We start from the raw sequence: 72,089 nt of genomic DNA on the forward strand, positions 1-72,089 counted from the left end.
CTAAATAGAGAGTTTTATGGCATAACGATTGTTCTTGGGTAGAAATTGAAAAGGCGATAATTAATCATGTAGAAAGATAAGACATTTTAATATCCAATCTGAATAGTTTTATTAACTTGCTGCCATATATACTCTAAAAAAAATAAAGCCTATCTATACAAAAATTAAAACCAGAATTCGAACGAGACCCAACGAGAAATGCAGATTCTTCTGTCATGTAAATACATATTTTCAACATATTTTAAAATGACCATTAAACCACATGATTTATTCTTATATTTTGAATAATCAGCATCTGTTTACTTCATGGTAAACTATAGACACCTATCGATGTTCTGTATTTTTAAGTTCATTGGTTAAACGCTTCCAAAGTTGCTCTGTACTGTATTTCTAAAGTTAACTGTTTGGTATTTCCTAAGTAATTCTGTTCTGTATTTCTAAAGTTCATTATTTTGGTATTTCATTAGTTTCTCTGTTCTCTATTTTTAAAGTTCATTTGTTTGGTATTTCTTAGTCACTCTGTTCTGTATTTCTAAAGTACATTTGTTTGGTATTTCCTAAGTTGCTCTGTTCTGTATTTCTAAAATACATTTGTTTCGTTTTAACCAAGTTACTCTGTACTGAATATCTAAAGTTGATCCCTAAGTTACTCTGTATTGTACTTCTAAGGTTCATTTGTTTGGTATTTCCTAAGTGACTGTGTTCTGTATTTCTAAATTTCATTTATTTTGGGTTTTCTAAGTTACTGTGTTCTGTATTTCTAAATTTCATTTGTTTTGTGTTTTCTAAGTTACTGTGTTCTGTATTTCTAAAGTTCATTTGTTTGGTGTTTTCTAAGTTACTGTGTTCTGTATTTCTAAAGTTCATTTGTTTGGTGTTTTCTAAGTTACTGTGTTCTGTATTTCTAAATTTCATTTGTTTTGTGTTTTCTAAGTTACTTTGTTCTGTATTTCTAAAGTTCATTTGTTTGGTGTTTTCTAAGTTACTGTGTTCTGTATTTCTAAAGTTCATTTGTTTTTTGTTTTCTAAGTTATTGTGTTCTGTATTTCTAAAGTTCATTTGTTTGGTGTTTTCTAAGTTACTGTGTTCTGTATTTCTAAATTTCATTTGTTTGGTGTTTTCTAAGTTACTGTGTTCTGTATTTCTAAAGTTCATTTGTTTTTTGTTTTCTAAGTTATTGTGTTCTGTATTTCTAAAGTTCATTTGTTTGGTGTTTTCTAAGTTACTGTGTTCTGTATTTCTTAAGTTCATTTGTTTGGTGTTTTCTAAGTTACTGTGTTCTGTATTTCTAAAGTTCATTTGTTTGGTGTTTTCTAAGTTACTGTGTTCTGTATTTCTAAAGTTCATTTGTTTGGTGTTTTCTAAATTACTGTGTTTTCTAAGTTACTGTGTTCTGTATTTCTTAAGTTCATTTGTTTGGTGTTTTCTAAATTACTGTGTTTTCTAAGTTACTGTGTTCTGTATTTCTTAAGTTCATTAGTTTGGTGTTTTCTAAGTTACTGTGTTCTGTATTTCTAAAGTTCATTTGTTTGGTATTTCCTAAGTTACTCTGTTCTGTATATCTAAAGTATATTAATTTGGGTATTTCCTATGACTGTGTCTTGCATTTCTAAATTTCATTTGTTTTGTGTTTTCTAAGTTACTGTGTTCTGTATTTCTAAAGTTTATTTGTTTGGTGTTTTTTAAGTTACTGTGTTCTGTATTTTAAAAGTTCATTTGTTTTTTGTTTTCTAATTTACTTTGTTCTGGATTTTTTAAGTTCATTAGTTTGGTGTTTTCTAAATGACCGTGTCTTGTATTTCTAAAAATCATTAGTTTGGTGTTTTCTAATATACTGTGTTCTGTATTTTAAAAGTTCATTTGTTTGGTATTTTCTAAGTTACTCTGTTCTGTATATCTAAAGTATATTAATTTGGGTATTTCCTAAGTTACTCTGTTCTGTATATCTAAAGTATATTAATTTGGGTATTTCCTAAGTTACTCTGTTCTGTATTTTAATAGTTCATTTGTTTTTTTGTTTTCTAAGTTACTTTGTTCTGGATTTTTAAAGTTCATTTGTTTGGTGTTTTCTAAGTTACTGTGTTTTGTATTTTAATAGTTCATTTGTTTTTTTTGTTTTCTAAGTTACTTTGTTCTGTATTTCTAAAGTTCATTTGTTTGGTGTTTTCTAAGTTACTGTGTTCTGTATTTCTTAAGTTCATTTGTTTGGTGTTTTCTAAGTTACTGTGTTCTGTATTTCTTAAGTTCATTTGTTTGGTGTTTTCTAAGTTACTGTGTTCTGTATTTCTAAAGTTCATTTGTTTGGTATTTTCTAAGTTACTCTGTTCTGTATATCTAAAGTATATTAATTTGGGTATTTCCTAAGTTACTCTGTTCTGTATATCTAAAGTATATTAATTTGGGTATTTCCTAAGTTACTCTGTTCTGTATTTTAATAGTTCATTTGTTTTTTTGTTTTCTAAGTTACTTTGTTCTGGATTTTTAAAGTTCATTTGTTTGGTGTTTTCTAAGTTACTGTGTTTTGTATTTTAATAGTTCATTTGTTTTTTTTTGTTTTCTAAGTTACTTTGTTCTGTATTTCTAAAGTTCATTTGTTTGGTGTTTTCTAAGTTACTGTGTTCTGTATTTCTAAAGTTCATTTGTTTTGTGTTTTCTAAGTTACTGTGTTCTGTATTTCTAAATTTCATTTGTTTTGTGTTTTCTAAGTTACTGTGTTCTGTATTTCTAAAGTTAATTTGTTTAGTGTTTTCTAAATTACTGTGTTCTGTATTTCTAAAGTTCATTAGTTTGGTGTTTTCTAAATGACTGTGTCTTGTATTTCTTAAGTTCATTTGTTTGGTGTTTTCTAAGTTACTGTGTTCTGTATTTCTAAAGTTCATTTGTTTGGTATTTCCTAAGTTACTCTGTTCTGTATATCTAAAGTATATTAATTTGGGTATTTCCTAAGTTACTCTGTTCTGTATTTCTAAAGTATATTAATTTGGGTATTTCATTAGTTACTCTGTTCTGTATTTCTCAAAAGTTCATTTGTTTTGTATTTCCTAAGTAACTCTTTTCTGTATTTGTAAAGTTAATTTGTTTGGTGTTCCCTTAGTTACTGTGTTCTCTATTTGTAAAGTTAATTTGTTTGGTGTTCCCTTAGTTACTGTGTTCTCTATTTGTAAAGTTCATTTGCTTGGTGTTTCTTTAGTTACTCTGTGTTCTGTATTTCTAAAGTTCATTTGTTTGGTATCTCCTTAGTTAATCTGATCTGTATTTCTGAAGTTCGTTTGTTTGTGGTTTCTAAAGTTAATTTGCTTTGTATTTCCTTAGTTACTCTGTTCTGGAATTTTATAGTTCAAAATCAAGTTTTGTTACAGCTATTTTCCCTAGAATTTCTCAAGGTACTGTCTGTCAATATGTTTTTTTTAAACAGGAAAATTGATGAAAAGTTGTTTTGTAACAATAAATTTATACACAAAATCAGTAAAGCTGAAACATGAAGATTTTTTTCAAACAAGAATGTAATTTACATAAAGTTTGCTTATAATTCATACATTTTACAAATCAGCTGTGTCATATGTCATATGTTAAGTGTTCCCTATTTATTGACTACAAAATTCTAAAATTCATGTTCCGTTACTCTGAGTACAATAAAAATTAAAAAAGAGAAATAGCTTCCTTGGCATACGATTGTTATAAAAATAAAGATGCATAAAAATTGAATTTTGTGCAAACTTAAAAGGCAGAATATATTCATGGGTGTTAAAATTATGCAAACATTTCATTAGACATCTGTTCAAGAAACTAAGTCATTTGTAAAATGCCTCATGTTAATGCTGAAACGTGTGTGTGTATGTGTGTGACCCCAGTTAATTTGGTCTATGTGCATTGAACATTAAATAAACCTGTACATGAACATTAATTGCAGCTGATAGATTTTTAAATGTAGCATTGGTTTTGAGTGACACATCTTGAAAAATATGGATTTAAAGTCAAGGTAAAACAGGTGCAAATTGTAAAATTAAAAAAAAAATATGACCACGTCCAATTTCCTGTCGCATTATTTATATGATTGAAACATGCAAATCTTCTAAAACATATTTGAAATGTTTTCTTTAACTTTTTTTCTGGCTTATTATGAATTAATGTTTTTCTTGATGTAAAAGAAGAATATGATAGAAATCCAAGTTTTTCTCTTCAATATAGCCAAAAATGCAGTCAAAAACAAATGATACTAGGTTTTCTAATAATGTATTGGAGTTTAGAGATAATTAGATCATGAATATCAAAGTAAGCATCAACATTTAAAAATATGATGTTTTTTACTAAATGAAATACCTAAGTGACAAGAATGGTAACCACCACTTGATGTAAAAGTGATTGTTGTTGAAGCCACATTGTTCACTTGCTTTGACCACAAACACCTTTTTTTTTTTTTTAAAGTTCATTGTGGCCTTGTGGTATGTTTCAACATGTCCCTGCCACACATGTATATAGATGGGCTTAAACTAAAGAAAGATAACTCTATTTTAATTACAATGTAGTAATAATTTGTGAATAAGAAAATGTTCAAGACTATAGTATGTGATAATATTTTGTCATTGAATTCAATGTTTGCTTTACCACTGTTTATTTCAATATATTTAATGACAATACCTATACTAATCAGAATTATTTTTATGGCCCCACCTACGATAGCAGAGGGGCATTATGTTTTCTGGTCTGTGCGTCCGTTCGTTTGTTGGTTCAGGTTTAAGTTTTTGGTCAAGGTAGGTTTTGATGAAGTGGAAGTCGAATCAACTTCAAACTTAGTACACATGTTCCCTATGATATGATCTTTTCAATTTAATTGCCAAATTAGACTTTTCACTCTAATTTCACGGTCCACTGAACATAGAAAATGATAGTGCAAGTTTCAGGTAAAGGTTTTTGGTCAAGGTAGTTTTTGATGAAGTTAAAGTCCAATCAACTTCAAACTTAGTACACATGTTTCCTATAATATGATCTTTTTAAATTAATTACCAAATTAAGACTTTTGACCCCAATTTCACGGTCCACTGAACATAGAAAATGATAATGTGAGTGGGGCATCCGTGTACTATGGACACATTCTTGTTTTGATGAAATTAAAATATCTGACATTTCCTCCCTAACCTGTTACCAGTTTACTCCTTTTGCTTATTATGATCTGTTATTGAATCTTACACAATTCGATTGAATCAAATAAAGAGAAAGTTTACAAATAAGATGTTTTATTCCATTAAACAAATTATTTTGTAAATAAATAAATAAAAAATAAACAGCTGGGCCACAAGCACATGATACACCCATCGTCTTGTGTGTGAAGTTATATGCAATAATCATAAATAGTTTCTGAGATAGGGTGCAACATGTGAAAACCAAAAAACTATAACTGTCAAATACAATTTTGAATCCTCACCAAAAAGTATACAGATCTTAAGACCAATAGAAGTGTATAAAGTTTATAGCAAAATTCATAAATCGTTTTGAGATACAGCACGACCCCCCTAACCTATTTTTACAAAAAACTCAATAACTCTGAAATAAAATTTTGAATCATCACCAAAATGTATACAGATCTTTAGATTAATATAACTAAGAAGTGTGTAAAGTTTTAAGCAATAATGACAAACTGTTGTAATAGTTTATTGAAGCAAATAAGTTGAAAGGGGGCAACTCCTAGAAAAAAACCTGAATCATAATTTCCTGTTGATATGTACATCTACATAGTATGTCCTTATTGTCTAGTTTCATGAAATTCTGTTGTGTGGTTTCAGGGGAGTTGTGATGACAAACTGTTGCAGTAGTTTATTGGACAAATAAGTTCAAAGGGGCATGACTCTTAAAAAAAATTTGAAACATAATTTTACTGTTGATATGCACATCTTAGTATGTCCTTATTATCTAATAAGGTTTTCATGAAATTCTGTTCTGTCATTTCAGAGGAGTTGTGATGACAAGAACAGGGCTGACAGACTGACGGACAAATGGATAGACAGACGGAAAGATAGACAGAAGGACAGACAGACATATGGACAGAGAGGTCAAAAACATTATACCCTTGTGTGGGGTACTTATAATTAATTATTTTGACATACAACATTTATCAGACAAATTGAAAATTCAAGTTAAAAAAGATTGCTTTGAAATGAAACATTAGTTTCAAGTTATTGAACTTTGATAAAAAAATAAAATTTACAGATGATTTACTGAATGTAAAATTATTTATACAAGACAATAGTTTCGATAAAAGAGAGTTTGCAAAAATGGGAATGGCCGAGTGAACACTTACTGATTCTGGGAAACTTTTCATTCTGATACAAAATTTTGTTTGGCAAAAATGACTGCATATGGAAAAGGGCTCCAATGAAGACTGGCTACTGGTAATCCCTAAACTATATCTAAGGAAACAAACCAAATATTCTTCAGTCCTTATTAGTAATTGTCCCTAGTCAAGAAAATATAATAATAAAAGTACTGTGGATTCATTTATTTTCGTGGGTATCAATTTTTCGTAGAATGATGCAACTTGCATATTCATGTACATATTTATTGTAGTGGTTTTGCCAATCTCTGTAAGCAAAAAATATAGAAAAGTTGTTATTGATTGAACATTTGAATTTATGGTTCATGAAACCAACAAAAGTGGAAATTTTTGAAATACTATGGCTTGTATATCTCAGGCAAAGCTGTATTTGGCAAAAATTTTAGGAATATTAGTCCTCAATGCTCTCCAACTTCGTTCTTTATTTGGCCTTTTTAACTTTTTTGGATTCGAGCGTCACTAATGAGTCTTTTATAGACGAAACTTGAGTCTGGCGTATACTAAATTTAGTCCTGGTATCTATGATGAGTTTTTTTTTCCCAACAAAAATAGAGAATCTACAGGAAGTAATTTCAAGATGAACATAGATAAAAACAATGAATATATAAAGCTAAAAATTTTAATCAAAGAAATCCTCTAAGTCAATATTGGGTTCCAATAAATGTTCTTTGAATGGGGTCAGATCTATCTGGTTTAGAATTAAATTTTCAAATGTCTCTTCTAAATCTGTTTCACCAATCAAAATAGCTCCCTGTAATCGGCCATTTTGTAACACTACTTTGATGTACTCCAAATCTGTAAAGAGAAAAGACAAAAAATAGTTTCATAAATAATAGTAGAATCTAGACACACCATGTAATTTTGTAATTTTGTAATTTTGGGGCCCTTTATAGCTTGTTGTTCGGTGTGAGCCAAGGCTCCGTGTTGAAGGCCGTACTTTAACCTATAATGGTTTAATTTTTAAATTGTTATTTGGATGGAGAGTTGTCTCATTGGCACTCACACCACATCTTCCTATATCTATACACCATGGCACAGTTAACCATGATGAATGACATTGCATATACATAGCTGTAGAGTTTCTGATGACAGTAATTTTTTGCTTGTAATCCATAATTGATGGAATGAAAACCTGATGTAAATATTTTAAGATAAAGTAGTATAACCACATTTGATTGAAGGTTTCTTTTTCAGTTTTTCTCATGTCTAATTTTGTTTTTCATTTCTTTGTTGATGTTCATTTCATATTTTACGGCACCATATTTCGCCTCAGTCTAAAATTTGATTTTTTTGAAAGATTATGTAGTTTAGGCATTCCAAAGCTTATCCATCTCAATAATATAACGTGACATTTACATGTACTTACTAAAAGTTAATCAAGTGTATCTTAAAAACAATTTTGATAAAGCTCACAATTTATCACAATTTTTTTCTCATAAGGAAACAAAATCTGCATTAAAGAGAATTAAATATGTACTAAGAAACACTGTCACCTCTTACAAAGTAAAGGACCCTTGTGGGAGGATGTCAAATAAAGCACAAACAATAACCTTGACCCTTGACCTTTCATCTGTCATTGTGGTCATGATATCATAAAAACACAGGCTTAATTAATAGAACCATTTCTCAAATTTCTACATAAATAATCTTCCTGAATACACTGTTAATTAATGACATAATTTATCAAATTTTCCACAACAATGTTTTTCTTTTCACAAATTTTACCTAATTAATTAGAATCCTGATTACAATCAAGAATGACGAAAAGACGAGATATATATCGTTATGAAAAGTGTCAAATGTCATCTTCAATAACTTTGTTGTTTGACTTGCAGGGTGAAAATAACAATTAAAGAGTTAGCCAGTACCTATCTCTTTTTTTTGTATATGGTAATTTGTATAATTTTCATCAAAACATCATCATTTGTAAATGACTAAAAATAGAAATAAGAGTCCTATTTAGTAAAGCATCCTATCATAATTTAACATAACTTCAATAGCTGTCTCCTTAAATATGTGATATGAAAATGCTGAGTTGTCTGGGTTTGATCTCATATAACACACATCAGTCATGACTCATGTGAATACATCAGATACTTAAGATCAAGAAAATGTTGTCTGCATAAAATATCATACCATGGTTAATGTCACCTAACTATGTTTTTTTAAGTAAATAGAGGGGTAAAATTAGAAAAGCTGTTAAATTTTTGAGAGGAAACTATACACCTTATCGCTATTTGTCCGCCATTACTGGATATCACAAAGGTTCCCGTAAAATTTTGACGTCATAAAACAAAATATCTGACGCCACAATAGAAAAGTGATTGTCGTATGCCTCAAAAGTTCAAGCGGCCAGGTCACCCGGGATTAGTTTAAACATATTTATTTATAGTGGATTGGGAAACAAGTTTTGCAACTTATATTAATCCCTTTCCACTTTCCTTTCACCCGGGATTAACAATAAGGTGTATTACAACCATTCCATGTGTTAATTTGTAAGAAAGACTAGGCATACAGATGTATAGATAATGTCACACAAATTGACTTATTCGATTTATTACCGAAATATTTAAACAAAGAATACCTATGTCATAAAGTCCTTTTCATTGAAATTGGAAAAAAAGAATTCCCAGATCTCTAAAGGATCAATCCTGAAATCCTGAGTTTAAAACACATGATCCTGACGTCCCAAAAAAGGTGGCCCCCCTCAAATATTGTCCTTCAAAATTAGTAAACAGTAAACTAGTATCAACTTATCTTACCTTTGGTTACTCGTAATAATAATTCATAATCATTGCCTAATCCCTGGGCATTAAATCTCCCTAACAATATCACCTGTAAAATAAAATGGAAATGTTAGAAAACCCATCCACAGCTTGATACATTCACAGAGGTCAAACAATTGGGGCAAGTATGGATTCAATATTCAAGATTGATACAGCTCCGAATTACGGTAAAAATCTTTTATACAGCATAGGTTTTTTGGCATAGTATGAATGTGGTCCAAGAAACTTAAAAATTTGACATTGGACAATCACCTTTAATAATACAACATTCATAATCTTGATGAATATGATTAGAATCAGTATATCAAAGATCTCCAAGAATTCAATTTTAGTTGAAATGAAACAAAGTTCTATTTTGGACCCATTTGAAAATAGTTAGGGCCTTTAGGCCAAAAATTATATCACAATCTTCCTATTATGGCATGGAACCATATCATACAATTTCATAGAGATCCTTGGCTTGTACTTAATAAACTGTCAAAAATTCACAAATTCCTTGTTTTTGGCCCCTAGTTCCTGAATGATTAGGGCTATAACCCCAAAAGAAGTTTCTTCTTTTCTCTTTTTTTTTATAGAATGGATATTGATGAAACTTTACAAATTTATAAAACAAAACAATAAAATATAACATGTTTAAGGGGAGATAATCTAATTAACATACTTCAAAATCCAAACAGTATTGTGGGATGGATGGTATAGTATTATGACTTCACTCACAGTTCATGTTTCATCAGCTAAGGAATGTAACTCTTGATCTGTAAGAGCTAAATCTTGGAAATCAAAGCTGACTTACATCCACTTCATTTGATCTTTAGAGAATAGTTGTGAAATTGACAATCATACCACATTTCCTTATTTTTATAATGTATTGTATGGTTATTAGTTTAATATTAAAGCTGTTGTTTCAGAATTAATAAAGATTGTGTGTACATTGTATAGATAAATTAAAATATTGTTTTTTTTTTACAAATTACCTTGTAATTAAAAAAATTTGTACAATGGGCAAAAAGTTCGAAGCAGAAATCTAATTGGATGTCCTCCTTTTGACCGTCGGCTACCATACACATTGCAGAATATACACCCATCTGTCTTGCTTGTGACCACAGTTTCATCTAAAACAAAAAGTCATCTTGTAAAACTAGGTATATGGGAAAATAGAGAGGTTATGATTTAAACATGTATATTATTATTGCCAAAGTTTAAAAAAAAATAGCTGTCAAAACTGCAAGACCTATTATTTGCAGGAATGAATGTAATATTTTTTCTGTCTATGAAGAAATAACATAAAAAATGTGGTGCACACTGAATAACCCATGTAGCTGTTTATTTTAAAGTGTCACTGTGTGCACCACATTTTTTATTTTATTTCCAATTTAATTAAATTGTTAGCTATTTCCCTTGCATTTGAATTCTAAAGTTCATAAAACATTTCTTGCAACAGTTTGGAATAGAGTTTGAAGAACAAAGAACGTATTTTGCCTTTCAATATATCTTAAGCTAACACCTTACCTGAAACCAGTGTTGTGATAGTTCCCATGATACTGTACAGATGTCACCTGCTGCATACACATCTTGAACTGTCGTCTGCATATGATCATTGACCTTGAATCCTCCATCTTCAGCTATTGAAAACTAAAAATAAATTTGATGCATTCTTTAAAAAAAAATAATGTTTGCTTAAAAGTCATGTGATATAGTGTACATGTAATTAAAAATAACAATAATTTACAAATTTGCAGATCTTTGTTTAAAGAAAATTTAACATAATACTCGTACTGCTACTTTTAAAATAAATTTGAATGTGTTGATCAGACACAGATGTTGTCCCTGCATGCATATAACAGTATAAAGGGATATAACTCAAGAACTCTAAAAGTGATTCTACCCAAATTTGTACATGATCTGAGTTTTGTGGTAATAAGCATTGTGTATATGTTTCATAACATTTAGGTGAGGCAAACTTCAGTAAGAGAACAAAAGCGAAAGTTCATCTTTTTTCCATTTGTAAAGATACATAACTCTAGAACAGTTAAAGTGAAGACACCAAAATTTGAACTTGATCTTTTTTTTCCATTTTTGTAGCACTTACAATACACACTATCATTACCTGATTACCTATCAAGAAGGGATCTGTATTAGGTGTTACACCTGTAGCACTAACAATACACACTATCATTACCTGATTACCTGTCAAGAAGGGATCTGTATTAGGTGTTACACCTGTAGCACTAACAATAAAATCACAGCCATAAACTTTGTCATTGGTTAACTGTACATAGACAGGCCAACTTTTATCTGAAATAGCAATGGAAAGACACATAATTAGACTAGCAAATCTTCAAGATAGATTTCAATTCCCATCATAAAATACTGGAGTGATCTTTCTTTGTACTAATAATATAACTCTGTATTTTTGTCAAAAATCAGTTCCAATAGAAATTCACAATTCTCACTGATTCTGTTTTAAAGAGAAAGCTTGATTGTGAATACCTGCTTAACAAAAGTTATTTATAAAACCATGATTTAAGTATTTCAATTCTCTGATTTATCTACAAAATGAGGGAACTATAATGAAGATTTATGTACAGTGTATATTGTCTGAGTAGAACAAGAGTTTATGTTAATAGACCACTTTCGAGTTCATCCGTCACCGGAAAAAACTTGTCAATTATACGCGCCTTTATCATCGTCATTTGTGCGTTTAGGGGCGTCATCACTTCCTTCCAATGTTGAGCGAGTGGTTGGAAAACTATAATTCTATATTGTACGAATTATTCGGCAAATTGAATTCTCAAAATTGACAATCAACACTGCTGTCATTAGGGAATTGTCAGTAAGTACCTACAGAGCAACCATTATTTCTAGTTTATCCTGCACAAAGACGATCACTAAGACGCTTGATGAGCGTAAATAGTGCAGGGATACAGGCGAGCCCCTCTATCTGGTAAATGACGTCATAAAGGCGTGTATAATTGACGAGTTTTTGCCGGTGACGGATGAACTCGAAAGTGGTCTATTGAAATCAACAATATGCTCTATCGTGTACATGAGCTTTATTCATAGATACAAACACTTATTGTTTTACTTTTGAAGAAATTTGTGTTCCAATTCTTTAAAGAGATGACATTACCCAACTTCCTACATCACTCTCAAGAAACAAAAATCTCACTATTTCCTTCCAAAAAAGGGACAGCACAATACTGTCAAAAGCATTTTTTTTTTAAACTAAAGATGAGTACATGTATTTTTTCAAAGATGAGAGCTGTAACATGTATGCAACATTATATTGCATAAATGACAGTTAACAGTAACTAACCCCTGAACAATATGAATAAAAATAATGTTTTTTTCAGAGAGGCTCAATAAAACTCAAATATCAATCAAGTAAGATGAGTCTGACAGCAAGGTAGTCTCCATTTTTTTATTTTATAGAAATCATTAAATGACAACTGCTTTTGTAAAAGATAACATGTGTTATTTTTAAAGACCAATCAGTCCATAGATTTCTGGTTTTCTGATAGGTCTGCTAAATGACATGACCTAGATAGTTACCTAAATTTCCGATTTTACAAATTCTATTAAATAAATGATTCACAATAACATTGACAGGTGCTTAAAATTCTACAATAATTGTTAATCAAACTCACCACAGATAAAACTTTCTGGTACATGAGATTCTGACAGACCAGCTGACTCAAGTTCTTCTGGACTTAATAGTCTCTGAATTTCTACTAGATACTCCACATGGACTTGATGGGAGGTCTGTAACACAACAGATTTTATCAATTAAAATTGGGAAAGGAAAGTGGGGAATATGTCAAAGAGACATAATCCAACAAAAGAGCAGATATATGTATCTTGGGTTTGCTGTATCTTACACACTTATTTGTGTATCTAGGATTTACTGCATCTTTCACAATTATTTGTGTATCTAAGTTTTGCTGTATCTTTCACACTTATTTGTGTATCTAAGTTTTGCTGTATCTTACATACTTATTTGTGTATCTAAGTTTTGCTGTATCTTACATTCTTATTTGTGTATCTAAGTTTTGCTGTATCTTACATTCTCATTTGTGTATCTAAGTTTTGTCGTATCTTACTCACTTATTTGTGTATCTAAGTTTTTGCTGTATCTTACATACTTATTTGTGTATCTAAGTTTTGCTGTATCTTACATTCTTATTTGTGTATCTAAGTTTTGCTGTATCTTACATACTTATTTGTGTATCTAAGTTTTGCTGTATCTTACATTCTTATTTGTGTATCTAAGTTTTGCTGTATCTTACATTCTTATTTGTGTATCTAAGTTTTGTCGTATCTTACTCACTTATTTATTTATGAAGGTTTGCTGTAAATTATACATATTCATGTATCTATTAATTAGGTTTGGTGTATTTTACTCACTTTTTTATGTTTCAAAGCTTCTCTGCATCTTACACATTTATTTGCATTTCTTTTTTTGTTACTTTGTATTTATCTTAATTAGATTGTATGGGTAACGATCTTACTGACAGCAACCTAAAAGTTTTTCCTCAAATAGGATTGACTTTCTACAAATTTGTGAAATCAAGAAGTACCGCCTACTTATACATGCTTTCCCATATTGCAGCATGCAGTCGTGGGTCTCAAAACCAGTTGAAGGACAAGATTTTTTCACTTATAATTCCTACAAGAATATATAACTATCATTTTTATCTTTATAATTTTTTAACCTTAGAACTGTTAATGAGAAGTGTGTACTTAGTAATCCATTATTATCCACATCTACTATTGCTTAAATTTAATCCAGCAATTTTATATGACACTAATTACTCTGCTATGCTCATCAAGTCAGATAAATCTATACATTTATGTATTTTTGATCCTGAGAAAATCCAGTAGCTCATGTTTTTTCGAAACAAAACTATCATTAAGATTACCATGGTTAAAATCATTTTAACATGATTTTTTAAATTCCCTTTTCAAGCATTAAAACTTGATGACATGGTTGTATAGACCTTTTTTGTTGTTTTTGCATTAAAGTACTGTAGTACTGTAGTAATTCTATGTTCTCATTAAATTACTATGTTCTCATTGAATTACTATGTTTTCATTGAATTACTATGTTCTCATTGAATTACAATGTTCTTATTGAATTACTAATATGTTCTTATTGAATTACTATGTTCTCATTGAATTACTATGTTCTCATTGAATTACTATGTTCTCATTGAATAACTATGTTCTCATTGAATTACTATGTTCTCATTGAATTACTATGATTAAATAATGAGAAAATAATAAAATTTAACTTATAAATAGCATGCATTCTTTAAATATCAAAATTGATATCTACAAAAAAATGGATCTACAATTCTATTCATCATTATAATATTCTTGTAAGCTATTATTTTCATAAAATTTTGTAAAGTTCAATAGACGTAATTATGTCCAAAGAAGGAATTATAGTGAAACACAAATATAATTTGCAACTTCTAAATACAATAATACACCAGATATTACTACATCCTTTTCGAGGGAAATTGGTAGATAGAAGAAAATTGTCATGCCCATGATTGTGTCAAGTCATATAGTTGTAATCAAGATATAACTGTATTGTAAGACATTCATATAATTTGTAACTTCTAAAAACAACAATTTTCACCAAACACCACCTCGTTATTTTCAAGGAAGTATAAATATGAATAGACAATTATAATTTTCATGATATTTTCTTCAAGTCCAATCATAAGTTGTTATTAGGTACAAAGATGTAAATGTAGTAAAACACAAATGTAGTTTATAACTTCTAAATTCAATAATTTGCCAAATACCACATCATTATCTTCAAGGAAGTCGAAATACAAAAAGAAAAGTATATTTCATGATTTTTCAACATCCAATAGTAGAGAGTATATCAACCAGATGATTGAAACTTACATGTGATATGACAACATTCATTATACACTTATAGCAAAATACCAGCTCTATGTCAACAAAGAAGGCTGTAATTGGACCAGAAACTAATAATTTTTTGAAATTTCTAGGTCTTATGTCCATAATTAGGTCAAACAAAACTAAACTCTTAGGTGATCTGTATCTCATCATTATCAGATAATAATCAAACTGATGCTGTTTTATAGTGATGTTTAATAAAAAAAAAATCAACAATGTATCATAATGGTGTGTCCAAAATTTGTTAAGAAATGATAGAATCATATGGGATTTAAAAGGCATATTTTCAAGACATATGTGTGATTGCAGTTGACAGAAACATGACCTAATTATCATGATTATGGCTATTGTGTGCTTCAAAAATTTAATGTTAAAATAAATTATAGTACATTTAAAAGTTTTCTTCATTGTCTTGAGTCTTTCTTGTAATTTTTAGACTTGTAAACATGGATAAAAAGAGGAGCACATTTGGTTCTCATAGTTAAGTTCATATTAAGTTTTAAACCATTTTGCCCTGTAGCAGCATTAGTATTAGTTTAATGGAATGAGTGATTAATGAACAGTTAAGGGATGTCATTTGACTGACACAGTGTGACAATATCTCAAATAAACAGTCGCAGGGGAGCTAGAAATTGCCTCATTTTGTGATCTTAAGAATAATGGTCTTTTTCCTTTTTTAGCCATGGCATTGTCAGTTTATTTTCAAACAATGAGTTTGAATGTCCCTCTGGTATCTTTTGCCCCTCTTTTTTTTTAGGATAAAAGCCTTACCTGACAAAAAAAATTTCACAAGAAGATTTTCCAGATAGGCTAATGGAATTTAAACCAAAATAATTTGAACTATATGAATTAAGAGATCATCATTGTGACATTAAATTTGACATTTCTAAAGTGCTCAGATCATCAGAATTTTGGTGCAATCAAAGAGATATAATTTTTATAAAGATGAGCATATCTAAAACTTTTTATTACTCAAGGGTAACATCATACCATGTTCTTTGTCAAAGATTGAAGACTTCAGCATGTGGGAAGAACCCAGAGGATTTCATCGAGAATTGCAAAGAAAATTAACTTTTTTTAAAAGCTGACCACATTCACTATATGTCAGCATTGATTGTAAATTAATCAATAATTTTAATTTAGTTTAAAAAGGTTGTAAATTCTCAATAGTATTGTTGACATTAATTGAAAATGAGACTTTTATTACATATAAAACTTTCCTATACCCTTTAATTTTTATTAAACAATCATGAAAAAGAAATTATATTCTTCTATTATCACATGATTATAAAAGTTATATAAACACTTTAATAAAATAAATTATTATTATTATAAAATAATGTTAAAAAAATCTTCAGATTTCACTGTTTTTGCTTTATGAGGGCTAATTAAGAGTAAATGTTGTTTTTTTTTTCAGTGAGAGAATGAAGAAAATGGTAGACATGACATTAATAATTTGACTAGACCTTGAATTACCGTAAAGTTATATACATGATAAATCTTATTTATATTTGCCTGCTTTTATAAGCCTAGTCAAACAGAGATTTGCAAATACAATTTTGACATCACAATTTTGTGTTTAAAAATACGGTTGTAGTCCTTATAAAATCATGTTAGTCCACAATTGTATATTTTTTTTAATCAGTTTCATGATGGCATAGATGAAAATAATGAGTAAAGTTTTCTATTTACTGCCTTACCAGGTCAGATTATGCGCATTCATTTACAACAGATTTTATAAGATATGATAAGAGTTATCTCCCTTAACACAAGTTTTATAATTCATTCTATAGAAGTTACATCTCATTTTTAGGCGTCCATATAAAAAATCATGTATGATTTTCAAAAGATACTTAAATTCTCAATTTGAAAATAGAAAAAAATCATTTGTCCACTTTCAACCTATGAATAATATTCTGTATGCTTCTTAATTCTTTTTGTTTTAAAAGATTTTTTTTTAGTTGTTTCAGTGAACATACTATTCAGACAGTTGGTTATCATATTATCTGCTCATATGATACTATATTTGTACACTTGTCTATTGATAACTGTAAGTCCCCCTCTAGATGATGTTTGCTTCTGTATCTTCAGCTTATTGAACTAAAGCTCAAAACTTTTTTTTATTCATATTTTTTTTAAGGTACAATAAAACAAACAAACCTGCATTGAGCCAGTCATATGTAAATGAGCTGACCAGTCTGGACCAAGAGCGCCTCCTAATTTTGTTGTGGAACTTGCTAAAGATTTGTCATCTGAAAAAATCAAGAACACACTTTTGTGATCATAACTGATGAATTGGGGTCTTATACATGATATACTATACGAAACTGAAATGCATGAATTTAAAATATTTAATAACAATTGTGTATTTACACAAAAATGGGCTTACTGTATCAGAAAATTAGACACAAAATGTTTTATTTATGAACCTGTGTTCTTTGGGTGTGATATGGGTGGGCTGCCCCCCCCCCCCCCCACACAATACACTTTTCCCCCTAATCTCACATCCCCACTTTTTTACCCCCTATATTCTACATCCCAAAACATGTCTTTCATCCCCCTGTTTTTTTCCACAAAAAAATATTCCTTCTTTAAAAATAATGTGAGAACTACTTACCTTCAAGAGTGTATTTCAATCTTTTTGAGGGAGCTTCTTCTTTTGATTTGTCTTTATTGAGTGATGAAAGGAAGAATTGAGCTGCACCAGGATCTACAAACGTACTGGATATACTCTTATGTTTAATGGCCCAGATAACCTCACAACCTTCAATCTCATACCTATAAAATATACAAACATGGTCAGATAACCTCACAACCTCATACCTACAAAATATACAAACATGGTCAGATCACCTCACAACCTTCAACCTCATACCTACAAAATATACAAACATGGTCAGATAACCTCACAACCTTCAACCTCATACCTACAAAATATACAAACATGGTCAGATCACCTCACAACCTTCAACCTCATACCTACAAAATATACAAACATGGTCAGATGACCTCACAACCTTCAACCTCATACCTACAAAATATACAAACATGGTCAGATCACCTCACAACCTTCAACCTCATACCTACAAAATATACAAACATGGTCAGATCACCTCACAACCTTCAACCTCATACCTACAAAATATACAAACATGGTCAGATCACCTCACAACCTTCAACCTCATACCTACAAAATATACAAACATGGTCAGATAACCTCACAACCTTCAACCTCATACCTACAAAATATACAAACATGGTCAGGTTACCTCACAACCTTCAACCTCATACCTACAAAATATACAAACATGGTCAGATCACCTCACAACCTTCAACCTCATACCTACAAAATATACAAACATGGTCAGATCACCTCACAACCTTCAACCTCATACCTACAAAATATACAAACATGGTCAGATCACCTCACAACCTCCAACCTCATACCTACAAAATATACAAACATGGTCAGATAACCTCACAACCTTCAACCTCATACCTACAAAATATACAAACATGGTCAGACCACCTCACAACCTCCAACCTCATACCTACAAAATATACAAACATGGTCAGATGACCTCACAACCTTCAACCTCATACCTACAAAATATACAAACATGGTCAGACCACCTCACAACCTCCAACCTCATACCTACAAAATGTACAAACATGGTCAGATCACCTCACAACCTTCAACCTCATACCTACAAAATATACAAACATGGTCAGATGACCTCACAACCTTCAACCTCATACCTACAAAATATACAAACATGGTCAGATCACCTCACAACCTTCAACCTCATACCTACAAAATATACAAACATGGTCAGATCACCTCACAACCTCCAACCTCATACCTACAAAACATACAAACATGGTCAGATAACCTCACAACCTTCAACCTCATACCTACAGAATATACAAACATGGTCAGATCACCTCACAACCTTCAACCTCATACCTACAAAATATACAAACATGGTCAGATGAACTCACAACCTTCAACCTCATACCTACAAAATATGCAAACATGGTCAGAAAACCTCACAACCTTCAACCTCATACCTACAAAATATACAAACATGGTCAGATGACCTCACAACCTTCAACCTCATACCTACAAAATATACAAACATGGTCAGATAACCTCAAAACCTTCAACCTCATACCTACAAAATATACAAACATGGTCAGATAACCTCACATCCTGCAACCTCATACCTACAAAATATACAAACATGGTCAGATCACCTCACAACCTCCAACCTCATACCTACAAAATATACAAACATGGTCAGATAACCTCACAACCTTCAACCTCATACCTACAAAATATACAAACATGGTCAGACCACCTCACAACCTCCAACCTCATACCTACAAAATATACAAACATGGTCAGATGACCTCACAACCTTCAACCTCATACCTACAAAACATACAAACATGGTCAGATAACCTCACAACCTTCAACCTCATACCTACAGAATATACAAACATGGTCAGATCACCTCACAACCTTCAACCTCATACCTACAAAATATACAAACATGGTCAGATCGCCTCACAACCTTCAACCTCATACCTACAAAATATACAAACATGGTCAGATAACCTCACAACCTTCAACCTCATACCTACAAAATATACAAACACTTGTCAGATCAGTGACAATAAACTGTGGACACATAGATATGTCTTGACACTCTATTGGCATAAAATTAAGAAAAAGGCAGATAGTTGAAATATTTCTCAAACTGATATGTACTTATAATATTTCAACAGAAACAAATAAAGAAAATAGGACAGTTTAAACAACAGGAGACAGTAAAGACAGTAGGAAGGAAGGATGGAAAGACTGAGAGTCAAAGGGCATAAAAAACATTGATCTTTCAAGTATTTTCCAACAAACTAATTATGTAGGCTGAAAACTTAACATTGAGAATTGCTAATCAATTAAAAGTCATTGGACCATTTCCTAGCCTGCAGGATCTTAAAATATATACTGATATAGCAATGAAATTTAATACAACATTTCATTAATCTATCACAGGTTGTTCTTTAGAATATCTAACTAACAAAAGATGAAACTTGACTTTTGCTGACGCTGACATTGTCGCCAGAAAAAAAGCAATACCTATGTCTATTCATATCAATTTTGAAATTATGAACATAACTAAAAAGAACTGCATACATTGAAAATTGTTTTAACAAGAATGTGTCCATAGTATACAGATGCCCCCCCACAGACAATCATTTTCTATGTTCTGTATACTTCTTTTGGTGGGGTTCCTGTTGCTTATAGTCTTTAGTTTTCTATGTTGTGTCTTGTTGTTTGTCTTTTTCTATAATTGTCATGGCATTGTTAGTTAATTTTTGATCTATGAGTTTGAATGTTCGGCTGGAATCTTTCTCTCCTCTTTTAAGGATAGGCCAAGCCAGGTTTAGAGTACTTTTACTGATATATCAGTATGAACTTACTCAGACAGCTAGCCCTCATAAATTCGATTAGTTTTCATCATTCATCTATTTTCAATTTTCAAGATTCATATAATTCCTTGTTTTCATAACATCAAAAATAATATAATATATATGGTTAATGGTAATAACTCTATAACTAAATGATACTTAAAAGTCTCCTTACGAGCTTTTCAAAAGACTAAGGGTTAGTGAGCAATATTTTATTGAGACTACATGTATACAACTGGAGTCTTCTAAATATCTGACTTAATTCGAAAACAACATCCTCCTTAATGATATAAAGGAGTAGGTCTGGTAAGGGCCAATTTTGGCCTCAAATTTCAGATTCATCTAAAGAAATATTTTGGACACTTTTTAAACACATCAGTGTCTATTTCAATTGAATCAATTTGTTTATGTGGAAGTTTATAACTGATTAAGTCATTAAAAACTCTCCGATTCAAGCTTAGATATGTCTGCTCTATATGGTAGGGTGGTTGTCGCTTTGACACATTCACCATTCCCTTTCTCAATTTTAGATATGAAAAATCTATCAAATATGCATAAAATCGTCACTTTTCAGATGTTTTTTGACAAAAATGAAAGAGGCCACATCCGTGTTTATTCACAACCTTTATATATGTTGTGTATTATCATCAAATACAACTTCCATGTCAATATGATGAATAAACACAAATGCGGCCACTTTCATTTAAGACAAAAACCGTTTAAAATTTAACTAAAATGCTAAAATTATGAAGATTTCAGTAATTTAGCATGACTTAAAATTATAGTGTTACATGATATATGTGCATTGTATTGTCAAAAACAGTCTATCTTCTTGTAGCAGAAGCATTTTACTTCCAATCAATAGCTAAAAGATTACATTTTCACATTTTTTTAAAACTGCTATATTTTAGGATCAATAAGGGGTCTTACTAAACCTATACTCCTTTGATTTAGAAGCCAAAATAAAATTTCAAAATTTACCCATTTAAGCTATATTAAAAATGTATTTACATTATATATCCTCTCGTACATGATGTTGAGATTGGAGTCAAATGGTAATGTTAATAAAATTATTTAGTGATTCCAATAAAGTTTCTAAAAAGAATGAAAAAAATCTCAAAAAATAAAAATGTTTCACACTCTTCAAAAACTATAGTATGTATAAGTTTTGCTCATGGTTGAAGATGATCCAATAGTTGCTTACTTGTTCTATTTAAGGTCTCTGTTGGATAGTTCAGTCATACTGTATCTTCTAATTCTTATAATAAGGCAGATGCTTGTACATTTTGATTTTACTGTCTTAATTTTCACTTTTTATGTATATTTTTTTTTTACATCAATCAATCATACTGCAAGATTTCAGACAATCCTTGTAAAGAATTTGTAAACCAATTCAAATATTAGATATATAATAAAATCTATATAAATTTCTAATGATACCTTTGGGTACTAAAAACACTGACATCAACAACTGAAGGACATATAACGTATTTTTTACGATTTAAAAAAAAAATTAATCAATTTGACATTCATAGGCTTTTTATCGATAAATCTATTTATATATCACAGACAACCCTGTCAAGGACATTTGTCTCATGATTATCAGATCAGGACAATAAACCTGTGAAATGGGGACAATCGATTTAATCCCAAGGTTATGATTTATTGTTCTCAACTAGCATGCAACACAATATAAATATCTATCTGTAAACAATAGCAACACCAATTATAAACAGGCCGCAGACAACAATTACATTCCTCTTATAGTTCTTTATATTGTTTTGTCTCATTATAAAAATTACACCTATTCTTTTGTATGCATAAAGTACAATGCAAGTCATCCAATTTGCACTCCAGCAATTACAAATTTAGTCAATACACATCCATTCCAATATGGACAAGTCAAGAGATGTTATGATACTGTCTATATTACCTTTTTGCCTGCTGGCCTAATTAATCTAATCAATCTTTCAATTTCAAAACAAGTTAAAATACAACATTCAAAAATTTATTTCATCTCTCTTTTTTCATTTCCACCCCATAAAAACTTAGAAATGGATGAGAAAGGGAAAGAAGGAAAAGAAGAAAAAATACACTTTTTGGTCTTGAGCCAACAGTTTTTTGCTTTTTGATAAGGTTGTTGTACAAATGTATCTTTGACACATTCACCATTCCAATTCTTTATTCTCATTACTCATGAACAGTACAACTGACCTATGATCTTTGTTTTGTGGAAATAAAGCATTTGTAAAAGTTTTATAACATTTGGTTGAGGCATACTAAAGTAACATAAACTTATTTATGGTATATATGGACAGAAAAAACAAAATGGAAAAGGATAACACTTAATATTCCTTTTCCGAGTGGTGGGGGCATAAAAATGTGACTGGGTGCAGGGGCGGATCCAGCCATTTTAAAAAGGGGGGGGGGGGGGGGGGTGATTCAGCTATATGTCCCCATTCAAATGCATTGATCGGCAAACAAAAAGGGGGGGTTTCAACCCCCGGAACCCTCTCCCCCCACTGGATCTGCCAATGGGGTTCCTTTGAACTGTGTGTCAAGTCTGATATTACTGCTTTTAGAACAAGAGTGTACAAGCTGAAATGTCTCACCTTCTTTACTATTCATTGATATAATGTTGACAGTCTTAAATATAAAGCTTTATCACAACTGTCACATAAACTTAAACCTTGTCATGCGGGGGCCGTAATATTACAGCCGTACCCAGACCACTGTTATTTTGGCATCAATGGCGCTCCATACATTTGGAGGTCAAAGTAATGCCATTTAATTCGTAGTGTATGCATGTTTCCTCAATTTAACACTTTTGATTGTCATGTTTCTCACTTTTAATATTCATTTTGAGCTCAAATATTTTATATCAGACAAAATTGTTTTTTTTGGAGGGGTAGGCTTACCTCGAGGTCTGAAACATGGAGTTAAGAGGACTGAAACCTTGACAAATACTATTAACCTAAAGGAAAAAAAAAAAACACTGAACATGTTTAAAATTAACAAAATACACCAAGGAAATGACTTCTTTTGGTTGCAAGTCTTTTTAAAGTTCAAAATTGGGAAAAAATTTGGTGCAAATGACCTTCTTTACACTGATGTTCCAAATCAGTTTCACTCCAACCTAACAACTGTTGTTAAAAACGTGTTCACTGGGGTCCACTATACATGAAAACTACAGATGGATGCATCTTTTAGCATCTCTCGGACTTGCATGTCGAGAAAAAGCACCGGCTTTTAGCACCTGAGAACCACATTTGGGGCAAATTCTTGCCCACCCTTTCCCACCCAGTGATCCCCCATCTTAGATTTATTGTAATCAGTATGCATCAGCATCAGGGTACAGCTAATTTGCATTTCATTTGTATATTTTTGCAAATACTCGAAAATTAGACAATTTCTGAAAACAATTCAGCATGGTAAGGGTTAACATTAACCAAGAAAACTAGTCATTGACCAATGAACCATGAAAATGAGGTCAAATGAACCAAGCCAGGCAGGCATGTGCAGCTGACAATTCTTCCTTACAACACATATAGTTGACCTGTTGCTGATAGTTTAAGAAAAACAACCAAAACACAAAAACTTAACACGGAGCAATGAACCGTGAGAATGAGGTCAAGGTCAACTTAGACCTGCATGACTGACATATAGATCATAAAATATTTCCATAAACCAAATATAGTTGACCTATTGCATCTAGTATTACAACAAGGACCAAAAACTCAAAAACTTAACCGAGACCACTGAACCATGAAAATGAGGCTTAGGACAGATGACACCTGCCAGCTAGACATGTTCACATCACAATCATTCCATACACCAAATATAGTAGACCTATTGCATAAAGTATTATATATGAACCAGATGCTCCGCAGGGCGTAGCTTTATAGGACCGCAGAGGTTGAACCCTGAACGGTAGGGGCAAGTATGGACACAACATTCAAGCTGGATTCCGCTCTAAATTTGGATTGTGATTAAATAGTTGACACAGCATAGGTTTCTGACACAGAATGAATGTATTCAAATGAACTTAAAATTTTTGTTTTCTCTTAGAGCAATTCACTATGCTGTTGAATAATAATCCTCTCAAAAAAATGTTTGAAGAAATTTTCTTTTTATTTTTGAAATTTCAAATGAAAAAAATTGAACCCAATTTTTTATTCACATCCCCCTTTCCCTTATTCCAAAACTAATTTCAATTAAAAGATTCTAATGGAGTTTGCAACAATTACTACTCATTTAAATACATCATAAAATATTAAGATGTAAAAAAACTGCTTGTTATCACTGAATGGTAAAGATTATTTAAATTTATCAGTTGGTAGTAAAAAGTGAATATACATTGTATATTGTATATAACAAAGATTTAAGTTGATTCTGGACAAAGAAAGATAACTCCAATTAACAAAAATTCTTGCAGATATTTCTTGCTTACTATACTGGACAAAGAAAGATAACTCTTAATTAAAAAAAAATTTGCTATTTCACAATATTGTGAAATTAGATATGTCTTGCCATTGCACAATACTGTGCAATTGAAAAGACTTGCTATTGCACAATACTTAATATAATAATTTTAGATCCTGATTTGGACCAACTTGAAAACTGGGCCCATAATCAAAAATCTAAGTAATGTTTAGATTCAGCATATCAAAGAGGCCCAAGAATTTAATTTTTGTTAAAATCAAACTTAGTTTAATTTTGGACCCTTTGCACTTTTATTTAGACCAATTTTAAAACTGGACCAAAAATTAAGAATCTACATACACAGTTAGATTTGGCATATCAAAGAACCCCAATTATTCAATTTTTGATGAAATCAAACAATGTTTAATTTTGGACCTCAATTTAGGCCAACTTGAAAACTGGGCCAATAATCAAAAATCTAAGTACATTTTTAGATTCAGCATATCAAAGAACCCCAAGGTTTCAATTTTTGTTAAAATCAAACTAAGTTCAATTTTGGACCCTTTGGACCTTAATATAGACCAATTTGAAAACGGGACCAAAAATTAAGAATCTACATACACAGTTAGATTCGGCATATTAAAGAACCCCAATTATTCAATTTTGATGAAATCAAACAAAGTTTAATTTTGGACCCTTTGGGCCCCTTTTTCCTTAACTGTTGGGACCAAAACTCCAAAAATCAATACCAACCTTCCTTTTATAGTCATAAACCTTGTGTTAAAATTTCATAGATTTCTATTTACTTATACTAACGCTATGGTGTGAAAACCAAGAAAAATGCTTATTTGGGTCCCTTTTTTGCCCCTAATTCCTAAACTGTTGGGACCGAAACTCCCAAAATCAATACCAACCTTCCTTTTGTGGTCATAAACATTGTGTTTAAATTTCATTGATTTCTATTTACTTTAACTAAAGTTATTGTGAGAAAACCAAGAATAATGCTTATTTGGGCCCTTTTTTGGCCCCTAATTCCTAAACTGTTGAAACCAAAACTCCCAAAATCAATCCCAACCTTTCTTTTGTGGTCATAAACCTTGTGTCAAAATTTCATAGATTTCTATTAACTTAAACTAAAGTTATAGTGCGAAAACCAAGAAAATGATTATTTGGGCCCTTTTTGGCCCCTATTCCTAAAATGTTGGGACCAAAACTCCCAAAATCAATACCAGCCTTCCTTTTATGGTCATAAACCTTGTGTTAAAATTTCATAGATTTCTATTCACTTTTACTAAAGTTAGAGTGCGAAACTAAAAGTATTCGGACGACGACGACGACGACGCCGACGACGCCAACGTGATAGCAATATACGACGAAATTTTTTCAAAATTTGCGGTCGTATAAAAACAGACCAAAACAAAAAAAACTTAACAATAACCACTGAACCATGAAAATGAGGGCAAGGTCAGATGACATCTGCCAGTTGGACATAATTAATGACCCCGCTTTTCTTTGTTCACGAATATAGTTCCCCTTAATTATAGTGTATTTTTTCTTTATTTTTTTTCTTTGACTTTTTCATTCATTTGTTAGTTTTTATGGGGTGGAAATGAAAGAAGAGAGGTGAAATAACTTTTTGTTGAAGGTATTTTAACTGATTTTAATATGGAAAGAGTGATTAGATCAAGTGCAACCAGATGCTCCGCAGGGCGTAGCTTTATACGACCGCAGAGGTTGAACCCTGAACGGTTGGGGCAAGTATGGACACAACATTCAAGCTGGATTCAGCTCTAAATTTGGATTGTGATTAAATAGTTGACACAGTATAGGTTTCTGACACAGAATGAATGTGTTCTAATGAAATTAAAATTTTTGTTTTCTCTTAGAGCAATTCACTATGCTTTTGAATATTATTCCTCTCAAAAAAATGTTTGAAGAAATTTTCTTTTTATTTATGAAATTTCAAATGAGAAAATTGAACCCAATTTTTTTAATCACATCCCCCTTTCCCTTATTCCAAACCTAATCTCAATTAAAATTTCTAATGGAGTTTGCAACAATTACTACTCATTTAAATACATCATAAAATATTAAGATGTAAAAAAACTGCTTGTTATCACTGAATGGTAAAGATTATTTTAATTTATCAGTTGGTGGTAAAAAGTGAATGTATATTGTATATATAACAAAGATTTAAGTTGATTCTGGACAAAGAAAGATAACTCCAAATAAAAAAAATTCTTACAATTAGATATTTCTTGCTTACTATTCTGGACAAAGAAAGATAACTCTAATTAAAAACAAAATTGCTATTTCACAATATTTTGCAATAAGATATTTCTTACCATTGTGCAATACTGTGCAATTGAAAAGACTTGCTATTGCACAAAACTTAATATAATAATTTTAGATCCTGATTTGGACCAACTTGAAAACTGGGCCCATAATCAAAAATCTAAGTACATGTTTGGATTCAGCATATCAAAGAACCCCAAGATTTCAATTTTTGTTAAAATCAAACTAAGTTTAATTTTGGACCCTTTGGACTTTAATGTAGACCAATTTGAAAACAAGACCAAAAATGAGGAATCTACATATACAGTTAGATTTGGCATATCAAAAGAACCCCATTTATTCAATTTTTGATGAAATCAAACATAGTTTAATTTTGGACCCCGATTTGGACCAACTTGAAAACTGGGCCGATAATCAAGAATCTAAGTACATTTTTAGATTCAGCATATCAAAGAACCCAACCGATTAATTTTTTGTCAAAATCAAACGAAGTTTAATTTTGGACCCTTTGGACCTTAATGTAGACCAATTTGAAAACGGGACCAAAAGTTAAAAATCTACATACACAGTTAGATTCGGCATATCAAAGAACCCCAATTATTCAATTTTGATGAAATCAAACAAAGTTTAATTTTGGACCCTTTGGGCCCCTTATTCCTAAACTGTTGGGACCAAAACTCCCAAAATCATAACCAACCTTCCTTTTATGGTCATAAACCTTGTGTTTAAATTTCATAGATTTCTTTTTACTTAAACTAAAGTTATTGTGCGAAAACCAAGAATAATGCTTATTTGGGCCCTTTTTTGGCCCCTAATTCCTACACTGTTGAAACCAAAACTCCCAAAATCAATACCAACCTTTCTTTTGTGGTCATAAACCTTGTGTCAAAATTTCATAGATTTCTATTAACTTTAACTAAAGTTATAGTGCGAAAACCAAGAAAATGCTTATTTGGGCCCTTTTTGGCCCCTAATTCCTAAAATGTTGGGACCAAAACTCCCAAAATCAATACCAACCTTCCTTTTGTGGTCATAAACCTTGTGATAAAATTTTATAGATTTATATTCACTTTTACTAAAGTTAGAGTGCGAAAACTAAAAGTTTTCGGACGACGACGACGACGACGACGACGACGCCAACGTGATAGCAATATACGACGAAATTTTTTTCAAAATTTGCGGTCGTATAAAAAGGTAATATTTACAGTTTTCAGAACATCTCTTGACTTGTCCATAGGGGTATGGATGTGTATTGGCTAAATTTGTAAGTTACATCAGAGCAATCTTTCTGAATTTTGGATATGTTTTTGGACTAGTACTTTACATTACACACACAAAAAATTTGACAAAAAGATTAGGTGCAATTTTTTTAATGAGACAAAAAGTTATAAAGAACTAATAGAGGAATTAATTGTGGTCTGTGGCCATGTACACCTTACAGTCCTTCAATACACCTAATATACTTGCATGACCTATTGCTTATAGTATCTGAGGTCAATGTCAAGTGAAAACTGTCTGACGAGCATGAAAATCTGATTTAACTGAAGATTTTTTTTTTAATTCATAAGTAATAATAAAATCAGTTAAATACAGAAACATATAAAATATTCCAACTGTTGTTTTTTTTCAAATGGTATTTCTGTAAATATTGTAGACCTTCTTAAAGCAGATTTTCATGACATTCTAAGACAGTTGGTAATGTTAAAAATAAGGTAATCCCAGACTGCATGTAAAGGTTTCCTGCAACAAAACATTAAAGCCATATGCAAGGAGTGACTGATTAAAAAATAATGTTAATCCAATTCTTGGACCAAATTATGCATTCATCTTAAACTTAAGTCGTCTGTGCACGATTTTAACATTTTCTATGTATCATCAAAAAAATATTTCACTTGGTCAGGTTGTTGCCATCTTCGCTAGCCAAGGGTTACATACAGATAACATGTCTGTAAATTGTAGTCTGGAAGCAAATATAATAAGAATTAAAAAAAAGTAAATTTCTTTTAAATTTGGACAAATTAAAGAATTTTCTTCAGAAAAAGTTTATGTATATAAGTTTTATAATAAAAACTAGCCATTTAGTAATAAAACCAGATGCTCCACAGGGCACAGCTTTATACGACCGCAGAGGTTGAACCCTGAACGGTTGGGGCAAGTATGGACACAACATTCAAGCTGAATCCAGCTCTAAATTTGGATTGTGATTAAATAGTTGACACAGCATAGGTTTCTGACACAGAATGAATGTGTTCTAATGAACTTAATTTTTTTGTTTTCTCTAAGAGCAATTCACTATGCTGTTGAATATTAATCCTCTCAAAAAAATGTTTGAAGAAATTTTCTTTTTATTTATGAAATTTCAAATGAGAAAAATTGAACCCAATTTTTTTCTTCACATCCCCCTTTCCCTTATTCCAAAACTGATCTCAATTAAAATTTCTAATGGAGTTTGCAACAATAACTACTCCATTTTAAATACATCATAAAATATTAAGATGTAAAAAAACTGCTTGTTGTCACTGAATGGTAAAGATTGTTTTAATCTATCAGTTGGTAGTAAAAAGTGAATATACATTGTATATTGTATATAACAAAGATTTAAGTTGATTCTGGACAAAGAAAGATAACTCCAATTAAAACATTTCTTACTATTGCCCAATATTGTGCAATTAGATATTTCTTGCTTACTATTCTAGACAAAGAAAGATAACTCTAATTAAAAAAAATTTGCTACTTCACAATGTTTTGCAATTAGATATTTCTTGCTATTGCGCAATACTGTGCAATTGAAAAGACTTGCTATTGCACAATACTGTGCAATTGAAGATTTCTTGGTATTGCGCAATACTGTGCGATGGAAAATTTCTTGCTATTGCACAATACTTAATATAATAATTTTAGATCTAATTTGGACAAACTTGAAAACTGGGCCCATATTCAAAAATCTAATTACATGTTTGGATTCAGCTAATCAAAGAACCCCAAGAATTCAATTATTGTTAAAATCAAACTAAGTTTAATTTTGGACCCTTTGGACTCTAATGTAGACCAATTTGAAAACAGGACCAAAAATTAAGAATCTACATACACAGTTAGATTTGGCATATCAAAGAGCCCCATTTATTCAATTTTTGATGAAATCATTGATTTTGGACTACAAAATGGACCAACTTGAAAACTGGGCCAATAATCAAAAATCTAAGTTCATTTTTAGATTCAGCATATCAAAGAACTCCAAGGATTCTATTTTTGTCAAAATCAAACTAAGTTTAATTTTGGACCCTTTGTTCCTTAATGTAGACCAATTTGAAAATAAGACCAAAAATTAAGAATCTACATACACAGTTAGATTCGGCATCTCAAAGAACACCAATTATTCAATTTTTGATGAAATCAAACAAAGTTTAATTTTGGACCCTTTGGGCCCCTTATTCATAAACTGTTAGGACCAAAACTCCCAAAAATCAATACCAACCTTCCTTTTATGGTCCTAAACCTTGTGTTTAAATTTCATACATTTCTATTTACATATACTAAAGTTATGGTGCTAAAACAAAAAAATTGCTTATTTGGACCCCTTTTTGGCCCCTAATTCCTAGACTGTTAGGATCAAAACTCCCAAAATCAATCCCAACCTTGTGGTCATAAACCTTGTGTCGAAATTTCATAGATTTCTATTCACTATTAAGTTAGAGTGCGAAAACTAAAAGTATTCGGACGACGACGACGCAGACGACGACGCAGACGACGACGACGACGACGCCAACGTGATAGATCAACATATGAAGAAAAAAATTTCAAATTTTGCGGTGGTATAAAAACCATATGAACAATTCTTTTTTTTAATTTGAAGTTTCTGAAACTTCATACATGACTTTAAATCAATCAATAAGAAAGCACTGAAATGTGATTAAAAATACTATTTTGTTTAGCTTCTAACATTATCTCATAAAATAAGCTTACTTTCAAACTTAAGTAATATTCAAATAAAGGACAAGGTACGATAAGGAAAATTTTTGGCCCCCCTATTTTCTCATTTTCTAAATTTTGCTGTGGAAAGCTACTTAGCACTTTACAATATTCCATTAGGTTTAAAGTTTGTTTAGATGAACTTCAAAACTGTTAATTTTAGAAAATGGGTGAGGTTAGGGGGGTCAAAGGGCACCAAAAACGCCAAAAGAAGGAAAAATAACAATTTTGGCCATTGTTTCTAATAATTTAATATCGTACACCTACGTGACCTGGATTTTTTTTAAAGTGATTTACACAGCAAAAACAATTCTTATGACATTTGAATAAAATAACTCCTGGGTCACCTTGGCGCAGGCACTTAAAAAATAACAATTTGTTGTAAAATAAGCTGCAAAATGAATAATAATTACAATATTTGAATTATAAGAAAGTTAACCCCCTCACCTCACCAAACTGGAAAATTTAGAGTTTTTCATCCAAAAAAACCTTCAAGCATCAAGGAATGCTTTAACACAATAAGTAGCTTTCCAAATCAGAATTTGAAATATGAGAAAATAGGGGCGCCAAAAACAGGCCTTATCGTACCTTGTCCTTTTAACAAATGACATTTCAGGCATCTACACAGCTACTTTTGCATAGGTAATATTTCTGTACTAAAAATTTGTAGTACTGGAAATCTACTTTTAATATTCAGTACTATTTTGTTACTCTAAAATTATTGTAATATTTAGGTACCTGTATTTTACAGAACTTTATTTGTACTTGAAATTTAGGTACTACATATTTTTGGTAATACTACTGTTACATTTTCAGCATTTTTAAAGTTTTTCTATTTCAAATCTCTTAAAGTTATGAATATCAGACATGAAATATATATTGTATTATTTCTGTACCAAAATATTTAGTACAAATCAAGTACTGTTAAATACAAGTACCTAAATATTACAATAGTTTTAGAGTAAAGAAATAGTACTAAATATTAAAAGTAAATTTCCAGTACTGCATTTTTTTAGTACAGAAATAGTACCTATGCAAAAGTAGATGTGTATAGGTTGAAACTAAAGGTGGAGTTGATTACCACAAAACATGTATCCTCCTTCATTTCAGAAAAATTACTTAGTTCCAGTAGGAGCAGTTGATTACAAAAGTTAGTTTCCCATTTTCCCGCCCACAGACTTAACTTAAAAATTGATGCTGTGCATGCAGACTACGATTAAGACTACGATTAAGGATCAGTGTGTATGATCGAAATTGTTTCTGCATATATTCATAATCTTATCATATTCACCTTCAATCTTATTGTCTACATGTATTTACTTGTTTTTTTTTTGTCCTTCACATACTCTGAGTTCAACAAGAACAAATTTGATTACAGGATTAAGACCAGATTAAACAAATTTAAAAAACAAACAAAACAACACTATCATTTCTCAATTGACAGAAACTTGTAGAAGAAATCTCTTGGTTACAATAAATAAATTCTATACTTATGTCTACAATTTAAAGCTTGTTGAAATCAAGTCATTAACTTTATTCAATTCTCAGAAAATCAATATTGAAGTCTTAAAACACAAACAAGTGCAGCTGCATGCAAAGATGACATGTGGTTTAATCTTTTCAGGCCTTTGTTCGTTTTACAATTCACCAATTCAGAATCCAATGCATTCTGAGTAATATTTCCAAAAGTGTACATCACAACATTGTGATTGGTTTAAAAAGTGATAAACAATAGAAATTCAACCAATGATGTAATGTTATTTTCATTTTGGTGTACAAACATTGAGTTAACCCATAGTCCTTTTGATTCTGAAAAGGAGAATTCAAAAGGTATACATATCCCGAAGTTTTGTATATATGAGCATTCAATATAGAAACTCAAAATAAGTATGTTTGTTTTTAATGCTTAGCCTTTTTGTAAGCTTGGTGTCATTAGTATGGATCAGTTCCAAAGCCGTTAGCACTGACACTGCAGGGGTGAATCCAGCCATTTTTAAAAGGGGGGTTCTAACCCAGAACAAAGGGGGGGTTCCAATTACATGTCCCCATTCAAATGCATTGATCGTCCAAAAAAAGGGGGGGTTCCAACCCCCGCAACCCCCCCTCTGGATCCGTGCCTGCACTGTTCCTCTTTACTCATTACAAATCAAAGTTTTTTTTTAATGCAAAAATGTCTTTTGTTTAAGAAGTTACTAAGGACAGTGTAAATATATCATCTATACAGCTGTTTTCTTCAATGAAAATGTGTAATTTATACAATAATACAAACACAGAATAACCGTATTTCTATCCAATTATAATTGATTCTCAAATGGATTTCATGAGTTGAATGACAAATCAGAACTGAGCTAGATTTCACCATAACTCAATACAAATCATTTAATGTCCTTATCAATATCCAGACAATTCTCCTCAATGAAATTTTATTCAGTTATTTATTCATTAATCGGCCTAACATAACACTCCTTCTAGATTAAAAATATTTCTTGATATTCTCGGTTAAGAAGTTCATTAGGAATGAAATTAAAGATGGCATTGATCCAGACCTAATATCTACAAAACTAACCAGAAGGACAGAGAACTTTTATCATAATATCTCGGTTATCAAAAATTACAAATTGATGACAGCAATTAAGTTATTATTTTTGTTAAAATATCCTCCATTAATTCAACAACCATTACCAAATGTTAATGATATTTTTTCTTTAAATATTCAGGAGTTCTCTGAATACATGTACCCTGCTAAAAAAAATAAACGAAAGGAACTAACCTTATGCAATCAAGTGTAAAAAGCAATAACTCTCCTTCTTAGAATACTGTAAGATATTTTAGTTTCACATGGGAAACTCTTCACAAAATTTAAAACATAAGAGATGATGATTTTTTTTATCCTTATTGTTAATTTTCCATTTTTGAACAGTGATATTCCTGAGGCCCCTTCTAAGGGGGTTTATATATGTCCAGGCACTCCTTTACTCTTCTCAATTCATTGCAAAAAATATGCAAAGTGTCAAGAACAATAACTCATGAACAGCAAACCTTCAATATCTTTTTTGAATTTGAAGAGTAATTCAAACATTTCTTAACCTATATATTGTATGGAAATACAATGTAGCATAGGCCCTACCCTTCCATCAGCCTTAATTATTCAAAGAATCATCACTGCTGCAATCTAGCAAATTATTTGTCAAGTCAGACATTTTTTTCTGATGTTTTCAATTTTTAATTTCTTTAGCCAGTTGCACATACATGTACATGTATGTTATGAATTGTCAAATGAAAAAAATAATCTTAGAACCAAAAAACTTCCGATGAATATGCATCTTCAACACCAAGCTGGTAAATATCAAGATAAAATAAACTGCTTCGATCAGTGCAGCCTGATATGACTGCATTGGTCAAACACTGAATAGTTGGTGCAAGTTTGGACACAATATTTAAGATCGATAATGTCTGAATTTGGAAATGTGATCAAATTTTTTATCAATCTCAGCATTCATTTTGTGATATGGAACCTTGTGGTACAATTTTAGAAAGATCCATACACTAACACACAAGTTATTGTCTGGAAACTAGAAAAACACTTATTTTGACTTCTTTTGGGCCCCTTATTCCAAAAAAGTTGGGACAATAACCCTATAAATCAATTTAGAACTTCCTTTTGTGGTTTCAAACCTTGTTTTAAAATTTCATAGAGATTCATTCCCTTAAACTAAAGTTCTTGGCAGGAAACCAAGTGTCTTCAGACACCGATGACCAAGACGATAACAACTTGATACCAATATATGACCCCAAATTTTTTGCCGTCACATAAAAACACCTTATTATAAAAAATAAGGAGGCATTGTATTATTAATGAGACAAATATCCACCAGAGTTCAAATGATATGGATATAAGCAATTATGACGAAAAATATGTTATTATAAAAATGTAGAGCAAAAATTTGTAGGCGATACTGACACCAATTCAATCTAGAACTAATATATCTGACTTTGCAGTTATCATAATCCAAATAAATTAAACATAAAGACATAATAATGATAATTATTTTCTTGTTAATTTTGGTAATTTTATATTTAATGTATTTTGATTGCTGGTATGTGTTAAAAGTATTGTAATTATGAAAATATCCTTGTAAACTCCCATCCCTTCTATTTGATATACCTATTTTTTAGATTTAGTATGATAAAATTGCAGAAATGTTTGATACATGACTCCGCAAATGATTTATCTACTTTTGAGATAATAACTGATAATGATAATAACAATTATAATTGTGTGAACCTTATCCAGTTAATGACTCGAAAATTAATAAATGTGTGAACATTATTCCGTTCAAGAATGACTTGAAAATAAATGAATTTGTGAACCCTATAAAGGGTCAAAATCAGGTCACTAAGTTAGCGAAAATATTAAAAGTTAATTTTCTTTTACCCTTTGGTACCAGGTGAGCTATAAATATTAAGAAATAATGGAAATGCTTGGAAAAGTGTAATGTGTATACAACATTTTGGTCCTAAAAAAAGTAAGAATGTTATTAAGGATGTACTTTAATAAGGTGATATTTTGGAATTTTGCCAAATTGTCAGACTCCTTGGTGTTTTTCCATACAAGACAAGATAAAATATTTTGCCTCTAACACCCATTTATTTTTTCAGATAAGACTAAATAGCTCATGAAAGGTCATTTACCAGTATTTAAGGAGATTCTTAATTTCTTTCTTTTGTTTTGGGACACAAATAATACCAGTGCAAACACAATGTAGAAGTCCAAGTCGGCCTTTTCCAACCATATTTTACATCTCAAATATCTCAAAAAGGAGGTCCATGACTTATCAATATTTTTAGCTGATTTTTATCCCTAAAGAATGCTCTACCAGCTTAAAGAATCAATTTCAAATTCTTGATTTATTTATTTTCAGCTAACCTCACCTAAGTACATTCTTAAGTATCTTCAGAAAAAATGAGCACATGAATTGCAATCGTATCTCACTAAAACCACCTGCACAACTCTGAAACTAGTCCTTTATTCCCAAAATTCTTAAACTAAATAACCTGCCTTTTTAATAACTTACACCAACTCTGTAGCTATTCCTCCATTGCCAACTACTATAATTCTTCTGGCAGTGGATAACTGTTTCTGGAATTCCTGTAAAACGGAGAAGTAACAGTAAAGAAACTAAACCTTCCTAAAGTGCTCCACAATGCCATATGTCTTGCCTGCCATTACTACTGTTAGAGTAAAAGTGAAATTTGGACTGTTAAAATTAAGCCCATACATTTTGTTTATCAGTTAACAGTAAAGTACAGAATTTAAAAAAAAATATAAGATGCTATTTTTGATCTTGAAGTTCAGCTTATGTCCAAGTTTCCAAAAAATCTAAGTAACAAGAATGTGTCCTTAGTACACGGATGCCCCACTCGCACTATCATTTTCCATGTTCAATGGACCGTGAAATTGGGGTCAAAATTCTTAATTTGGCTTTAAAATAAGAAAGATCATATCATAAGCAACAAGTGTACTAAGTTTCAAGTGGATTGGACTTCAGCTTCATCAAAAACTACCTTGACCAAAATCTTTAACCTGAAGCGGGATGAACGATAGAATGGACGGACGGACGAACAAACGAACGGAGCCACAGACCAGAAAACATAATGCCCCTCTACTATCGTAGGTGGGGCATAAAAAACAGAAATATGACAGAAATATATTTTCAAATAAAGCTTCAGACATTATCTCTTAATCATTAAAAAGTGTCTGCTTAACATGCTTGTGTTTCATTCTATAAAGGTTTGACAAATTTTAAACTAAATGTGCAACAAACTTAAACACCAGGCTAGATCTGTTTCAACTTGTTAACTAATTATTTTATCATTGTTCTGGAATGTCTATTGATAAAAAATAAGCTTCAGCCCAAAGTATGAATATTTCTTTCAAGGTTTGACAAAGTTATTAGATTGTGTTAAAGCAAAAAAAGTTGAATTAATTTCTCCCTAAACTTTTTAAGAGTTATGACCCTTGAATACTTACCTTTACACTCTGTGTATCTCTAATTCCGAGAACATGAGGGTGATCTTTAGCAATAAGCTGTAAATATAAAAAATGCATTACTGTAAATTCAGAAATTATTGCAAATTGGTTTAATTATTGCAAAAAATAATTCAATTTTTATAATATGAATCAAATAGGATTTTTCTTAATGTTGCAAAAAATTTTAAAGAAAATTTTAACCTAAGGCCACACCAATTTAATTTCTTGTTCTACGGATTTTTGGACTCCAAAATTGGGGCGAGCGAGCGATTTGAAAATTTTAATAAAAAAATATTTAATTTGCAAATTTTTGTGGCGAAGCTTAAAAAGTAAAGGCGAGCGATTATAATTTTTTTGGTAAAAATAAAATAGTAGGTTTTGACTATATTAAAACTTGATTTATCACTTGTACCATGACATTTCTTTAATTTATGAAGTATTTTTTCCCTGTTGAAAATACTTCATAAATTAAAGAAATGTCATGGTACAAGTGATAAATGATAGGAAATAATTGAATAATTAAATCTGATCTATGTATGTGTGACTGACATTGAGACAATTCTCCATCCAAGTCATAATCAGGTTCAGAACAACCCCTTAATGTTATGAATACTAGTATCCCTTTTATGAGGGGTCAAAATATTAAAGTTAAATTTTTTGTTGTTGTTGTAAAAACACAAGTACAAAAGGGCTTATATTTTCCCAAAGAACTATAATATTTGGTATTAAATGGTCAAAACATGTCCAAGAATTTTGTAATATTCCTGGACTTTAACCATGTTAACACATTTACTTTAACAGTTTCAAAATAAGTGAACCCATCCCTCTTTTAGAAAAGTTGTTTAAAATATAATGTATTTCTCCTCTTTTTGAGTAAAAAATTCTAAGTTGTCAAAGTTTTTGTATAGTAGCACTGTACAAATCCTTAGTATTTCTATTTTCTTTTCTACGACAGACTGAACAGTAAGCATGGTAAAATGACCCCTTCAAGGCCCTTGTCTGAGGGAGGGTTGGTCCCAACCTGATAATAACAAACATAGGTCAAAGTATGGCATTTTACACAGTGCTTTGATCAAGACCAACCAGCAAGCTATAAGGGACCACAACTTAGTATTGTACACAATTTGAACAGGAAAACCAACGATCTAAATTATATTTCCAAACGGGAAAATACCAATGAACCACATCAACAAACGATAACTGCTGAACGACAGGTCTCTGAATCAACCAGTACAGGTGCACAAACCTGCAGCGGGTATGACCGTCACCATACATTATAATTGCAGTTGAAGGCAAATCCTTCAGCAGTTATTTGTACTTTATTTTAACAACGAACATTTTTTTTATAGGGAATATAAGTTAGGGGGAAAGAAACCAACGTTTTGTTCTGTACTGGTATTTCTATTTACATCGCAGCACTCCCGCTTGGAATAAATTGGTTTCATGCTGAAACAAATATTCTCGCAGATATTTACAGTGTTGTGGGGTGCTGATAGGTTTAAAATCATTATATAAAGGCTAGACTGTGATTTTAAAAAACAAATGTTGAGATCTTTATATAATATTTACAAAAAAACGGTGCGGGAAATGGACATGATTTCATTTCCGGATGTGGGAAGCAGGAATATAATAAAAAATAAAAAAAATCTGTTTTGAAAAAAATAGGTGCGGGCGGGTCCTTCGAACAAGGATTCAAATTGGTGTGGCCTAAAATGACAAAATCGCAACAATAAATGCATGAATTAATTTCTGAATTCACAGTATTCTTAACCTTGATTACTGATCCATGAAAAAATCCCATATACAAAATTTATTTATGCTTATTACTAACAATAAGTGAGAATTTCACATAAGGAAAAACTACTGAGGTAACCAAATATGGTAAACAAAACACAATTATAAATATCAAAATTTTTGATTCATCATTTCTGTAATTATTATCTATTATATATATAATTGATCCACAAATTGCATGTGATAAAACGATAATGTTCATGATATACTTGTAAATGAGGCGACTTATGAGAAAAACACAAGTTCTCTATGTAAAAAGCAGTTATTTCATTATCTCCCGTATGTTAATTCATAGCAATTTCACAATGAAAATTAAATATGTCCAGTTTTGGGGTTTAAAATTGTGGTGAACAATCAGATCATATAAGTTGACAGGTTGTTCATAGTTTCCAAGCTTTTTTCATCAGAACTGATGAGAATCTGTACTTCTTTTTTAATAAGACAACTTGGGCTCAAAATGCACAAATTCAACATTTTTTAACTTAACCTATTTGTACCATTTCTTTATTTTTTTATTTTGTAGACATGTATGACATTTGAAAGAGATATATAAATTTATTTTCATCACTGTGTTTAATCCATGGATTAACATGATTAATATTCAAATTCTTCAGATATCTCCTATATTAAGGAAGTATTATGAATCCAGCTATTAAACTTCTTTCAGAAATGTTATTTTCATGATATACTTTTAAATGGAGCAATTTAAAAAAAAGTTCTCTACATAATTAGCAGATTTTGTGGAAAGACCACATACAACAAGGTACAAAATACTTCATGTTCCATTAAATAATCCAAGGTCAAATTTTATTTAAAACATTTTTAAAGCTATAATAGACTAACAGGTTTTGTAAGCTAGAAAAGACAAACAGATCTTATCAGCTATCATAATAGACAAACTAATTGTTTTAACACCCAACAAACAAAGATTAGTGAGGTCGAGGTCAAGTGAAAACTGTCTGACGGGTATGACGACCTTGCAAGGTATGCACATTTCAAATATAATTATCCTATTACTCATAAAAAGAGAGAAATTAACATTACAAAAATTTTAACTTTTTTTCCCAGTAGTCACTGAACCATGAAAATAAGGTCAAGGACAAGACACATGTAACAGACAGAAACTTTGTAACATAAGGCATCTATGTACAAAGTATGAAGCATCCAGGTCTCCAATCTTCTAAAATATAAAGCTTTTAAGAATTTGGTTAACCTCCTACACCAAGATGACTATCCCTATGTTGAGCTTTTAAACAAAAGTTGCAGGACAAAAAGGAGAAACGAGAAACACCTATGAACCACATCAACAAACAACAACTACTAACCATCAGATTCTTGACTTAGGACAGGTGCAAGCACTTGTCAATGTTAGTACCAAACCTTCACCCTTATCTGAAACAATAGTGGTACATCACAACATAGAAAGACACACTATAAAATATCAGTTGAAATGGGTTAAGTCATTCAAAAGGCAAATTAACAAAGGTTAACATACACTGAATGAATAAATTTGATCTATGGTTCAAATACAAAATCAATAAAATAAGGAATGAATGATTAAAGCAGCAGTATTATACCTCTGTGAAATATTAAACAGTTTCAGAAAAACAACAAAGCCTTGAACAAAATTCTGCCATTTACAATAATGTTGTTAGGTATACAGTTAAATGTGAAAGGAAATATTTTACAAAATAAACAATTTTGATGTTACAGTCAGGGGTACTACTTGTACACAATGTTGTAACAGTAATTTTCATTTACTTGAAACTAATGTTTTGAAGATAATTCCTTTACCAAACAGTTTTTTTTAATATACATGTAGTAAAATTTCTGAAACCTACATAAAAAAATCCAAATATTCGAATGTAGGTCAGATGTAAGAGGAAATGAATGAATTATGCAGTGAATATTGGATCCCTCACTCTATATTACCTTAGGTTTTCCACCAGAACATATGCACAACTTTCCATACTGGTACTTTGTTTCATCTGCTGTGTGTAAAATCTGGAAAAAAGTTGTAAAAACTTAATTGCAAGTGTCACAAAAACTTAACATGATACAAGAAAATTAGGTCAAGGTCACCTTACAATCATTCCATACAATGTATACCACATATATTTGACCTATTGCTAATAGTTTTTCAGAAATAAACTAGACCAGGAATTCTTAACATTGACTAGTAAACCATGAAAATGAGGTCATGAGGACCTTGTACATATCTAATATAGTTATATTATTTCTCATAATAGGTTTAAGGAGAAAAACTAACATTACAAAAAATCGTAAGTAGTCACTGAACCATGAAAATAAGGTCAAGGACAATGAACATATGTATGACAGACAAATCTTCATAAAATAAGGCATCTATATACAAAGAATGAAGCATTCAGGTCTTCTACCTTCTAAAACATGTAAAATGAAGTTTTTAAGTAGTTAGTTAATACAACCTCAAAATCACTATCCCTATGGCAATGTCAAGCTTTCTGTGATTTTGGAAAAAATAAACAACACCTTACAAAAGATATCAAATTTTAAAACCTTACATGTTTATCAGCTTCTAATAAGGACACATATTTGTGAACAACTTTAACATTTGGACATCCTGTCTCAACAGATAGCATTGGCCTTTCTTCTACATCAAAACTTTCCAAAGCCTTTGTGATCTGAAATATACAACTACCAATAAAATATTAAGTTAAACTTTTCTGCTAGCAATATACAAGATTCTGTGTAGATAAGGCCACATACAAATATGTGTGGTTCTAGTTACCCTACCAACCTTAAGTTTTAGTCTTGATAAAAGACTAACCTAAACATTTGTTTTGTCATTTTTCAATAGGCACTGCTACATTGTGCTAGTCAGAATGTCACTCCCATAGACTCAATGTAAAACAAAAACCATACCTAGCTACCTACCCTAACTTACATACCTAGCTACCTACCCTAACTTTTTTTATAGATGTTACAGGAACATGAGGAACCATGCATACTATTTTGAGTAGATAAAATAAAAGATGTAGAAGTGTAGAAGACAAGGTATGTGTACTGTACAGGGCTAACATTTTTATGATCAAAGAGGCATGTCTCTAAGAAAATCCAAGAGGCATGAGCATCATACCCAGATTCACACATGTATAGGTGTTGTAATCACAATATCAGTGCTGGATAATACTTCCCAAGTCAGGAGCATCTAGCCTTTGTTGGTATTGTATGTTTTTTTTATTTTAGTTCGTTTATATGTTTTGGAGCTAATTTGACTTCCATTTTCCCTGAACTAGTACACATATGTATTTAGGCCAACCTACTGGTGCAGGTTTTCTCACTGAGTTGAAGACCCATTGGTGGCCTTTGGCTGTTGTCTGCTCTTTGGTCAGGTTGTTGCCTAATTAACATATCCCCCATTTCCTTTCTTGGTTTTATTCTTGATTTTCCAATCAAAGAGGTCAAAAGCAAATTGGATTCATCATACCTTCTTTTGTTATTATTTTTCTTATTTATCTTCCTTGAAAATAAACTCAGAGAATTTTTTAGTAATACCTTTCTATAGTTAGTGATGGTTTTAACTAAAGTTGATGCCGATATAAGCAGTATTTCATCTTCAGGACACAATGATGATAACTGAAATAAAATAGAAATCAGAATTAAAAGAATGCCATGTGCACACATTATGTAAATAGACGTGTTCAATAAGTTTCAGTTCTCAAATGATTTAATTATATATCATGTTTACATAATAACTATTTAAAAATGTTTGATAAGTTGTTGCAAGTAGATAAATTTGTCTAATTCCTTGGTTCTTAAAATTTTAAAAAAGGCATCATACATGATTATACATGTAGAAGTTCTTAACAGATTTTATTACATGTTATACTAATTTTTCAGTTCTTGGGACATTTGTAGAAGACTTTATTTGATAAATCAGATTCTATTTACATATTTTAAAGTATCACTATACAGATAATCTAATATTCAAATATGTCTCTTTAAATGAATTAATTTCCTAGATCTTCAACTGAAAATCATGTATTCCCATTCAAGACGGAAGGAGTGAAAAATCATTAACAATACATTTTTTTTCTACTTACTCTAGAACTTAATTTGCATATAATTTGGGTTTGTATGAATGACATTATCTACTTCTAGCAAACTTGTCATTAAACTAGATTATAATGCAGGAAATAATCAAATCACCACAAATTGAACATGTTGTAGCAGATTATTAATTTCAACCATAAGCCTCAATCTGCAGCTGTGAACAGGGGGCAAATAAGGACTTCTTCTTTCCAGGGAAATATATCCTATCACATCAATGCAGTTACTGATTAAATCATAATTATATTTACTGGGTAGTTTAAGTACTTTTACCATAACTACTTTGTTATTCTGTTTAAAGTATACATGTTGTTGACAAACAGTTATGGTTATATATAGATAAGAATTATTTGCCAAAACAAATAGTTTCATCATGTTCAGCTGATTATGTTCATGCAGTACAGTACACAATGGTACAGGGATTCAAGAGTACATTTGTATATTCTCAGAATTTGCTCTGATCCCTATTTTCTACCCTCAACTCTTATTAGTATCAAATGTATATATTTTTTTCTGAATTTTTTTTCCCGAATGTATATCAGTATATATTCATGGCATATATTAGTTCAATTTTGGATTATTTTCCCCTTTTCCAGGTTATCTTGTGAATTATAAATCAAATTTTAAAGTTTATGTACGGCCAATAATCTTCCATAAATGAAGGATGAATAGAATTACCAAAAACTAAAAAGAAGAAAAGAAACCTTTACTTTTTACCACAACCAGTAGAAACACAAGATTGAGCAATTTCCATGTTCACTACAATACCAAACATTAAGCTCCAGAACAGAATACTTTTTTTCCTGTCACAGTTGTAAGTACTGTGGAATTCACTTCCATCAAAGCAAAAATATAAAATAATCTTTCAAGACGTCAAATTATAATTATTTGAAGTAATGATAATAAGGCAAGATTTTCAAACACTTATTTTGGGGACTTGTTCCCATTTACAGTCATGACAGTAGAAAAGTCAATATAAAAAAAACCCCAAATATTCAATTTACTAACTGACTAACTAAAATGTATGAACTCAAAATCTCAAAACTTTGAATAAAATAAATATTTTCCAGTCAAGCAAAATATAGGAGGGAGCACAATAACAATTTCTTTTTAATTATTGTTTGACATGGGAAAAAAAAACATATTACCCAATGATAATTGTTTCTTTGTTTATATTGAATTAACACGATTAATATTGATTCACTAATCATGCTTAATTTTATGGGTCTTTGCATCAGAAATAAACACATTTATTCTAAAACCAGTTGTACATGTATAGGGGAAGGGTTGAGATCTCATAAACATGTTTAACCCCGCCGCAATTTTGCGCCTGTCCCAAGTCAGGAGCCTCTGGTCTTTGTTAGTCTTGTTTTATTTCAATTTTAGTTTCTTGTGTATGATTTGGAAATTAGTATGGCGTTCATTATCACTGAACTAGTATATATATTTGTTTAGGGGCCAAATGAAGGACGCCTCAGGGTGCAGGAATTCCTTGTTACATTGAAGACCAGTTCAATACTAGCACATGGGCGTGGAGTTGGTCTCTGTTTAGTAGTTTGTAACTCTACTGGTTCCTGGTCTCTGATGTTACCGACTGGAAGCAGTAGGTTTCGATGTAGTTTTTTTATTTTTCCCTCTCTGTCTTCTCGGATAACAGTAAATATGGGAATTTCTTGATTAGGCTGATCCAAAACAACATATGGTATATCTTCCCATTTATCAGCCAACTTGTGTCTGCCATCGAAGTATACAATCTTCACTAATACTCGGTCTCCCTTCTGTATAGAAGCTCCTCTGACTCGAAGATCGTATGCTTCCTTCTGTGTTGCTTGAGCTTTCTTCGATGCTTCTGATGCCAGTTGGTATGCAGAAGAAAGTCTATCACGAAGACCTTTGAGGTAGGTTATGTTATGTTGAATCTATGTGCGTTTTGCTTATTGTATTGTCTGCTTTAGAAAGTGCTTTATGCTTTGTTTGCACGTATGTTTTTGCTTTGCATGTATATGTTATTTTTAAATATGCTTATTTAAATTTGGTAATTAACAGTTCATTGCATTACTGTTATAATGTATTACTAATGCATCGACATATGCATTATGATTAGATTTGGTATTTAGATGTATTCATGAGACAATAGAATTGGAGATCACTATTTCCGACTTAATGAAATTATATAGTATTCTTTTATTATTGAAATGCTTGGAAAAGTAAACAGTTTCCTTGTTCATAATTGTTAACATAATGTTTTAAATCTTTTATATAGTTACTTAATTATATTACATCCATTAATATAATGTATTGTTATTACAGGGTGTTTATTTTGGATTACAATATATAACGAAATAAAGAATCCATAACTTTATATTGTCTTGGTGTAATATTTGCCACGAAACAAGACTACATGTTACACAAAGTGACACATGTAGAAATGTGAAGTTCCCGCCAAAAAATTGACCACTAATCAATACCAATAAAACACAATTGAAACACCTGATAAAAGTCACACCTGAGCGAACCTGAAATATACACTCCGTATAGTTTAACCCTTCTGCTGTTGTTTATTCTATGGTCGGGTTGTTGTCTCTTTGTTACATTCCCCATTTCAATTCTCAATTTTATATGATACCGTTAATGATACGGGTCATGCTCTCATATATTTTAAGATGGTATGATACTAAACCCCTAACGGGAGTGATTGTAATTGATTTCCATATGATGACATGGATGAAGACATAATCTTTCAATCTGTTTAATTATAAAGGTCATTGGACTCAGGTTCTTTTAAACTGAGTTTAGACTGTTTTACTGTTACATATTGCTATGTGTTTCTTTAATTCACATTGGCTAGCAGTAAAAACTTATTAAGTCTTGTGTTAATATGTCATTTGATTAACTTAAGCCATTTCATGATATTTTATGGTGTGTCTTTCTATGTTGTGATGTAACACTATTGTTTCAGATAAGGGTGAAGGTTTGCTTCCATTGAAACCTTTAAACCCACTGAAATTGCTTGCACCTGTCTTCATTTGTATGTCAGGCATCTGATGTTCAGTAGTTGTCATTCGTTGATGTGGTTCATAAGTATTTCACTTTTTTTTAATTTTTTGGATAAGCCAGTTAATTTCACCATTTGAATGGTTTTACACTAGTAATTTTTGGAGCCCTTCATAGCTTAATTGCTGTTTGGTGTGAGCTAACTTTTCAGCCAAGGCTCCGTGTTGAAGACTGTACTTTAAACTATAATGGTCTACTAATATAAATTGTGACTTGGATGGACACTGACACTCACATCTTTTTATATATCTATAATGTAAATAAACAAGACAATATCATGGCTACCATATTAGCTGTGTATTAATACAAAGGCTTTGCTGGTTGCCCACAAGTTCTTTTCGGCATTAAGTCTGTTAAAAACAGTACAATAAAATTGAGAATGGAAATGGGGAATGTGTCAAAGAAACAACAACCCGACCGTAGAAAAAAACAACAGCAGAAGGTCACCAACAGGTCTTCAATGTAGCAAGAAATTCCCGCACCCGGAAGCGTCCTTCAGCTGGCCCCTAAACAAATATATACTAGCATGACTAGTTCCATGATAATCATGATAATGAACGCCATACTAATTTCCAAAATACAAGACTAACAAAGGCCAGAGGCTCCTGACAAGTTCATATTACAAAAGAGCTTGAGCATTTAATTTTCTAAAAGAAAATTACTGACACTAAAAAGTAAAAATCAAATGACCATTTTGTATAAAATTCCAGACACAAAATTCCAACACTAATATAAGCAAATAAACTGTATATGTCACTTTATCCTACAATGTACATTAGCTACAGTAGAGATACATGTATATGGGGAGGGTTGAAATCTCACAAACCATGACAAATTTTAGTGCATGTCCCAAGTCAGGAGCCTCTGGCCTTTATTAGTCTTGTAGGTTTTTTTAATATTAGTTCATTAAAGAGGGTGGTAATAGGGGCATCTTCATGAGGAGTAAAGGTACATTAAGGGTAATTTTTGGTCCCTGATGATAAAATATCCACTTTCTTTTAGATGATAAAAAAATCAAATGATTTTGACAAATAACGTTAATTTTCTTCAAAATTCTTTATTTGAGACCTCTGACGAATCAATATAAGGATACATGTATTTTGTCAAACCACGGTAATTTTTTTATCAAATTGGCGCTATTTTGTCAAATCACAGTAAATTTTTTATCAATTTGGCAATAACGGTAGCCGAAAATGGCAGTTTAACGCCTGAAGGTAAAGGGCATAACTACCCTCATTATAGGGTGGCAGGTCATGCAGGTAGATGAAATTTTCTTAAACAAAGAGATAAATGAAAAAATGAACAAATTGATACCTAATTTATATAATTCTAAAGCTGTTAGTTGGCACTAGACTGCTAGAAGTGACAAAGCAGCACATCTACTTGAACTGACAAATATACAGTTTTAGATATGGGACGAGCTTTGATGTCCCATTGCCTTGGCTTGTCTGGCAATACAGCTGTTGACGTCCGAGATATCTCGGACAAGTCAATAATGTCTGGGCGAGTTGGGAATGGGGCGAGTTGTCTGTGTCGAGTTGATAATGGGGAAAGTTGTCTTACTTCCAAAACTCTTATTTATGGCCCAAATTACTATATATATTTTTAGACAGCCTCATGCTAGTTAAAAGTCATGCATTATATTGTTTAAATTAATCTTAACCTTCTCTGCACATGAAACACCAGCTATTCCACCCCCAACAACAATGAATTTGTAAAACTTAATTTTAATATCCATCGCTCAATGGGCGCTGCCATTACACATTCCCGGATGAAGAATAAAAGATAGATTTTATCGAAACAATCAATATATTTCCTTATTATTATCCCATATGGTCGTTTAGTGCCTCATTAATGGGTTAAATTCATTATGTCTGAATTTTCCTGAAAAGTGTAAAATTAAGAAAAGCGCTCAGTCGCCCAGATGCATCAATTTTATGTTTTTCAATTGTATAAATGTATGGAGCCTTTAAATTAGTGAGAAACGGTCGGTTTCTCCGTTATATAACTATAGCGAATTGTTTACGGAAAGATAAAAGAATACAGTTAAAGCGTACACATATATGAATCATATATATTTGACCACCTAGTAATTAGAATTTTACCGTTTACCGCCATCTTGAGTTGTACGATATCAGTACACAACCAGTCTAAATCTGCAAATTTTGAGACAAATTTACACTTCATGTATAGGACTGTTTATTTGTATGAAGAAAAATACGGTATTGATTGCATTATCCAAAACATTTAAACAAATATAAAATATTTGTGTTATGTAGAATGAATTTTTCAACTTCCGACATTTAAGGGTAGATAACTCTTATGGATATATTATGAGCACTTATCCTTAATTTTCATAATGTTGATCTACCACATTTGGAATTACATTGATGAACATAATTATGAAAATAACTATACTATACTATATAAAACTCTTTTTGTATTGGTGTCAGTCTCTTGCTTTCGGAAGGCTACACCTTTGATTATCTCTTGAATGTGTTTTAAATGAATTTTAACATCAAAAGGATTTAGATTAATAAAATGAAATCAAAGTTTTGGAATAAGATTTTTTATATATAACAGCCAACAGTTTTTTTTTTTCAGTTACTTTGTATATTTTTAGGACATGTAAACTATTTGACTGTACCTAGTTTATGGAGCCAATACTTAAATGCTGAAGATTTTCAAAATATGGTATGATAAGTCAATCTATTGTGACCGGTCGGCTAAAAGTGCAGCATTCGATTCCTTGCAATAAAATGAAATTGAGAATGGAAATGGGGAATGTGTCAAAGAGACATGTACTTCTAAGATATTTTAAATCAAATTTAAGCATCAAGTGTTCAAAGGGATCCGAATCCCTGTGTTGTTTACCGTATAGAGCAATAGGCACAACAAGGTAGTCAAATTTTTTTTTAAAGCTAGTACCTTGCAATGGTTATTAATTTTTTTTTTTTTATTTAAAAAAAAAAAAATCCCAAGAAGTGTCATGCCAAAAAGGCCCATGATAGCAATATGATTTAACTGCTTCCAGGAATTCATTATTACAATTAAAAAAATATTATGGGTTGTCCCATTTGAGTTAGATATATTGGCTTTTGATTTTTTTATGTTTAGTTATAGTTTCCACTGAATTGACAACATCACATAAAGTTATAAGCAACATCAATTGTTGTATACAATCATATATGTTTAATATCTGTACATATATATTTGATTTTCTGTATGGCTCTTAATTCTTTTTTTTTTCTTCTCACAGCTCAAATATAACTTTGAGAAAATTTTGGTCCTCAATGCTCTTCAACTTCGTGGCCTTTTTAACCTTTTTGGATTCGAGTGTCACTGATGAGTCGTTTGTAGACGAAACGCGCGTCTGACGTATACACTAAATTTAGTCCTGGTATCTATGATGCGTTTATATGGAATATTTGTATTTCATATATCTTCACTTTTTCTATCAAACACCGAATGTAACCTATATTCTATGACTGCGGGTCAGTGGTCATGAAGCTATCAAATAATTTAAATGAGTAACCACAAAGTACCCCCATGTTTTCATTTGTATCAGTCAGACACATGCATTTGTTTGTACAACATTTACTGTAATTATTATCACTACCCATTAACGGTGCAAGATACTATGGAACCTTTTTTTTCAGTGGTTTTGTCATATGAAGAAGTAACAAGTAACAGCTGAAAAGGAAATTTTAATCAATTTTAGGTTATTTGGGATTGTGTAACCTTCAATAAGCGCATTCATTTATATTCTCTCTTTTTTATTTTTTCGATGAACTTGTTGTCATGTTGTCGTCTCCCGTCTGTTTGCCATGGCGTTTACATTTTTACTTCATGTTGTGAGTTTTTAAAATCCTCTTTGTTTCCCCATCTAATTTTAACGGTATCTTGACTATTTTAAGATATATCCCAGATGTTTTTTAACAAAGTCTTTGGACGGAACCCGATAATTATCATATTGTTGTTATTGTTGTTATTGTTATTATTTTTAATTTGCAAAGAAGACTGAAGTCTTCTATTTATACAAAAATATGATATTTCGAAATATTTCATATTTAATAATAGGCTATACAAAATCTGATTCTTTCATTTAGTGCTCCTTTTGCACCCACAGAGAATGAAGGATTAAGTAAGAATTGTACATTTGAAAAAAAGCAAGATTGCATGCCCACAACAAGACAATTAAATTATTGTTATCTCGATTTCATAAAATAAGAAGTGACAATTCCTTTCCTGAAATCAACATGAATAGCGTTTTCTAAGTCTAATCTTGTTAATAATATGCGATTAAAAGAGAAAAAAACAAATATTCCTCGCCAGGGAAAAAAATAATCTTTTAACCGATAAATACGGCCGTAAATGAAGCTTATAATAAAGACAGAAGATGCATATAAGAAATACTCAAACTCATGAATAAAGGCAACAGTAGTATAATTGTGTTCAAAAGTCATATATCGATTGATAGAAAACAAATCCAGGTTACAAACCAAAAACGAGGGAACTTGAACTCATCAATTATAAGAGGAAAACAAAAGAACAAGAGAAACACCGACGTTTAACAAAAACAAACGACATCACACATAGAAACGAACTATTGGATAACAACTGCCAAATTCCTGACTTCGTGTTGAATTTTTGGTCCTCAATGCTCTTCAAATTTGTACTTGTTTGGCTTTATAACTATTTTGATCTGGGCGTCACTGACAAGTCTTATTATGTAGACGAAACGCGCATCTGGCGTTTTAAATTAAAATCCTGGTACCTTTGATAACTATTGATATTATAAAGGACATTTTAAGTAAAAAATGGTGGATCGAACCTTTTTTTAATGGCACGCCGAACCTCCCGCTTTATGACAAACATATCGCTAAAACACTACGTGACAGAAATATAGCACAAACACACGCAAGAAAATTCATCACAGAGAAACGCACAAACCAATAATATAAAAGTGGACACAACACACAAACCAATAATATAAAAGTGGACACAACACACAAACCAGTAATATAAAAGTGGACACAACACACAAACCAATAATATAAAAGTGGACACAACACACAAACCAGTAATATAAAAGTGGACACAACACACAAACCAATAATATAAAAGTGGACACAACACACAAACCAATAATATAAAAGTGGACACAACACACAAACCAATAATATAAAAGTGGACACAACACACAAACCAGTAATATAAAAGTGGACACAACACACAAACCAATAATATAAAAGTGGACACAACACACAAACCAGTAATATAAAAGTGGACACAACACACAAACCAATAATATAAAAGTGGACACAACACACAAACCAATAATATAAAAGTGGACACAACACACAAACCAATAATATAAAAGTGGACACAACACACAAACCAATAATATAAAAGTGGACACAACACAACATAACCACATACAAACAACTTACATATTCCATCAACGATTAACACCACAGGATATCAAAAACAGTGTCGCACTCATGTAATAGTAACATTGATTCTCGATCTTTATGCAATTATTTTACAATATTCGTCCAAACAATTTTCACGACACTGATGGTATGGAAAGGCAATATTATAATCATGTTGACTTCAAACTATAAGACATACCATATTATCCAACCGTAACCATAACATGCAGATACATCAAAAATAAATCCCCGAATGTTGGATGCAAAAACACCGAAACATGCCTCACACCAATGCAAATTCACATTTAGTTAAAACAGTCATATTCGGGAATATGACAATGATGGTATTGAAAGGCAATTTTAGAATTATTTGGATATCAAAGAGTAAAATCACAAAAATACTGAACTCCGAGGAAAATTCAAAATGGAAAATCCCTAATCAAATGGCAAAATCAAATGACAAAACACATCAAACGATAGACAACAACTGTCATATGCCTGACTTGGTACAGACATTTTCAAAGGTAGAAACTAGTGGACTGAACCTGGTTTTATAGCGCTAAACCTCTCACTTGTATGACAGTTGTATCACATTCCATTTACAACGATGCGTGAACAAAACAGACATAATCATCATAGGTAAATAGTCAAAATATGGGTACAGCAGTCATCATTGTATCACAATCAATGAATGTGTTCGTAGATAGTAGATATTTTTGTGTTCTAATTAATTTTTCTTTTTAAAATTGTTATACGATGATGACTGATAAACCCATATTTTGACTATTTTATTTATTGTGTCTGTTTATTAAACGCATCAATGGAAATATAAGGGAATTTGATGAGATTTTCATTAAAGTGAGAGTGTTAGCTCTATAGAACCGGGTTTAATCCACCATTTTCTACATTTGAAAGTGCCTGTTACAAGTCAGGAATATGACAGTTCTTGTCCATTCGTTTTTTGATGCGTTTTGTTATTTGATTTTGCCATGTGATTATGGACTTTCCAAATTGATTTTCAGTATTTTTGTGATTTTACTTTTTTCTCAAAACAAACAAATATTTAACAAAACACACAAAAAGCATTCATAAAAAAACCCACATGATTCACGTGTTTGACGTCATAAAATGTAAAAGTCACGTAAAGAAATATAAAATAATTTTGCCGTTCAATGTTTTTATTTTTTTTATATATAATAACCCATGGGTAATGGTGGTTAAACAGGGTTAAAAATCAAAAGTATGTTAGACCTTAATTCAGAAAGAGACCGAGATTTATAATTATCGTGAATTTCGCTAGAATTGATAAAAATCCAAATATGGTTAATACCCCTACGTGAGTAAAATAATTTTGTCATTCAAAGTATTTTCAACTTTATAATATATTAAACGATACGACCTAACATAATTTGCAATTAGTTGTGTTTATTTCCGAAATATAGTCACACAGCTATATATTTTGTGCAATGTCAATTTCATCATGGTTCACTTTTTCCATGACAAGGGTTGGTTCCTTAAAGGATAAACATAAGTTTAAAATTAGTTTTACAATTCAAGTAGCTATTAATGTATTAATCTAAGTTGCAGTACAAATTATTATTGTATAGTTATATACTATTTCCAACAGAAAGTAACCAAATGTTAGAGTGCAATAAATTGTAATATTGCACTAGTGCAATGAATCTTCAAAATTCATGACGTCATCAACGGAAAAATCTTAGTTTAAACCAATTTTTACTTTCAAATATTGTATTGCTATACAATAAAAGGGTTATTGCATGAATATTGGGGAATATTGTCCCTCGTAGAACATATATTTCACTCGCAAGCACGTGCAATATAAAATTCTACTCTGGACAATATTTCCCAATATTCATGCAATTACCCTATAATATTAGGCCAATAGCAGACCAATACAAACTTTTATGCATGTATTTGGCGCCAAACTGGCAAAACTGGATAGGGGCTCGGTAAACCTCACCCTTCCCCATTTGATTAGAGATTTTCTGTTTTGAATTTTCCTCGGAGTTCGGTATTTTTGTGATTTTACTTTTTACCTGATACAGTAAACAGCAAATGAGTTTAGAACTCATAAACATTTACAATATTATTTATAGATATTATATACATTGATTTTCTGCATTTTAGTATCATAGATTCTACATGTACTGCCAATGACGTAAACAGATGTAAGAAGATATTGCTGTATGAAATCTAGATTGAAGAACAGCAACTGATAATATCGTGTAGAACAGCACAATACTCATTGAGGCAAGATAAAAACTTCTTTGACATAATATTGTGTTATTGCTTCATTTCACCAGGTGTTTATATTATACAGATAGTAAAGAGACGTGTACTCTTTCTATCTATCTTTTTTAATTAACTAATTATAAAACTATTTCGAAATACTAAGGGTTTTCTACCCCATGTATAACCTAGGTGGTATTCGGCAAAACATTTCGGAATGTTGAGTCCTCAATGCGCTTTAAATTTATGATTTGTTTTGTCATTTTGATTCGAACATCACTAGACAAAATTTTAATTCTTGTATTTTTTATGAGTTCATTTATATAAATCTAGTTTAAAAATACAATTTCGCTTGCTAAAACTGCTGACCTATTCTAATAAGAGTTATAGAACATTACGTTACACGTGCGCCTTTCGCACTAAATTCAGTGCTATAAAGACAGATCAGATAGTGTGGTCGACTGTTGCAGATAAGCATCTTAATGTGACATTGCGTTATTGCTGTATGTTAAGGAATGGATTATATCGGTTTCGATGTAACAAATCCTTCTAATAGATTTTTATATATACATTGATAATTCCTTTTGCTGTTTGAATACTTTTGGTGCATATGCCGAACGATTCAAAACAAATTATATAAGCTTTGATAGTTTTGTTTGTTAAGCTAGACGACATTAGATTGATGACGTGAACATATGTTATTAGTCATTGAACTGATATTATGTTGTTTTGGTTGTCTCCCACTGTTCCATGATACGATTATCGTTAATTAAGGGTTATACAACTTAGACAAATCGGAAATCAGACTGACTAACCAACATCGACACGAAATAGATGTGACGAAGATTTACATCAAAGACCAGGCTGTGTGACTATTTTCGGTGGAAATTGCTCTTTGATCAACCCACATTGATTTTAATTGTAGAAATTGTCCAAGTGCTTGTGTTTATATTCGACCTAGATATGATTGAAATATGAAATCAAAATCATCCCTTTATTTGGTTCATTCCTTTTACCCAAATAATTACTTTTTAAAGAGATACGTAAGAGATCAGAAGGTCATTCAAAACCAGAAAAAGAACCTGGTAGAAGCTTAAAACTAAGATTCATGACAAACTTGATTACATTCCCCCCCCCCCCTTTTTCCTATTGTCAACCTCCAATTCACCCAGAGAAATATATACAATGTGTCTAAATATACGGCGTTAAACTATGTCGTTTATCTAATACATATCTGTTTCAAAGACATAAATAAGCATGAGGGCCTCCATCATTGCGGTCATTGTTCTTTCTGTCAATTCTATTTTCTGCATGAGTATTTCATTCTCCGTCCATCGATTGATCAAAACTAACAATCGCATACTAGTGACTTTTAAAAAAACAACATTTTGTTGTATAATTCAGGTATCGATCGTTCATTGTAATAATTCAATTTTTAAAGATTTTTTTTTACTAGTATGTCTGTTTCCAGGAGTCTATCTCGGTGGCAGAATTGTACATCTACAGTTTTACTAGCCTGTAGACAGTGAGGTTAAAAATTAATAATAAACTAGTACATGGCAGGTGCATTTTACTTCAATCTACAATTGTCAGTTATTCTGCCGAAGATAGCTACGATATCGATATATCTTGATATATCTTTAAGGGGGTTCGCGGGTCTAAATCATTTATATAGGATTTCTCTATTTTTTTCTATAAATGAACTTTATCTTATAGTTAATAGAAAAATAAAATAAAAAAGTGGGGTCACCGTTCATTTGCGCTCACAATCTACCTTCGAAAGAAGCATACATTTTTGTAAAAGTGGGTTTTTTCTGTTGAAGTAATAGGAGAAATAAAGTTAATATCGAAATAAAAAAAGAAATTTATTACAGAAATCGCTCAAATTTTACAATACTTTAGTTTAAGTACAGCTTATATGGAAATTATATTAAAAAATATAGGTCACCGATGAGTTGAAAAAGATATTTCAATTTAAAAGCAAAAAAAAGACATTTTTCTATCAAAGGGAGATAATTTGGAACTTTTTCAATGGTGAATACATTTTAAAAGTCATCAGGGGCCAACACGAATTGATTGTTTTGAATGATTTTTGTACCATATGATAAAGTAACAACTACAAAAGGTATCAAATAAAATTTGTAATGAAAAACAAATGTTTATTTTTTTTCTAAAAATTTTATACCCTCGAGCCTCCTTAATTGGCTAATTTGCAATCGACTGTATTTTATTTATGAATGTATTTATCTATATAAAGGCAACAGTAGGTTACCGGTCTCAAGTCATAAATAGATCAAGAGAAAAAAATCCGGGTCACAAACAAAAACTAAAATATAATATACATGTACTTAAAATAAATTTTACTGGTTTTGTGATTATAGTACAAAAATCAGACCTGTGTTAACTGCTTCAGAAGGAGCATATATTCAACATTAAGCTAAAAGGCTGTTAATTCTTACACGACTTTGACGTAAGAAAATTTAGAGATAACAACTTAAAACTATATTTTTTATTAGGTCAGCTCTGAATCGTTTATCAAGTTTTAAATCTCAAAACACAAATTGATCAGTCACAGTCAAGAAAAAATAAAGTGATAACAGGTTCTCGCTTTTCTTTTGTGTCAAGATCAAATGCTCATCTAGACTTTAAAAAAAATCAAATGAATAAAGATGAAGTAAATGAAGCACAAAAGCTTTGATATTTATGAGTAGTAATTTTAAAATCAGTATTTCAAAGGTGTCATAAAAAAGTAAACCTGTTATACTTTATCGTAATCAAAACATTATAAGCCTGAAGAAAAATGACAACCAAGATCAAAATTCGAGAAAATTGATTTTTTTTTATCTTGATCCAGTCTTTCAAAGCATAGCTATGGACATACACTTACATATAGGGAACAAAACAAACCAATATTATTTTAAAGAGAAGATCACCAACGAAGAAATGAAACAACAATAGCGAAATACTAGTCAAAGTACTTCATTTTTTTTTATCTCATTTTTAAAGAAAAATGACTGAAACCATTTAAGAAACTTTATTCTTAAACCATCAAAATGCTTAAGTGAATTTTTTGAAAGATTGGAATATATTTGGTGTGGTTCGTGCTACTTTGTCCTTAGTGTTCTATGTTAAATTGTGTCTTGTGTACTATTGTTTGTCTGTCTGTCTGTTTGTATTTTTCTTTTTTAGCCATGGTGTTGTCAGTTTATTTCGATCTATGAGTTTGAATGTCCTTTTCGTATCTTTCGTACCTTTTTTATAAATGCTCTTTCTAAGAATATCGCTTCACAAATCAGAATATAACCGCGATAAACACCGAATATGTGCACACTTAAACATAGTTCTCAATAATTCGCATGTCTATGTAAATATGCACAAATAAACCGTGATTTTTAAAAAACCTGTTTCTAAAGGAATACAAGTCATTTGGTTTGTCCATTTTCTAGCTAGTTTGGTTAGTTTAATTAAGTTGGAGTACTAATACAAACGTCACGATAAAACAAAATATAATAAGAGACAAGACTTTTTATTTGAATCCCTTATCTGTGCGGCTTATCTCAATTAACGAATTTCAAATTACTTACATAACGAAGAAGAAACTTCAAAAACCCAATACACAAATCTTTACACCATTGATAGGTTACGTGTTTGATATGTTGTAATGATAGGTTACATGTTTAGATAAACAATTGTAAGTAAGTCTTGTTTTAGCTGTAAAATAAGTGCTAAAATCATCATACAACTGAAAAATAACATAGGTGACATTTTTAAGCTATTCACCAAAATTGAGTAAAATGTCACTTGAATTTATATGTTTTTTCTCGAAAATAGACAATCAATTATAGTACACATGACACAACATAGAAAACTAAAGAATTATCAACACGAAGAATCTCAAGTGCTCCGGAAGGGTAAGCAGATCCTGCTCTACATTAGACAAGTTGACATCAATAAAAAAAAATCGAAATCAAGAAATAAGCGCCTTATTCTTAAAGAAATATATAAGTTGTTGTTTCATTCCATTTTTCTTGAACACATTCATAATATTTGAAGAAAAAAAAATGTAAAATATATGTTATGTCTTAGATTTCAATTTCAAAAGAATTAGCCTTATGAATGTTTTTAATCTGTTAAAATTGAATGAGAACTTTATAAAATGTTTTTGGAAATGAACAATTTTTTTTATCAAATTTCAGTATCTTTTTCGTCTTCAGTATCATTTATTTTTTATAAAAAAGGCAATGATTATAGGAATTAACAATAAAGTATACATTTGTTTAAACATAGAACGGAAAATAACAAAAATACTAAACTCAAACGAAAATTCAAAACACACTTTATCTACTTCAAAGATGGTTATCTTCTATAGAACTGCATTGATGCAACTATATGCAAATGTTCAATACATGTTTTGTTTTTTATCAATATACCCTGATGGAATAACGAAACTATGCATACAAGACAATAACAATCAAAATCAAGGAGTAAACAAAGACTCACAAAACCAAAGGACATTTACATCAACAGTTATAAATAATAATAAGAAATAAGAAACAACACGAACTTCACTAAAAACCGAGAGTGAAATCAGGTGCTCAGGAAGGGTGAGCATTTCCTGCACCGTATACGACACCCGTCGAACTCTTTCAATATGTTCGCAAAATATTGAAATCAGTTTGATTTTTATACCATATTTGTTACGTTTATAAGACTTTTTTCACATTACAATCGCCATTTATATGTGAACCATATGTACTCCGCTTGATTAATTGAAAGGAGTTCTGACTACTGATCTGGTGATACCATCGGGAATAAACATTCCAACATCAGGGGCAACGACCCTGGAGATGTAATATCTTTCTAAATATTTATTTTTGCTTGAGGCTTCCCATGGACATGCAAAAGTAATACACATGAAAAGAGAAATGTTTCATTCAAACTTTAAAACGAAGAAACATGATCATTTAACTCGATGACGCTATTAACTTAATTGCCTTTATCTACGTTGCTATGATTAAAGAAATGACTGGATTATGCAAATACATCTTTATCGGATTCGGTATGATCATGAATTCATTTGTTTCATATACAAAGACAACTTAAAATGATATTATATCTGTTGGAAACTAATTAGTAGTGTTTAGTGTTTTTGTATTTTTATAAATGATTTTTCACGCATTCATTAAACAGTGATTTTAAAATATATTTTCCATTGATTTGCTGTTTCAGCAATTAATTGAACAATTCTAGACCTATGTGGTTAAACGTGATATAGACATTTATATGAATTACATTTAATACTGATATGGGAGGACATTACCTGATCTTTCTCTTTGATATTCACATAGAAGATATTGACTAAATAAAATTAATAATAATAAAAATTGAAAGAAATAAAGAACGTAACTTTACACCTGCTTCACGAAATGATGACTATTTGAACTTTCGGTATCTCTTTTTCATGTAACTTTCAATTATTTCTATAAATGCGTAAATATATTTTTGGTTCTTAATGATTGCTAATCTAGAAAAAATAACTCATCGAACGGATTAATATTTATGATCTATATAGTTATCAAAGGTACCAGGCTTGTAATTTAATACGCCAGACGCGTGCGTTTCGTCTACAAATGACTCATCAGTGACGCTTGGATCAAAACAGTTAGAAAGCCAAACAAGTGTAAAGCTGAAGAGCATTGAGGACCAGAAATTCCAAAATATTGTGCCAAATACGGCTAAGGTAATTTGTGCGTGGTATAAAATCCTTAGTATATATCTAATTCAATAACAATAAGTCATGAACATATAATTATCAAAACTGAATGAAAATAAATTCTTATTTGTGAAAAATATATAACAATGAAAATATATGAAATTGAAATTCAAAGTGTAAATTTTAATCATAATCACTAAATATATCTGCCATCGCCATCGTTGTCGTGGTCGTCGTGGTCTTGTTGGATGTCATCATTATCATTATCATCATCATTATCATCTTCATCGTCGCCGTCGCCGTCGTCGACGTCATCATCATCTTACTCTTCCTCCTCCTTATATTTCTCTGCCTCCTCTTCATCATTATCATTATAGTTCAAACTCCGATTTCCAAATTAAGAACAAGTAAAAAGATTAAGTAGACACGTAACTGTTATCATCCTATTCTGCACATCAAAATATGTCATCATTCTTTGAATTACGTATTAGTTACTTAAGGTGGCTCGTGGGTACAAAAATTTTAGCAAAAAAATAAACCTTTATTTTTTCAGTATAAATTTTATTCATTACACTATTAGTTGATACTTTATGATATGGTACAAAAAACAACCCAAAAAATTGATTTGGTTTGGCCCCAGATGACATTAAAAATTGAAAAAGCTCCAAATGATCTCCCTTTGGTGCAAAAATGCCCTTTTTTGGCCTTAAATTTGAAATATCTTTTTTTAACTTATCGGTGACCTTTATTTATTATTATTGTTTTCAAATAAGCTGTACATAAACTAAATAATTGTTAAAATTTAAGCGATTTCTTATATTAGGTTATTTTTTTATTTCGATATTTCCTCTTTTTCTCCTATTAGTTGAACAGAAAAAAAGGACATGAACAAAACTGTATGATTCTTCCAGAGTCAGATTTTAGCTTAAATGAACGGTGACCCCATTTTTTTATTTCATTTTTCTTTTAAGTATATGATAAAGTTCATTCATGAAAAAATATAGCGAAATCCTATATTAGGGACAAAAATCATTTATACCCAGGAGCCCCCTTAAACTAGAAAACATGTCGGACATAAATCAATGACATGTTAACCTAAATAAATTTTTAAAAATAGACACATGTCCTTGTGATATAATCTAGTTCTTAATCGTCTGAATCTACAATAACTCTGAATAAATTTGACATATAACTGTCATCGACACAAAATTCCAATGAAAGACAAATATTAAGAGAAAACTATAGAAAACCATGAAACAGGTTCTTTATTTGAGACATTTACATAAGGTTATGTACCAATTTAATATGTTTCTGTTGTAATGTGAGCGCACGGGGTATCTAATGTACTGTGCGTCAATGAAGGTTTCTGGTTTACCATTAGTCCCAAATTGTTAACTGTTAGTCACAGAGGGTATATGGCGTACTGATGGCTCACGAGCGTTTCTGGTGTGCTACGAGTATTCGAGGGTATCAGATGTACTGTTGATCCCCGGGAAGTATAAACAGCTCAATAGTCACTGATTCTGCACGGATTATTTTGTCATTTCTTAAAACAATTTAAAACGTAAAATCACAGCAAGATTGTTTTCTAAGGAGTGGTTTTTGTTCAGTTTTTTGTGTGCTTCACACTGTCTTGGCCATTTTGCTGTTTTCCCATAATTTCTTATTGTGTTTTAATTGATCTTGGTATCTTCACAAATTTTTTATCAGGACTGAAAGTTTAAACTAAACGTCAACTTCATAATTAAGATTATGCGTCCTATACTCATATATTAGTGGAAGATCCCATTCAGTTCAGCATCTGAAGTGAATTTATAAAGAATATTAATGTAAAAAATTCAAGAAACATTTATTCTCTTTTTTAAATCTATTTCAATCCCAACAAAAATCAAATTCATCCTTAGTGTGCAACAATATTCAACTTTAACATCAACTCGCTACGGATCGATCGCGTTTCAAAATAAGATACAACAGATAAGTTCAGGCAAGTTCAGTCCATCTCGTATCTTGGCTTACATATAGAAAAAAGTACAATAACAAAAATACTGAACTCCGAGGAAAACTCGAAACAGAAAGTCGTTAATCAAATATCAAAATCAAATGATAAAACACATTAAAACGAATGAAAACAATTGTCATATTTCTGACTTGGTACGGGCATTTTTTTATTTGGAAAATGGTGAATTGAACCTTGTTTTTGTAGCGCTAAACCTCTCATTCATATGACAGTCGCATCAAATTTCATTTATAGACAACAATGCGTGAATAAAACAGACAGAATAGGTAAAACTACCAAACTTGAGGTACAGCTGTCATCACCGTGCCACAATCCCAATCAGAGCAAAAACAAACAAACATTTTACAAAGAAGCACAAAAAGCATATTTATCAAATTTAACAACCACGTTCATTGTTTACTTGTTTTTGTATTTTATTTAAGTATTATAAACTTAACAAAAAGGTTCGGTAAAGAAAAAAAGATGATTTAAACTTTTCGTACATATGAAATAACATTCTAACAGCGCCTGCATAAGAAGTACACTATAAATCTCCAAGTTGATACGATATTTTAGAGCTTGCATTTTATATTATTAATCCTTGCTAGAGGGTTGGTGCTTCAAAAGACACTACAAATCTGAGCGCTGAAATGGTTGAGTTGACCGTTATGGAATTATATCACCAGTTTGTACTAACATCAGCCGTACGACAGGTGAAAATGGTGGAACAGGATCTGCTTATTCTTTCGAAGCACAGGATATTACACCAGGATTTTGTGTCGTACGTGTTGGTCAGTCTTTAGTTTTCTTTGTTGTGTATTGTCTACTTTTGTTTGTTTTTCGTCGTTTTCGTTTTTTGTCATGATGTGTTACTTTTGTCGTCGATTTATAAGCTTGATGATCCCAATGATATCTATTTACTGTGGATTCATTAATACTCGTAGGATAGAAATTTTCGTGGATTTCCTCAATCCACGAAAATTTGTACCCACGAAAATAAATGAATCTACAATATTTAAAAAATCCGGCAAAATATACCCTTCATACAATGAAGTATGGGGATCCGTTTTTCTAAACTCAAACTAAGTTCGTTAAAAGTGTCAAACGTTAGAAAATACTCCGACCAATACATACTGTCTTTCCTTTAAATTTGAAATTTTACTGCAAACAAGGGTACTTGACTAAACTGAAAAATATTGGACTACATTAAAAGAATCATAGCGCATATCACAACAGAAGCAAAACAATACCTAAAAAGAAAAAAGCAACCCGTTTATTCGTCATTTTGATTACAAATAAATAACAATATACTCTAATTTCGAAAGATTATTAAAAGGTTTTCAGGAACATTGATATCGTCTGTCAGTTAAAAGAGTGAAAGTGTAATTTTGATCGCCAAAAAAATAAATCCATCGATCAGAAGAATAAAAAATATAACAAATACAATCTATAGAAAGATCTCATTATATGATAACTATCTGGATTTATATTGTGTAAATAGTTATCAATTTTAGGTACCAGGATTATAATGTAGTACGCCAGACGCGCGTTTCGTCTACATACGACTCATCAGTGACGCTCATATACGCGCATTTAGTCTTCAACTTCGTTCGTCGGATGCTCTTTATTGATATTTAAAATGCTTTTTTTTTAAATTGTACATGTCCAGCAAATGTACCGGAGTCTGTTTGTAAAAGAAAACTTGAGTAAAAAAATCAGAAAATCATAAAATATGGAAAACATTTGCTGATATGAATCAGACTTTATCTATTAATCATAAAAGAGCTTCACGACGGTTATTGGTGTCTTAAAGAACTCTAACACCATGGTGTTCTAAATAATTGCGTAAAAAGGAAGTCCGTTTTTTAATCAGTAGTAAAATACTCTCTTTTGATCATTAAAAAGCTTCTATTCAAGATTCATCAATTTCCATAAAAGTTTATTGATGTCTATATACTAACCAAATATAAACCTAAATTTGGACGCCACCAACAGCGATGATGGATTGTAGGATCGCTATATCTTGTTTCTGCGACACAATGTCTAACACACCAGTCACTAAAATCCTTAGATTACGCAAGAGTATTTCTTTGTGAATAAAACTCTATTTAACAATTAACATAATGTGTTTCTCTATAGAACAATTGTTTTAACAGGCAATATGTTGTATACTATCTGCACATCTCTTTCAAGTGTACGCGGTGCACTATGTACAAATAGATTGATAAAATTGAGGAACTCCTAAATAAAACTTCTAATTTTGGTGGCTTATTGAATAGAGGCAGAATATACCTAAGATAATACGAACATACTAACAAAAACTGACTACGTGTTAGTTTATTATGATTAATGTACCAAATCGTGACTTTAAACCTATAGTTGTTAATTTCTATGTCCTTTGGTCTCTTTTGAAGCGTTATCTCATTGGCAATCATACGACATCTAATTATTATTTTTGTTTTATTAAGACTGATTATCAATCTTAAATTTTATATAAAAAAGAAAATACAATATATACATAAAACACCGATTGTCTAGTGCATTGACCGTTAATAAAATATTTTCATGTTTAAGATTGTTAATAAAATATCTCATTAAAACATGATGATTTCAACGTTAACATTTTCGGGAAGGGAAGATCGAAAGAATAACGTGATGATTTAAAATCTTTCAACAACAAAAAATTGTATGAAAAACAAGACGATTTAATTTTCTATTAATAACTTCCTTTTGTTCAACAGTAATATTCTCTCTTTCCCCTTCGTATGGTTTATACACATGTCATTAATACGTGACACTATATTGCTAGTGCATGTTCACACTTCATGAACCTCTTTTAAAGCGATTTGCTCATGGTCAAACCTTGTTCAAGCAGAGTTATGAGAAAAACGATCGAAACCGACACGTAACTATCAGCAAATTGGTTGACAGACACGATTTGTCTGTGTCTTAACTCAAACGCATTATGTTTTCGCAGTGTTTGATCTTTAGATACCAGAATATTCAATTGGTTTGTATATTTTTGGATTTTGTCCTTTTGTCACATGTGACACTTTTACACATCGTGGATTAACCTGTTGAATTATATTATGGTATAGAACCACTAATTCGGTGCCAGTCTGAAAGAAAATAGTACATATTTAAAACAATATAGTTCATGCGCATAGCTGTAACGTTTTTAATTTGTAAATACTTTGAAAATGTTGGTATCAATTGGTAGGATAATTATATTAAATAACAAAAACAATGTATGAAAATTAAAAAGGAGGCCATTTATTGCCTGATTTTTAATTCTGAAGTACATATTTCGGTACTTCCGAACTTCCGGGAAAATGTCTTATTCACAGGAAGTCACGATGATCTGAATGGTAGGGAATGTCGTCTTCTTTGCTGGTTGGTATTTGTCCGGTAATTGAATGGAAGGATTAATAAACGTAAGTGCGTCCATAGATCAGACATCAACCACAGTGCAAGTGACATTTCTACCATAATTTTCACAGGCCTGATCATTCATTCCTTTTGATGCAAGTTCGCATCATCGAAACCATATACCACATAACTAGCAATCGATATCTTGCAACTACTCTCCGAAGACAAAACGAAGACTACTGGACAAATAGGAACTGCGAAACATATGGTTGCAATAACAAATTGATTGCATAGGTATTCTATCTTGAACTTCCTGTAGCTCAGTGATTGTGACGGTCATTTTCAGTTCTATTCCTCGACATAGACTCAGTCATGGTCATTGTATTTATACATCACATACTATCATGATGTCTCTTATTTACCTGCTGCCATTTATAAAAAAAAAGCTGTTAGGTATTCGGCATATTCACTGTTGTTACCTTCATTTAAACCAATACAAATTAACAGCTTTCGGATATTGCAACTCACAAACTTTTCAACCAGTTCGCATTGAAAAAGATGAGAGAAGAAAAGAACCTTTTTCAATTTTTATTTTTCCAACAAAGGTATCGATGCTATCAATATCCTTCCACATAAATTAGGTCAATGGAAAATACCTCCCTATCTATAAATTAGTATGTTCAAACCATTTCTCATACATATACCAAACCGATTGCACTAAACTTTTAAATTACAAACACTTAAAGTTGACAGCTTTAAGCTTGGTAGATAGATTAGGCATTGACAATTCATTTTGAAACTCAACATATACACCCAAACACTTACTTAAGAGGAAATCTGGATAAGCATAGGTTTGTTCTATGTTCCTTTGCAATTTCAAACACAGATGAAGAATTGGATCTTCCATCACTGTATTGGGTACCAAAACTGCATAAATGTCCTTTCAAGGGTATACTGCTTGGTCTTCAAAGTGAGCAACGAAACTTTCTAAATTTTAAAAATATTTTTTATCAAGCAATGCAGGGCTTCAAAGTTATTGTGAAATTATTATCTATTCTAGATGTGGGTTGATTCAGATGTGGACACTTAAAAAACACCAAAAATCTTTTAAATTACATACAATGTAGAACTCTTTCATCTTGAAATAATATTAACAAGAACTATCTTTAAAAAAGATATCCGACGTATTTAAATTTGAGTAAATGTTTAAAACTATCATTTCGATAATCTTCAGACGCACAATGACTTAATGATGCAGGACCTCTTTAATAAAATCTCCATCTGAATGTAACTACAAGAAATTCTTTACTAAGTCTGGTTATATCACAGGAATCGGAATATATAAGAATATTTTGATGACACCTAAAAAAATTATTTGTCAAATAACAAGAAACAAATATACATCTACTACTGTTTACATTAAACTTAATTCATGGTTAAAAAAGCTAGAAACTATTGGTAGTATAAGTAGTATCGTTCTGTTTACATGCACCAAAACCCCGCGGAAATCACACATGTGTAGGTGCGTTCTAAAAGTCATGTGCGTTCGTACAACAAAGTTTACATTAAAAATTATTTATATAATTGTCCCGAAAAAACAGCTGTCATAGATGCAAAGAGCTATTGGAGAAACAATAATTTTAAGAAAAATATAAATCTTTGTAAGATCTAGTTCAAATATTTATAGTTTTTCACTTGCTTTCCATCACGATATAATTTTCGAGACGTTTTTTTCAAACACAACCAAAATCACCCACCATGACAGCATTTTGTCCAATCACAGAAAGATTTCGAGGATGCGTATTCTGTTGCCATAGTTAAGCGTGCTTAAGTTCAAAGGGCACAAACCGAAACTATACCGACTACGTCGGGAAAAAATGACTTTTCTTCCCTATTCCAAACTTAAAGACAAATTAAAAGATTTTTTCCTGCTTTCTTTCATTTAAAAGCACAACATAGAAACAAGTATCTTGTCTTGAGGAGGAATAATTCATACTGTGTAAAAATCACACTTATACCAACAACTTATTCCCTTTCTTTTCAATAAACAATCGACATTCCCATGGGAACAAACTTAGCCCCTCTTCTTGCCGACTTGGTCCGTTATTCCTATCATGCTCACTTCATAAAATTATCTTCGTAGCGAAAAGTAAAATTTAAGGATACTGCTAACTTCTTTTTTTCTTCATAAGAAGTTAGCAGTATCCTTTCACTTTTACTTTCGACTAATGAGTTTGAATGTCATTCTGGTATCTTTGGCCTTTCTTTTGAATGATGGAAGATGCATGCATACGATCAGACGCTTAATGAGTCGTGTGTAGACGAAACGCACGTCAGGCGATTCAAATTATAAGCCTAGAATCTTTGATGAGTTTTCACCTAGTCGACGCAACAGGTATTGCTTTTTTGCTTATTTACCTTGATATTGACCTTCTTAAAGGCTAAATAAGAGATAAACATTACTAAATAACGTTTGCTTGTTATCTAAGCCATAGAAATGAATAATCGATCAACTATAAATATGAAAAGTTTGAAAATGCTGCTGAATATATCGCTCGTCAGAAGGGAAATACATGGTGCTCTAAAATCAAAAGCGAATACACTGCACATTACAAATACCACCCTTTTCTCTATACTCAGAGAAAAATGTATACTCTTAGTAGCTATACACGTTTTCTATATAGGTACTGTACAATGTTTTACTGTTAACAGGAATCTGTCAATCAGTGTGGTCCTTGAAAAATCAATAAGTCACCCTCCTTGAAGCATATCATTGAGACATGACTTTGTAAATGATTCCAAAAGGACAATCAAACATGAAAGCTTACTGTCAAGGCAAATTTCTTTAAATCAAAGAGTATAAAAAAAATAACGAATACAGCTTATTGTCTGTGTTCCGGGAACAATAAAGTTGCAATTTATGAGCAATCCCAATGGCTGTAGCATTTTAAATTTATTTGAAACGTAATTTGGGATGAATGGAGTCTGCCTACACAAAGCTATAGAATTCGTTCTCATCTCCATAAGTAACACCTACCCAGTACAGAGTTTCTATTAAAATTTTAAGTTATTTTGGTAAATACGATTTTTTTTATTAATAAAAAGTTTGATATATAAATATATCATATTTTCAATATTACTCTGAGAAAGTAAAAAGAAGCCATAAACACTGGTGATAAGATGGAAATTACAAATAAACTAACGGAAGAACAGTGTTTGCATGATAAAATGCTGGAACATAGACAAACAACTATATCAATTGTAAGTTCATTTATTATTACCGAGCGTAAACATTGGCTAGCCATTACGACTTATTCAAACTCATACACCAATATGCTTAATAATAGTTTTAGAAAATGTTATAAGTTGTCTGTTTACTTAACAGAAACATTTTTAAATCGTTATCTTTTCTTTCTGTTTTGCTAACGACATAAGAGTACATTATTGTTTTGTAATGTGTCAGAAACCATATCTGATATTCTGCCTCAGTCATAAAAACCTTCCATCTTTAATGAACTGAACAAAGAAATAATACGACGGGTGCCGTATACGGTACAGGAAATGCTTACCCTTCCGGAGCACCTGATTGCACTCCCGGTTTTTAGTGGAGTTCGTGTTGTTTCTTATTTCTTATTTATAGCTGTTAATGTAAACGTCCTTTGATTTTGTGAGTGTTTGTTTACTTTTTAGTTTTGATTGTTATTGTCTTGTTTTGTACATGATAAGTTTAATTTAAATGTAGGTTTGTTTTCGTCCAAGGAAACTAGTTGGCTGAATATGGTTTTGAGTGGTCTAAACTGCCGAGCTCGTGTTTGCATTGCTTAATTGATATATTCAAAATGAGTAAAATATAAGATATAGCGGTACAACAACTATCCCATTTTTAATGTATTCTATAACCTCACACATAAGTGTATATTTTACTTTCTACGAGTTTTATTTAAGCAAACTATTGTTTGTGTATTTTTATTTATGTAATGTTATCAGAGGAGTTACTTTATCATAGAACAAGCTAATCCCAAACATCGAAATCCCAGTAAAATTATATATTTGTATTCTTTTTGTCTAAAGTAAATATGAGAAGTGACAATATTGTACATGCCATGCAATGTTATAATTTGTTATGATAATTATTTGGACTATTATTGTGAAATAAAGGTTGCTTTTTGGATCTGGTTTCATATAAGTCTATGAATTTTAAAAAATATATTCTATTGATTCAAACGTCGCTGTTTGTGATGTGGTATGCTGTTGTTAAAGGAAGATATCCGTAGTTTTTGGTAATTTTACTACCCTTAATATTAATCAGATTTCATACATATATTCAGCTGTAAAAGTACAACTCCAATGAAAAGAATCCGAAAAAAAGACACAATTCATATGAAATAAGACACAACCACAAAAATTGAGGAGTGAGGATTTTTTTTCTTAATTTAATCCCTCCTTCTTAGATAAAATGGAAATAAAAATCGATAAATCAGCAGAAAATGAAGAGCTCTAAACAAAAAGTCTATTTATTCTTTAACATTTGTAGCGCAATTTTTTTAATAAACTGTTTGGACGAGTAATCTTTGTTATATGATAGGGAAAGGCTCGTTAAATGAATCTGAATAAAACTTGAATCACATGCACACAACGAAAAATTCATGATTCGAAATTATGCAATTGCATTAGGATTGTCTTTGCTATAAATAATTTGATTTACCGTGATGATTTAAACCTTCCTTATAATATAATCTGCTTAAGAAGGAAGATTTATATTTGTTTCCATGTTCCAATTAAGAGAATTGTCCCGTGACGCAAGAAATACAGGTTATGTTCCTTTTTTTATTACACAAAAGGTCTTTGCTTAGAGATAAGTGTCGTAAACTTCATTTGTTTTTTTCTTGCTCATATATTTTAGCATGGTTTAATGGAGAATACATTATTTAATATTAGTTATCAATAATTAACATTTTAATTTCTTTTATGGAGCGCTCTCTTGAACAGTCAAATGAATCCCACTACAGGTCTTTTGTTTACGAAGTTTTGCACGAGAACCTTCCAGACTCACTTCCGGTAACAAAATGTTATACCCTTTCTTTCTTGGTAGCTAACTTTAAAAAAAAGCATTGATATGAAACGCAAGGTCACAAGGTGAAGAATGTTGTGAGCGATGTTTAATTGTAAGTTAATGTTCAGAATACTTGGTTAAAACACAACGAGCAAAGATACACCACCAGATTTATGATATAGTTACACGATGAAATTTCAAAACATTGATACAATTTATTATATAATGAACAATCATCTATAAAGACAACAGTAGTTTTTTTTTATTCGAGTGTCATTGATAAGTCTGCTTTGGACCATATGCGCGTTTAGCATACAAAATGTTAATTTTGGTAGCTATGATTAGGTGGTTTTTCTCTTTTCAAACCTCAGAAAATGATTAAGAAACATGTCTAATAAGGACAACAGCCATATACCATGCATCATTCACTATGCAAATGCATCTTTAGTCAAAATTTCGAAATATGGAATATGACAATTTCAAAGATCAGACAAAAATTCTGTTAAAAAGGGATAAAATGTCATTAGGGAGTTGAGATTTGTCAGATCTGTCAACCAATTTGCCCTTTTGTGATTAATTGTGACATTTTTTTAAGGCGATTAAGATAATAACAGAATATTGACTGCTGTAACCATGTATTTAACATTTTAACTATTGTGTCTGTTTGTTTTTTTCACGAATCATTATCGATATATTAGAATTTTATGCGACTGTCATACAAGTGAGAGGAACTATAACACCAGGTTCAATCCATCATTTCATACATGAGAAAATGCCTGTTACCCAGTCTGTAATATGCCAGTTGTTATTCATTCGTTTGATGTGTGTTGGGCTTTGAATTTGCCATTTGAATAAAGACTTTCTTCTTTGAATTTTCCTCGGATTTTATTATATTTGTTTTTTTTTTTGTAATCATGGCCATTCGAAACATTTAAAAAGTCATTACAATTCTCTCTAATTTTTTTATTTGATACTATTTTCACATTTCTTGATTGGTGTGATAAAAGCATTTCTCCTCACTAGTGAACTATATGTTCTCGTCAAATTAGTTGTCGAATTTTAATTAACTCGAAAAATTTCTAGGTTTTTTCTGAATGGAGCGACCATGCGTGATGGCATAAAAAGAACACAACTTTCCGCAATAATTTTTTTCGTAAGGAAGGATAACAATAATTGGAAAAACAGACCCAACTACTTAAACTTGTGTTTTACGATATTTCTCAATTCTCCACAGTTAAATTTTGATTAATCAAAAAGCTCGATAAGCTTCGTGCTTTAAATAATAACATTTAACTGTCTCGAGATTATAAATATTGTAACAAACTTGTTTCAGGAGGGATCTATTCTCAGGTTTCCTATTTATCTTGATTTGTTTTTATGAAATACCTTTTAGAGATTAGAACCTTTATTAAATACTGTTGATATTATTTTATATCCATAAGTTTAGGAATTCAAATAGTTTAGCTGAAAAGAAATGTACTGTCGAAATATTCGTATCTAGTCCAGACAAATGATTCAGTGATATTATTTACGTTCTCCCCTCAACATTAATAAAGTACATATAAAAAATATCGAACTCCAAGGATATTTAAAACAGAAATTCCCTTATCAAACGACAAAATCAAAATATCAAAAACATTCTACGAATGGAAACCAAGTTTCGTACTTCGGACTGGCTCAGGCATTTCCTTATGTTGAAAATGGGTAACTAATTAGGGTTTTATAGCTAGCTAAACGTCTACCTCATTAGTATGAGAGTCACATATAATTCCAATATTTTTTTTACAACATAGAGTGAGCAAAACAAACAGACCTAAAAGGTAAAAATGTACAAAGTTGGGTACAGCTGTCAACAGGGTTTTAATCATAATCATGATAAAAATGTCAGTGTCAACATGGCGTAAATACACTCTATAGACAAAGCACATAGGCGAAAATTAAAGACAAGAATACAACAAATGACAAAAGCACAACATCACAATTGGCGGAATGTAGGAAAAAACTGGCCAAATGTAAATTTGAAAGTGCAAGCGACAAACTTTTAGAGTTTGAAATGAAACATTTTGTACATATTTGTGATCTCTTATTTTGTA

At 31.1% G+C, this 72,089-nt stretch overlaps 1 protein-coding gene across 3 annotated transcripts; it reads right to left on the reverse strand.

Moving 5' to 3' along the window:
- Window positions 1–6,935: 6,935 nt before the first annotated feature.
- LOC134688249 (pyridine nucleotide-disulfide oxidoreductase domain-containing protein 1-like) lies at window positions 6,936–47,951 on the reverse strand. Of its 3 annotated transcripts, none has more exons than XM_063548754.1 (15): window positions 47,844–47,951; window positions 42,572–42,652; window positions 41,578–41,697; window positions 40,967–41,038; window positions 37,241–37,297; window positions 36,285–36,358; window positions 17,902–17,923; window positions 17,666–17,804; window positions 17,209–17,300; window positions 12,762–12,876; window positions 11,294–11,409; window positions 10,624–10,746; window positions 10,089–10,226; window positions 9,091–9,163; window positions 6,936–7,123 (listed from the first exon to the last, which is right to left on the reverse strand). In XM_063548754.1, the coding sequence occupies exons 1-15, from the start codon at window positions 47,916–47,918 to the stop codon at window positions 6,948–6,950; spliced, it is 1,473 nt and encodes a 490-aa protein (XP_063404824.1). In that variant the 5' UTR covers window positions 47,919–47,951; the 3' UTR covers window positions 6,936–6,947. The 3 variants fall into 3 exon arrangements, with proteins under 3 accessions (XP_063404824.1, XP_063404825.1, XP_063404823.1); XM_063548755.1 differs by lacking the exon at window positions 17,902–17,923 and adding an exon at window positions 18,734–18,755; XM_063548753.1 differs by lacking the exon at window positions 17,902–17,923 and having other exon boundaries at window positions 17,666–17,826.
- Between the last annotated feature and the right edge of the window lie 24,138 nt (window positions 47,952–72,089).

The sequence above is a fragment of the Mytilus trossulus genome, chromosome 10 (assembly GCF_036588685.1).
Source record: "Mytilus trossulus isolate FHL-02 chromosome 10, PNRI_Mtr1.1.1.hap1, whole genome shotgun sequence".
Classification (NCBI taxonomy): domain Eukaryota; kingdom Metazoa; phylum Mollusca; class Bivalvia; order Mytilida; family Mytilidae; genus Mytilus; species Mytilus trossulus.

What these genes read in the sequence shown, in the direction of transcription:
- LOC134688249 (XM_063548753.1), bottom strand. Translation starts at nt 47,918, where the DNA reads ATGGATATTAAAATTAAGTTTTACAAATTCATTGTTGTTGGGGGTGGA. An exon ending in CCATCACTAACTATAGAAAG is followed by an intron (nt 41,698 to 42,571) that starts GTATTACTAAAA and finishes TGTATATTTCAG; the next exon opens with ATCACAAAGGCTTTGGAAAG. An exon ending in ATATGACTGGCTCAATGCAG is followed by an intron (nt 12,877 to 17,208) that starts GTTTGTTTGTTT and finishes GTTGTGTTACAG; the next exon opens with ACCTCCCATCAAGTCCATGT.